The sequence below is a fragment of the Perca flavescens genome, chromosome 13 (assembly GCF_004354835.1).
Source record: "Perca flavescens isolate YP-PL-M2 chromosome 13, PFLA_1.0, whole genome shotgun sequence".
NCBI classification, from domain to species: domain Eukaryota; kingdom Metazoa; phylum Chordata; class Actinopteri; order Perciformes; family Percidae; genus Perca; species Perca flavescens.
Genome location: NC_041343.1, coordinates 33,176,370 through 33,248,047, shown reverse-complemented (window position 1 = coordinate 33,248,047; position 71,678 = coordinate 33,176,370). Strand labels below are relative to the sequence as shown.

Genomic DNA, 71,678 nt, shown 5'->3' with positions numbered 1-71,678 from the left:
TGTGGTTCATAGAGGGATTCTTAATATTGCTCCCCGAATACAACGCTGAGGTTAAGACAACGTGAAAATACATTTATTAAATCACATATTATTATGCTGTGTGTTTAAAAATAAATTCCATGATTTTTCCAAAACTTTCTGGGTCTTTTTATGTTTCCAAAACCTTTCCAGGCCTGGAATTTGCATTTTTCCAATTCCATAACTTTTCCAGCTTTTTTCAAAACGTATGAACCCTGTTAAAGTTAACTTTGACTTTAAATAACAGTGTGAGATTAATGTTAACTTTGACTTGCGTGTCCACAAATCAATCATTGTAAAAATCTACCTGCTTCCCCACTAGCTAGTCACATGTGTCCTCCCTCCCTCCCTCCCTCCCTCCCTCCGACCCAAAATCTATTTCAAATTCACATCAATTATGTACATAAATATCTGCACAACATTCTGCTGAATTCCGCGTCCGCAGATTCTGTGTGGCGCTGATGATTACTGACTACAACTCCCGTGATCTCCTGATATATTGGATCCCACTTAGGGCTGCACAATACGAAGAAAACATGCAATATGCTATTATAAAGTTGTATTATTTAACGATATTAGTTAGAACCGGTTCCTACGCAACCGGTAGGAATCGGACCGGATTAGAACGCACTTGTCGGTTCCTCATTCCGGTTCCTTTTCGAATGAGTCAACTGAAATATTTTCTCTTTGTCACTCTGAAACTGACGTAAAAATATCCCACTTTCTCTGTAGTCTACCGTTTGCTAGCTACCGTAAACGTAGAGCTGGGCGATTTGTTTCCCTAAAAAAAAAAAAAAAAAAAATCTATTAGAATGTGATTTTTTATAAAAAAACTCGATTTACGATTCGATTTTCCCCCTCCTTCCATTTAAAACAAAATAACTGCGAACTGTAAATCTATTTTAAAAATATATATTTATTGTATTTAATTAAAGTGCATCAACATAAACAAAATTGCAAAGGCAAACCTTTTCTCTAAGTGAAAGGTCACTGTGCAGCAGTGTGCAACAAGGATTGTTAAACATCCAAATTATTTATTCTGTATTTGGATTAAAAAAAAAATCTAAAAAAATCGACGTGAAAGCGACAGAGGGAGGGTGTCCTGAACAAACTCGCCATTTTTAAATCGTTTAGCCAGCCCCGAAATCACCATCACCAAACTCCACCAGAATCCATGTAAATAATCAGGACTTTTAGCGTGTATAGAGCCAGCATATCTCCACCAGACTCCATGTTAATAATCAGGACTTGTAGTGTGTATAGAGCCAGCATATCTCCACCAGACTCCATGTAAATAATCAGGACTTTTAGCGTGTATAGAGCCAGCATATCTCCACCAGACTCCATGTTAATAATCAGGACTTTTAGCGTGTATAGAGCCAGCATATCTCCACCAGACTCCATGTAAATAATCAGGACTTTTAGTGTGTATAGAGCCAGCATATCCCCACATGTAAATGGATGAATTAACGGAAAAGCGCCATAAGTAGGGCTGTGCAATTAATCAAAATGTAATAGTGATTATGATTTCTGCTCCCAATGATCACAAAAACTGAATCATCGAGAAAAAAAACTATTATTTAGCTCACTCGTTTTGCAAGTAAACTCTTATTTTCTCTTGTGTTCTGAATGAAAAAAAAAAAAAAAAGTGTCAATAGGAAAATTATTAAGGTAAAGTTCACAGTTGTATGTGTTTTTACTGTTGATTTATGTAACTTTTTCCACAGTTTAAGTTCAATAATTACAACGTCTTTCCAGAAGTCAACGAGTAATCGTGTTAAATTATCGTGATTTCCATATTGACCGAAATAATCGTGATTACATTTTTTCCCCATAATCGAGCAGCCCTAGCCATAAGTGTGTATTTCGATATTTTGCAGCCTTTTGCGATGTGTAATATTGCGCAAGTTGATATTGCGGGAAAAAAAAAAAAAAACACGATATATTGTGCAGCCCTAATCCTATTCTACAGTTCTCTGTGTGCGTTAAACTCCTAACTAAATGTGTAAGAAACTGATCTCTTTAGAAGAGTCTCTAACCCTGCTGAAGTGTCACTGATCGAGACCCTGACACCCCGCAGCTCCAGAACCTGACCTCTGACCTCTCTGTGGACAGAGACGACAGGTGACAGATAACAGGTTTGGCTTCAACAGGTCAGTTTAAGAAATTAAAGTTTATAGCATCATGGATGTGTTCGGGGGAGGGTGGACTCACTGGGCTCTCGGGGGTCGGCTCTCCTCCTGAAGCGAAGGCCCGGTAGAGATTTCAGCGTGGGGAACTCTTTGCCGTGGTTGTACTCTTCGATCATTGGGCCGAGCGGAGGCCTCGGCTCCTCGTGCTCTTTACTCCTCCTTTCGCCTGCGTAGGGGAAATTAAGAATTAAAAAAAGTTACTGAATCGACTCCACAAAAGGCAATATTATGTCAGAGGAAGAGTTGTTTAAAAATGTGTGTCTAAGTGACTAATGGGGACAATTCTTTTTTGAAATTGGTTGTGTATCAAGCCAGATTAAAACAAGCGGCGATGGGAAATATGTTCAGAGTCAGTCAGAGTCCACTTAAAGTTGTATTGTTGCTGCTGACAGACTCAGATTATTATTTTAAGTGTCTGACAACATTATGGGATGGATCCCTACAGAGATAGACCTTTTAGTTAAAGAGTAAGATCCTTTTAGTTTAACATGAAACAGCACCGAAATCACCATCACCAAACTCCACCAGACTCCATGTAAATAATCAGGACTTTTAGCGTGTATAGAGCCAGCATATCTCCACCAGACTCCATGTAAATAATCAGGACTTTTAGCGTGTATAGAGCCAGCATATCTCCACCAGACTCCATGTAAATAATCAGGACTTTTAGCGTGTATAGAGTCAGCATATCTCCACCAGACTCCATGTAAATAATCAGGACTTTTAGCGTGTATAGAGCCAGCATATCTCCACCAGACTCCATGTAAATAATCAGGACTTTTAGCGTGTATAGAGCCAGCATATCTCCACCAGACTCCATGTAAATAATCAGGACTTTTAGTGTGTATAGAGCCAGCATATCCCCACATGTAAATGGATGAATTAACGGAAAAGCGCCATAAGTAGGGCTGTGCAATTAATCAAAATGTAATAGTGATTATGATTTCTGCTCCCAATGATTTTTAGAGTGTATAGAGCCAGCATATCTCCACATGTAAATGGGTGAATTAAGGGTTTATTTCAACCAAACCAGAGTGGTGATTGTTGGAACAGTGGAAAGATGAACCAAGACGGCTTTTAGTAGTTTTATTTAGTTTCTGTCCACTTTGAATGAAGTGTGTTTTACGTTGATAAAAGTCCTGATTATTTACATGGAGTCTGGTAGAGTTTGGTGATGGTGATTTCGGGGCTGTTTCATGTTAAACTAAAAGGATCTTACTCTTTAACTAAAAGGTCTATCTCTGTAGGGATCCATCCCATAATGTTGTCACACACTTAGAATAATAATCTGAGTCTGTCAGCAGCAACAACAGAACTTTTAGTGGACTCTAACTGCTGCTGAACATTAGTCCTGTAGGGTTACAGTACAGCCTGGTTCTGGTTTAATACTGGACCAGCTGATACTTGTTTCCCTTTACCAGATCAGCCTTATCTCACCTTGCCTGTCCCGTACTGCCTGGCTGTATTTATGCGTCGGTGGTAGTCCGGCACTGCGGGCTCCCCCCGTCTTCTCGCCCGTCCCTTCTCCCTCGCCGTCCTCCGAACTCTCCTCTCCGTCCCACTCCTCTCCTGCGGCGCGCGCTCGGTTCACCTGCGTCTTCCTCAGTTTGGACTTGTGTTCGTAGTACGACAGCTGCGCGGCGTCCATGGCGTCGTGCGGCCGCGGCACCGCGGAGGAGGGGGGCGGCGAGGCTAGCAGTTTCTTGGCGGGATAGTCGGCGGAGTCGTCCCAGCTGTCGGAGCGCTGCTTCTCCTCCTGATACTGGAAGAAGTGCTTGATCTGGTGGGCCATGTTCAGGAAGTCCTCCTGGGAAATCTCCCCGCTCTCCAGACGCTTGCTGGCCTGCAGAGAGACACGAGAAGACGTTAACGCACCAAAAGTAGAGCCAGGGTTCAACTTTAAAACGCCCGTATTCTGCTCATTGTCAGGTTCATAATTGTATTTTAAGGTTGTACCAGAATAGGTTTACATGGTTTAATTATCAAAAAACACCATATTTTAGTTACTACTGCACAGCTCTCTCTCTCTGCTGCAGATCCTCTTTTCACCTGGTTTCTGTTTTAGCTACAGAGTGAGACCTCTTTTCATCTTCTTCTTCTGTACTATCTTTGATTGCACTCGCACATGCTCAGTAGCTCAGATCGTAGATCATGTCAGCTAGCTCCATAGACAGTAAAAGAAACTTCAGTCAGTTCCAAGGCAGGATCAGCTGGGAGACTTCTAAATGAGGGAACACATGGAAGTAGTTCTTTTGTAGATTATGGTAAACTTGTGTGTGTTGTAGCAGCGCTTTGCTATTGAGAATGATGTAGCATGCTAACGCTACGAGCTAACGGTTGTGGTTAGCCAGCTCATTTCGGACTGTGACGTCACAGTCCGAGCCGATTTTGACCAGCTCACCAGGACACTGAAGGCAGGACACATTCAGAAACCAGATCTCACTCAGAACACCATGGATGGATTTTTTTCAAAGTTGTATGCGTGTGGAAGCACCAGAGACACAAAAATCACCAGAAAAAGTGTTTTTTTCATAATACGGGCCCTTTAAGGTTTGTTTTCACTTGTCTGGATGGGCAAGTTAAACTAATTCTACTCGCAAGAATTTTTTGGTAATGTCTGACGGTCTACCACGGACTCTGTAACCTTTGTTACCTTGTTTCAAGCTATTCTAGCGTGGTATAGATCAGTGGTTCCCAGCCTTTTTTCCTTGGTGCCCCCCCACCCTACTCATGTCTAAGAAAAGCTTTGGTCTTAGTCATCTTAGATCTCTTTAGTCCATTAGTCATGTTTGATGCTGTTTTCATGCTGAATGACTTATTTCCAAGAAACGTACGAGCACATCTCTGGTAAACACAAGAATTAAAGTGGTGCTTTAACATGACTCTTCGCGGAGAAACTCGGATTTACAGATCTGTAGGGCTGTCCTCGACTAAAGAAATTCTTAGTCGACTAACACTAATACGATTTTGTCGACTAATCGATTAGTTGATTTAATTGACAGAGCTGTGAGCTTTGAGAGGTGGTTAAGACTAGAAAAGCCAAATATAAATGTAGTTAATTAACCATCTGTAAAACTGAGTTTCTCCACAATTAATCCTGCAAAAGCACCACTTTAAATCTTGCGTTTACCATAAATGTGCTCAGAAGTTTCTTGGAAATGAGTAATTAAGCATGAATAAGCATAAAAAATGACTAATGGACTAAAGAAATCTCAGTCGACTAAGACCAAAACTACCGATTAGTCGACCACTAAGAGGTGGCAGCCCTACAGATCTGTCGATTAAATCAACTAATCGATTAGTCGATACAGTTGAATGAGTGTTAGTCGACTAAGAAGTTCTTGAATCGAGCACACGGCCCTAGAACGGACTGACAGTGAAGCAGCGTGAGCGTACCCTCCTGAGCAGATCCTTCTTGGAGGCGGAGTTGAGGACTTCTGGTATCTGCAGGTTGGCGTCGACGCTGAGACGGTGCTTCGGGGTTCGGGGGGTGGTGGGGCGAGTCGGGGTGCCGTACGGTTTGTGTCTCGGCGGCGCAGGCTTCACGTGAGAATCCTCCGGCAGCTTCGGACTGACGAGGGAAAACACAGGTAGAAACGTTACAGGATGGAGAGATAGCAAAAAGGGGCATTTTAGGCCTTTATTCTAATTATTATAAAGACCTTTCTTTATGATGTTGGTTTTCTTTAAATAATCTATTTTATTAACTTTAATTTCTTATACTGCACTTTAACTTTTATTCTTATACTGCACTATCAATTTTATTCTTGTCTTTTAATGTTTTTAATTTGTTTATTACTGTTTTTTTAATTGTTTTCTAACTGCTCTTTAATGTTTTATGTAAAGCACTTTGAATTGCCCTGTTGCTGAAATGTGCTATACAAATAAAGCTGCCTTGCCTTGCTTCATGTAGGACAGCTGACGATATGAAAGGGGAGAGAGAGGGGAGATGACATGCAGGTCGGAGTCAAACCTGCAGTGTCGAGGAGTAAACCTCTACATATGGGCGCCTGGCTCTGCCTACTGAGCTACCTGAGCTAAATTTCTGCCACCATGGTATCAGAAACAGGGCTGTACAAACATTTTTGTCGCGGTTGCCTTTTAAATGATCCTGCCGCTCACAATGCAATTTAACAAGTATTGTATTTGAGGAGCATTATTTACATGCTGAAGTGGTGACACTGTATTAAGATAATGTAATTAATAGTGGGGGTTTATTGGTATTTGTTACAGAATGCTTAGCCTATATGTCAAGATCAAAGTTGGCCTATATAGTAACTCAAAAAGATACAGTTCAATCACAACAGAAAATATGCCTCATTGTGTGAATAGAGGTGAATAAATATATTAGTTTGTGTTGCAGCGAAGTGTCAGTTCAGTTTCATGGGGGTGGGAGGTGGGGAGGATATGCTCCTACTGCTAAAAAACATCCTAAAGGAAACACTGGTATAGGAAAAGCTGTCTGTCTGTCTGTCTTATTTTTATGAATAATAATAAGACACAATTATTTTGATAGATAGATATCTATATATAAATACATACATCTATCTATCGATCGAAATAATCGTGTCTTATTATTATCCAATAAATATATAAATATATATAAATAAATAAATATAAATAAATATATAAATAAATAAATAAATATATATATATAAATAAATAAATATATATATAAATAAATATATATATATAAATATAAATATATACATAAATAAATATATATAAATAAATATATATATATATTAACCTAAGTCCGTCACGTCATATGGATACAACTATAAAGGTACAATGTGCCTGTTCCCAGCATTAGCACAACACTTAGCGATGGTTAGCTTGTTACTCTGACGATATCTGCTAAACGTATCTTTAAAAAAACGGACTCACTGTTTGTTCTCCTCCCAGCCGCTCCTCCAGCGGTGCGGCGCCTCCTTGGCCTCCTTGGCGCCTCCGTCGTGGCTCCGCGGGGAATGGGAGTCTCTGGACTCGGACCTCCGGTCCTCAGCCGGCCTCTTGGACCTCCGGCTCTCCGATGGGTTCTTCTTGGGCGCGAGCCGGTCCTCTCGGCCGGGCTTGCCCGGGTGCTCCGGGTCGACCCTGCGCGGCTTGCCCGGCTGTTTGTGCGACGGCGACGGCGACAGAGAGCTGCTCCGCGTTCGGCTTTTGGGCGAGCGCCTGTCCTTCCTCTTCGGGGAGGAGGAGGCGGCGGCGGCCGAGGGCGAGCGAGACCTGGACCGCGAGCGGGTGCGCTTCCTGGCGTGCGTGCGCGCGTTGCCGCCTGTCTTGAACTCGAGCCTCTCCGCGGACTCGTCGTGTTTGGCCACCGCGCCGTTCGCCAGCTTCCCCTTGGTGAGCCGGTGAGGGTCGAGTCCACGCGCCGCGGACTCCTCCCTCTCCTCCCTCTCCTTCTTGTCAAGGCATCTTCTCTTCTCCTTCGTCTCCTCGTCTTTGGAGTCGCCCGTCTTGTAGGGCTGCATGATTAGGGGGAAAAAACACTTTTTTTTTCAATATTGTATGTAGAGATGGTCCGATTCCATTTTTTGCTTCCCGATACCGATTCTGATACCTGAACTTGCATTATCGGCCGATACCGAGTAGAGATGTTCCGATACCAGTATCGGCTCCGATACCGCCTGAAACGCTGGTATCGGGAAGTACTGGAGTTTATGCACCGATCCGATACCACGTAATAAAGCCCTGAAGAAAATCTACGTTAAAGTAGTTTATTTATGTTCTTTTTCCGTTATAACTGACTGTCAAACTGGAGAATAAAAGAAAGTTCTGGGGCATTCATTGTTTGTGTTTGTTCATGTTTCACAAAGAGTTTAACCTGAGCCAGACCGACAACAAAGATAGAAATCATATCACATCCATACAGAGATAGTAGTATACAGCTGTTAAAACATGATGAAATATATGACACTCTGGTATCGGATCGGTACTCGGTATCGGCTGATAGGCAAGTTCAGGTATCGGAATCGGTATCGGGAAGCAAAAAATGGTATCGGGCCATCTCTAATACCGAGTACCGATCCGATACCAGAGTGTCATATATTTCATCATGTTTTAACAGCTGTATACTACTATCTCTGTATGGATGTGATATGATTTCTATCTTTGTTGTCGGTCTGGATCAGGTTAAACTCTTTGTGAAACATGAACAAACACAAACAATGAATGCTGTAGAACTTTCTTTTATTCTCCAGTTTGACAGTCAGTTATAACGGAAAAAGAACATAAATAAACTACTTTAACGTAGATTTTCTTTAGGGCTTTATTACGTGGTATCGGATCGGTGAATAAACTCCAGTACTTCCCGATAACGATACCAGCGTTTTAGGCAGTATCGGAGCTGATACGGATACTGGTATCGGTCCATCTCTAATTGTATGGTCAATATTGAAATCCTGATAATTTAACACGATTACTTGTTGACTTCTGGGAAGATGTTGCAATTATTGAACTTAAAAAACAGTGGAAAAAGTTAAATAAATCAACACTAAGAAACAACAACAACAACACATACAACTGTGAAATTCCCCCTTAATCAGTCCTTCCAGAAAGTTTCTTGAGTTTTTTTTGGGATTGGGGCGAGGCAAAAATCCTTGATTATGAGTCACGTTTTCTTAAAAAATGTGATGGAATATGTGGGATATTTATGCAGTTTTATGCGATGAAATTGCAGGAACTTGCAAAAACTGCAGTTTGATGAAAAAGAGAGAAAAAGTGATCACGTTGCGTAATGATGTCACTTCATAACGTTCCCATGGCAACAGAAGGAAACGGCTGCTCTTGTGTGAATTAAACGCAAAATGTTTTCAACTTTCTGCTGAGATATATTATGGGACTTTTTTTGCAACAAAATTGCGGAGATTATGACATCATGCAAGCCCTGCATATTTTGCGCAGAAATCGTCATTGTTGGCTGATTATGCGTTAGGCTATTAAAACGTGATTATGCGAGATATATATATATATATATATATATATATATATATATATATATATATATATATATATATATATATATATATATATATATATATATATATATAGATTAGGGGTGGGAATCACCAGAGGCCTCACGATACGATATCATCCCGATACTTATGTCCCGATACGATATTATTGCGATTTTAAAGATATTGCAATATTCTGCGATATATTGCAATGTATTTACCTTTTTTACAACTTCAGATTTTTCCCCAATTTCAAATGATGTCCCGAAAGGACAATTTTGTCAACATCTGTTGTATCTAAAAAGATACACTTCTCTGTTTGTTCATCACACTTCAGTTTTATTGGTTCAAAATGTGATTGTCAAGCTGTGTATCGATACGGTATTGCCACGAAAAATATCGCGATACTATGCTGTATCGATTTTTTCCCCCCACCCATAATATAGATAGATAGATAGATAGATAGATAGATAGATAGATAGATAGATAGCATAATCATGTTTTTCTGGAGGGACTGATTAATACTTCTCCTATTTAAACTTAATTTTTTTCATTCAGAACACGACGAAATAAAGAGTTTACTTGCAAAACCTAATGAGCTAAATAATAGTTTCTCGATTATTCTGTTTTTTGTGATCACTGGGAGCCGAAATCATAAATCGCGATTACATTTCGACTAGTTGCGCAGCCCTACCGTCTTGTCCTGCGGCCGTTTCTTCAGCCTGGGATCTTTCTTCGTGCCGTCGGATGACTTCTGAATCTCGGCCTCTGCCGGTTTGTTTTTACTCTGGGTGCTTTTGGCCATCGGCGACGGGGGCTTGGACTTGGGTTTCTCCTCCGACGCCTCTTTCTTCGGGGTCCTGAGCTTCTCCTGCCGGGCGGGTTTCTCCGGCGTCGGAGCGTGGCTGCCCTCTTTCTTCCCGGCGGGCTGGTCTTTGGGCTGCGAGGCGGCCGGCGGGCCAGCGCGGTTCAGGCGCGGGTCTCTGGTGGGAGGTTTGACGTCGGACGGCTGAGTCTGAGGAGGGACCCACGGGCGCACCACCGGGGCGGTTTGGCTGGTGGTCTTCGGCGCGGCGGCGCTCAGCGCTGCCGCGGCGGCAGAGACCGTAGTCGGTATCACAAATCCACCGGCCTGCAGACACATTAAACAACTGGTCAGTCTGCTGCTAAATTAGGAATAAAAACAGAAAAACAAGAGTTACAGGTTGATGATAAAACATTTTGATTCCTGAAAATAACTTTTTATTGTTGAATTCTAAACCTAAAAACGTTAGAAAGACGATGAACATTAGGTAAGAACGAGTCAAGGGTAGCTCGTCTGGAAGGGCGTTTGAAAGCGCTCAAAAGACAGGCTTTTATTTTGGCGAGGTAAACACGGTCCCTCTGTCACCTCCGGATATCTGAATGCAAATGTGATTTAAAACTCTGACTGTAGAGTCTGTAGAGTTGAAACTTTATTGTGTTCATGTTGAATAAAAACTTACATTTATGGAAACCTTGTAGAATCTCTTAAATATCAAAGCTGAATTGGTTTTGCAACTGTATTATCCTAAATCAACAATCGGGAAATCAGTGGCGATACTCAGCCCTAAAGCTCAGATCAGACCAAAGATTCGCTACAAGATGAAAGCTTTTGAGACCGTAGTCGGTACCACAAATCCACCGGCCTGCAGACACATTAAAAAGCTGGTCAGTCTGCTGCTAATTTAGGAATCCAACAGAAAAACAAGAGTTACAGGTTGCTGATGAAACTAAAAAAATGAAACCTTTTGATTCCTGAAAATAACTTTTTATTGTTGAATTCTAAACCTAAAAATGTTAGAAAGACGATGAACATTAGGTAAGAACGAGTCAAGGGTAGCTCGTCTGGAAGGGAGTTCATAAAACGCTCAAAAGACAGGCTTTTATTTTGGCGAGGTAAACACTGGCATGGCCATTTAAAAAAAAAATAAATAAATAAGGGGGTCCCTCTGTCACCTCCAGTTATCTGAATGCATATGTGATTTAAAACTGAGTGTAGAGTTGAAACTTTATTGTGTTCATGTTAAATAAAAACGTACATAAATGAAACCTTGTATGATTGTGGAATCTCTTAAATATCAAAGCTGAATTGGTTTTGCAACTGAATTATCCTAAATCAACAAATCGGGAAATCAGTGGCGATACTCAGCCCTAAAGCTCAGATCAGACCAAAGATTTGCTACAAGATGAAAGCGTTTTACAACGTCGCAGATAACATTTTCAGCGTCTGAACCGGCCCGTCTCAGCTCGACTCAAAGCAGCCGATGGCGTCGCTGAGACTCAGCTTTCAGAACGCTGCGGACCGACGCGTTGCAAGTTTACACAATCTTTGGTCTGAAGTGGGCTTAGGGCTCCTATCATGCACCCGGCACAACGCAGCGTAAAGCCCGACGCAAGTGTCTTTGCTAGTTTAAGACCGACCCAGTTGTCAGTTTCCCGTCCAGCGCCAACGTGGTTAAATAGCAAATGCTGGTCTTACAGGGAGGTGTGTTCAGGTGCATTCTGGGCGTGCTGGTCTTACAGGGAGGTGTGTTCAGGTGCATTCTGGGTGAGCTGGTCTTACAGGGAGGTGTGTTCAGGTGCATTCTGGGTGAGCTGGTCTTACAGGGAGGTGTGTTCAGGTGCATTGTGGGTGAGCTGGTCTTACAGGGAGGTGTGTTCAGGTGCATTGTGGGTGTGCTGGTCTTACAGGGAGGTGTGTTCAGGTGCATTCTGGGCGTGTTGGTCTTACAGGGAGGTGTGTTCAGGTGCATTCTGGGCGTGTTGGTCTTACAGGGAGGTGTGTTCAGGTGCATTCTGGGCGTGTTGGTCTTACAGGGAGGTGTGTTCAGGTGCATTCTGGGCGTGTTGGTCTTACAGGGAGGTGTGTTCAGGTGCATTCTGGGCGTGCTGGTCTTACAGGGAGGTGTGTTCAGGTGCATTCTGGGCGTGTTGGTCTTACAGGGAGGTGTGTTCAGGTGCATTCTGGGCGTGCTGGTCTTACAGGGAGGTGTGTTCAGGTGCATTCTGGGCGTGCTGGTCTTACAGGGAGGTGTGTTCAGGTGCATTCTGGTCTTACAGGGAGGTGTGTTCAGGTGCATTCTGGGCGTGTTGGTCTTACAGGGAGGTGTGTTCAGGTGCATTCTGGGCGTGTTGGTCTTACAGGGAGGTGTGTTCAGGTGCATTCTGGGCGTGTTGGTCTTACAGGGAGGTGTGTTCAGGTGCATTCTGGGCGTGTTGGTCTTACAGGGAGGTGTGTTCAGGTGCATTCTGGGCGTGTTGGTCTTACAGGGAGGTGTGTTCAGGTGCATTCTGGGCATGTTGGTCTTACAGGGAGGTGTGTTCAGGTGCATTCTGGTCTTACAGGGAGGTGTGTTCAGGTGCATTCTGGTCTTACAGGGAGGTGTGTTCAGGTCCATTCTGACAAAAACCAGGTCTGAAGTCAATAACGCAGCATTTCATTGTTATTTTAACAGAGCATTAGTAAGATGCTCCTTGGCTCGTGCACAGCGCACACACATTATGCTTGTTACACACACAGGGACGCACACACACAGAAGATTACTAATAAAAATATTAGGGTGCAAATCCTCCATCATAACAGCAATGCTCCAAGGTCCAAACACGCCTGGCTTTTAAAGGGAATGGGAGATGATCTCTGATTGGTTGATGAATGGGAGATGATCTCTGATTGGTTGATTGCATGTTACGCCCAAAACACACCTCTGATTAATGAAGACACTAAGGACAACCCTCTAGGACCAGGCACACGGACACTTTTTACCACCGTCAAACTAGCAAAAGTGGATTTAGACACAACCTAAACACACCTGCACCAGGTGTAATGTGAAAAATTACATTTAAGCATAATGCCTTATATTTTTACGTTTTATTTCTACTTTAATTCTCTCACATTATTGAAAGACAGTTTCTCTCAGTTTCTGCTTAAACTGCTGAGGCGTCCAGTCTGGAACATTATGTGAGCTGTTTGCCTGAACAGATAAAGGGACAAGGTCACCCTAAAACTATCTCATGTTTTCCCATGCCAGGTAAGATGTAACTAGGGGGGTGAAAGTCGTACAGGGAGGAGGAGGTGAGATGGCTCCGAGATGTCTTCATATGCATCAGGTTGCCTGTAAGAATTGTAGCCTCATAATAATCCAAGTGTGTGTGTGCTGTCACTCTGAAGATGCATATAAGCCTGGTGGTTCTGTCCACTCAGAGGAACTGACTCCACACTGGGCTGAGGCCTTTTGTGAAATCATGTTGCTCCTATATTTGCAAATATATGTTTTTAATAAAATACAAAAACCCCAACTTGGTTTTAGTCTCAGTCTGTCTTGTTTGTTTCAATTTACTAAACTCTGAAAACTCTTCCCCCCCCTGCTGCAAAGGAAAGTTCCACGACACAGGAGCTTCACGCAGTGTGCTCTTAGATCGTTAGAATAGGGCCCTTAATCTGTCCTACCAGCTGAGCTTTGGTCTGCTCCAGCTCCAGCTCGATCTTCTTCTGCTGAAGCTCCAGAAGTTGTTTCTGTTTGGCCAGCAGCTGCTGTCGGATCAGCTGTTCCTGGCTCAGGCTGGACGGGCTGACGGCGGGGACCGGCTGCGGGGCCGGGGCCGGAGCGGGAGGAGGCGTCGGCGCCGGCTGGGCCGCGGCGGGCTGCGGAGAGGGCGCCTCCTCCGACTGGAAACACAAGAAGAAGAGACAGGGAGGACTGTTGTTTAACTTTTGTTTATTTCCATCACAAACCTAACAAACACAGGGGTGTCAAACTAAAGTTCCCTAAAGGGGCCACACTAGAAAATGAGAATCACATCAAGGGCCTGACCGAGTGTACTGCTTTTATTAGGGGTGGGGAAATAAAAATCGATACAGCATAGTATCGCGATATTTCCCGTTGCAATACTATATCGATACAAAGACGCCAAGTATGGATCTTTTACTATGTATGTGTCGGTCAATTTGTCTGCTTGACAATCCCCATTTTGCAGCAATAAAATTGAAGTGAGATGAACAAACCGAGAAATGTATCTTTTTAGATAAAACAGATGTTGACAAAGTTTCCTTTTGGGGACATCATTTGAAATTGGGAACAATTTCAAGTTGGAAAAAAAAGGTAATATATTGCAATATATCGCAGAATATTGCAATAGGTTTAAAATCGCAATAATATCGTACCGTGACATAAGTATCGGGATGATATCGTATCGTGAGGCCTCTGGGGATTCCCAACCCTAGCTTTTATGTCACGGGAAAAGTCAAATATCTTTGACTTTAATTATTGCAGGTCTCATATAGTCTTCTCCCTTACAGTGTGGTTGACAAAAATGTCGAAGAAAATGCCAAAAACGGTGGGAACGAGCATCAAAAACACGTTGTGAAAAGTGACAAAAAGTAGGTGGGCCAAAATGTATTGTGAACCTAAACGTAGACGGGGGGGCCTTGAGTTTGACACAGTTTGCTCTTAGTAGGGTTAGGGTATCGTTTGGATTTTTACGATTCCGATGCTGAACAGGTAGTTTTTATTTTTTCCCCCATACATATCTTTATTGGGTTATCAAGACACAACACATGTTCAAATCAGTAAGGATACATTTCACCCATTTAAGAACACTCAAACCGGTACTTTTTAAACGTTTCAGATTCCTAAACAGATTCTTCAATAGCTGGAAAGTGACATCAAAGACGTAATATGTTCACCAGTTTTTACATCCGTTTTGGTGAAGCCCAGAGAGAAAATACGGCATGTTGGCGCAGTGGATACGACGCATGCCTTTGGTGTGTTAGACCCGGGTTCGTTTCCCGCTGCGATACATCAACCAATGTGTCCCTGAGCAAGACACTTAACCCCTAGTTGCTCCAGAGGCGTGCAACCTCTGACATATGTAGCAATTGTAAGTCACTTTGGATGAAAGCGTCAGCTAAATGACATTAATGTAATGTAATGTTAAAAGTAGCCTAAATTTACGGTACCTGGCTAACGGTAGACTACAGAGAACGAGTGATATTTTTACCTCCGTTTTGGAGCGACAGAGGGAAAATATTTCAGCCGACACTAGAGAGGCACCGATAGAATCGGCCGGTTTTCCCGTGCTCGGCCATGACCGGTGAGCTGCAGGTCAGTCTGACATACGGTGATGTCATGCCGGTCGACGCTACAATTAACTGAAAACATAAGTTATACAAGTTACAGTTCTCAAGGACGCACGCACGCCACAGCACTCGACTTCTCCGCCATGTAGGGAACCTGGCGAGTTAACCTGCAACACGTCAGCTGTTTGGACATTCTTCAGCGTGTGAGCAGAAGATAACAAGTTTGCAATATGCAACACCTGCGAGGAGACAGCAGGGACACCAAGAACCAGAACCACATCTCTCTTTAGTGGGATATTAGATGTGAGAAGAAGAAAATGGTTCCAACGTTGCTCTTTAGATGGGTGTGAATGTCCCCCACCAGGAGTCTTAATATAGTTCTATTTTATAGTGATCCATTATCTGGTCAACAACATGTTCTATTAAAGAAAAGATAGAAAATAAGTGTGTGTGCTGTGAAGTGGTTAGAAAAAAAATCAAATGGGAATCTGCTAAAAATTGGTATCGGCTGGGCTGACTCACAGAACCGGGCGAGAAAGTTGTAATCGGTGCATCTCTAGAAAAAAACCTAAATGAAACCCAACCCTGTGTGTGTGTCTCTGTGTGTCTGTCTGTATGTGTGTGTCTATTTGCAGCACATACACACCTGCTTTAAAAACTTTGGGTTGACATGAATGCTGGCGTTGACTGTGGGCGGCAGCGGCTTGATGGGCCACGCCGGGTCCACCGAGTTGACCCGGGCGTCCAGCGCGTACAGCTTCTTCAGAGGAAACACATCGTCCCACGTCGACCGTAACTTGAACAGACTCTTTCTAGTGTTTTCATCCACCTACAAACACAGGACATGACTTGGTCCACAGCTACCAACACAAAGAAAAGCTAAAAACAAAAACACACTTCAATCACAGCAACAGCTTGCTTAACCCTCGTGTTGTCGTCTATATCGGCACTACGACGAAAGAACGTGGGGGAAAAAGTGACAAATAAAAAAAGACGAAAAAAAAAAAAAAAAAAAAAAGTTATAAAAATGCAGAAAAACAACCTCAAGAGAAACTTTTTTTAAAAAACGCAGAAAAAGTGAAAAAAAAAAAAAAAAAAAAAAATAGACAAAAGGTGACAAAAACAGGTTTATAAAAAAAAGTGACAGAAAATTGGGAAAAAGGCAGAGAGAAAAAAACATTGGAAAAAGCGAGAAAAAACGTGTTATAAAAAAAAAAAAAAAAGTAACTTGAAGTGTTGAAAAAGGTCTTACAAAATGTCTAAATTTTGATCCAGAAACACAAAGTTGCACGGTTGAGGGGAAGACAACACAAGGGTTAAGAGTTAGCGCTATGGCAAATGTGTCTGTAATAAAAATAAATCATAGTTTCAGCAATTTCTAGAAACAAGGGATACATGATTTACTGTTTAAAAAGCAAAGCCTAACAACCCACCCTCCTACTTTAATCAGCAGGACTACGCAACGTTAAGTTCACGAGACCAAACACGGTAAATATAAAGCAAGAGACGACAAACAGGAAGTGAAGTGGGCTGCTAAGGTTGGTTTTTAACCCTGCTGGTGTCCTCAGGTCCAATATGACCCATTTTCAACAAGTTTCTGTTTCAGAAATTTGTTTTTTTTTTGTCAAAAGAAATTATAATTAACGTGGATGGCTCCCTACAGCGCTCTCCACAAGTTAGAGCAATTATCCGTTCACTACTTTAATTAAATTTGGGTGTTTTTAATTAAATTTTATAGCATTTGAGAGAAAAAAAAAGAACTTTGAAAAAAAAAAAAGTGTCAAAAATGTCGGAAAAAACATCAGAAACACAGCGAAAAACACTGACGAAAACATCAATAACAGAAAAATCTACAAAAACATAGTAAAAAAAAAAATAAAAAAAACGAAGAAAAAAAAACAATCTACAAAAACATCGTAGAAAGTGACAAAAAAACTGAAGAAAAACAAAAAGGCCCGGGAAAAGTGACAAATTTCTTAAAAAAATTAAAAATACCATATAAAGTTGCACGGTCGACAGCAAGACAACACAAGGGTCACACAAAGTACACTAGTAGGAGCAAAAAAAATAAAATAAAAATGACACGTTAAAAATAAAAAGCAAGCAACGAAAGACAGGAAGTGGGCTGCTAAGATTTGTTTTTTTAACCAAAGTGCTTAATTATTTTTTATTACAAACAATGCTAAAAACGGCAGCAAAGAGAACTTTACCTTTTCAAAGACACATATAAATGAAGTGATTAGGTTTTTAGCAAACACTGCAAGGTACTCTCCTCCAACATTCTTCACTATGGAATCCACTAAGTACAAAACTGGAAGCTTCTCGGCAGATGGGGCCTGGAGTAATAGAGAACTCGACAAGTTTAGAAAACAAACAGGGGTTAAAATATACCAACATTTCAGAACAAAAAGGCTTCAAATTTACAAGCTGACAGAGTAATCACAGGGGCTGACTTATCCCCCCTCACCACCCGCTGGCCTCAGTATGTATTCTTTAAAAATCAAAGTCGGTGCCATTTGTTGAGGGGGAAAGTAGGATCTTGAGTTGGAGTAAAAAATAAAAAAATAAAATAAAAAAAATGTGTCCACAGTTCGTAGACTTCTCTTTATTCTGGCATCCCAAAAAAATAGAGAAAAAAAAAATAAAACATTGGAAAAAATAAGTCCAATAAACTCCTTTTGTAAATCGCACTGAATGTCCGACTGCAAATGTGACCAATCCACACAAAAAATAAAAATAAAAAAATAGTCATTTTCCAGGTTGATACTCCGTCAGTTCAGTATGAGGAAGATTAAGATCCTTCGACAAAAGTCAGGGGAGAGAAAACATGTCCGTGATGCATTATGGGTAAAAAGAAATTAAAAAAAAAAGGTAGCTGAGTCCAGTCCAGTCCTCGGGGAACCTTTGTACCTCCAAAGAGGGTTTAATTCCTTAAACCGCTCTTTGTACGTTACCCTGACGACATATCGGCGGTTTTTAACTCTTTTTAACGTCACACCCAGTTGAGTTTGACACTCTTTCAAAAGATTTTACCCCTTTACAAGTTTTTGTGTTAGAAAAACATAAGAAGACCAAGTTAGGGGAACAGAAAGGTGCTCTGTTGAGCTAGAAGAAGCTGCGTTTACAACTTTAAGCAGAAAGTCTACCGTTTAGTTACGGAGACTGTGCAGCACCAGCTGAGTAACGTTTACGCTTTTTAAAAAGCCGAGTCACTCGGCCTTTGTCAGTAGAAATGTAAAAACCTTTTTTTTTTTTTTTTTTTTTTTTTTTTTAAGAGAGTCATACCAATAAATTATTACACTGGGAAATAAAAAATGACAAAAAGCACATTTCACATTTTTTATTATAACATTTTAACCATTTCAATGACATTTCATTTGAGTAAAAAAAATATCCAAGATTCACTAGATGATTTTTAATGCAGAGAAACTTTTCTGATGAGATATATATTTATAAATATATATATATATATATATATAAAAAGGGAAAAGCTTCCGTTTCAGCCAGGCGGTAGAAGTGTAAAAAACCGTGTGAAAAACAGCCCGAGCCAAACTGCTGACTCAGCCGAGCCTCCATAGAAGAGGCCACGTCTCGAACCGACAATAACTCATCACCGTGGTCTGTCTGTCTGACTGGGAATAATCTAGGCTGCAAATGTCAAAATCCACCGTAACCATAGGTAACAATTTACTGGGGGGGAACAACCCGAATAATCAAAACTGGGCTTCTCCCAAAAGGTTTACTGCTTTTATCCAACGAGTTTTGACATTTTTCAGGTAATTTTTATGAGTTTTTCACCTTTTAGGGTTTTTTTCCTCTAAGTCTTTGTCTCTTGACATTTTTTTTTGCTATTTGTTGTCTTTTGTCTTTATTTTTGTCTCTACTCTCATCCATGCAGGCATGTCCCGGGACCTCCGTAGATAGTTGGAGATTTTTGTTGACTATTTCAAGGTTCTTTTGGGCGATTTCTATGACATTTTGTAGCTTTTTATGTTTTCTTTTCCCATAGTCTTTGTCTCTTTTTCGGACAGCTGCTTTTGTCGTTTGTCGCCTTTTTCAAATTTTTTTGGGGTAATTTTTGAGGTAAATTTCCCCCTTTTTCAAAGTTCTTTTGAGCAATTTCTTGACGTTGTCGTCACCTTTTAAATCTTTGTCTCTTTTGTCCTTTTTTTTTTTTTTTACTGTTTGTTGCTTTTAGGGGGAATTTTTTTTAGGAGTTTGTCATCTTTTTCAAGGTTTTTTTTTTGGACACTTTTCAATGTTTTTGTTGCCTATTCTCATCAATGCAGAAATGTCCCGGGACCTCCGTAGATAGTTGATTTGTTGAATTTTTCTTCAACATTTTTGTCGCCTTTTATAATTATTTTTAATATTTTAAAAGAATTTTTTGGGGCATTTTTCAGCCTATATTTCAATAGGACAGCTGAAGACATGAAAGGGGAGGGGGAGACAACCCGAATAATCAAAACTGGGCTTCTCCCAAAAGGTTTACTGCTTTTATCCAACGAGTTTTGACATTTTTCAGGTAATTTTTATGAGTTTTTCACCTTTTAGGTTTTTTCCCCTCTAAGTCTTTGTCTCTTTTTTTTGCCGTTTGTTGCCTTTTGTCTTTATTTTTGTCTCTACTCTCATCCATGCAGGCATGTCCCGGGACCTCCGTAGTTAGTTGGGAGATTTTTGTTGACTATTTCAAGGTTCTTTTGGGCGATTTCTATGACATTTTGTAGCTTTTTAGGTTCTCTTTTCCCATAGTCTTTGTCTCCTTTTCGGACAGCTGCTTTTGTCATTTGTCGCCTTTTTCAAAATTTTGGGGTAATTTTTGAGGTAAATTTCCCCCTTTTTCAAAGTTCTTTTGAGCAATTTCTTGACATTTTTGTCACCTTTTAAATCTTTGTCTCTTTTGTCCTTGTTTTTTTGCTGTTTGTTGCTTTTAGGGGGAATTTTTAGGAGTTTGTCATCTTTTTCAAGGTTTTTTTTGGACACTTTTCAATGTTTTTGTTGCCTATTCTCATTAATGCAGAAAGGTCCCGGGACCTCCGTAGATAGTTGGAGATTTGTTGAATTTTTCTTCAACATTTTTGTCACCTTTTATTATCATTTTTAATATTTTAAAAAGAATTTTTTGGGGCATTTTCAGCCTATATTTCAATAGGACAGCTGAAGACATGAAAGGGGAGGGGGGGGGGATGACATGCAGCAAAGGGCCGCAGGTCGGAGTTGAACCTGCGGCCTGCTGCGTCGAGGAGTAGACCACGTTCTACCAACTAAGCTACCCAGGTGCCCAGTTTTGTCGCCTTTTTAAAACATTTTTTGGGTAATTTCTTTGACATTTTGTAGCCCTTTAGATGGCGCTTTTCCATCACATGCTACCTGCTCTCCTCTACTCTCCTTCGTGGCCGGTTAGCTCTGGTACGATGTTTTCAGACATTTTTCCAGGTAATTTCTAGGAGTTTGTCGCCTTTTTCAAAGTTTTTGTCCCCTTTTAGATTTTTCCAGATCCAAAGTCTTTGTCTCTTTTGATGTTGGTGATTTTTTTTTTGTTGCTTTGTTTTTTGGGCACTTTCTTTGATGTTTTTCTCACCTTCTTCAAGGGTTTTTGGACACTTTTTTTAAATGTTTTTGTCGCCTTTTTAATTTTTTTGGTCAATTTTCCAGGTAATTTTTTAGGAGTTTGTCGCCTTTTTCAAGTTTTTTTTTTTTTAAAAGCAAATTTCTTTGACGTTTTTGTCACCTTTTAGTTTTTTTTTTTTTTTTTTTTTACCCGAAGTCTTTGTCTCTTTTGATGTTGGTCTATTTCTTTGGGGCAATTGTTTTTGCAGTTTATTGCTTTTTGTGTCAATTTGTCGCCTTGTCAAGGTTTTTTTGGTCACTTTGTTCAATGTTTTTGTCGCCTATTTTAGTTTTTGTCTATTCTCATCCATGCAGGCATGTCCCGGGACCTCCGTATATAGTTGGAGATTTTAGTTGATTCTTTCAGGGTTCTTTTGGGTGATTTCTTTGACGTTTTGTAGCCTTTTAGTCTTTTTTTCCCCTCAGTGTTTGTCTTTTTTTCCCCGACAGTATCTTTTTATGTTTTTGGGGGGTTTTTTTGGTCAATTTTTCGGGTAATTTTTAGGAGTTTGTCATCTTTTTCAAGGTTCTTTTCTGCAATTTCTTCAACATTTCGATAGGACAGCTGATGGTAATTTTCCCCTTTTTTCAGAGTTCTTTTGAGCAATTTCTTGACGTTTTTGTCGCTTTTTAAATCTGTCTCTTTTGTCCTTTTGTTTTGGGCAATTTTTTTTTGCAGTTCGTTGCTTTTAGGGGGAATTTTTAGGAGTTTTTGGTCGCCTTTTTTGGACACTTTTTCAGTGTTTTTTTTGCCTATTTTAAGGTTATTTTTATTTAAAAAATGTTTGTCTACTCTCATCCATGCAGACACATCCCGGGACCTCCGTAGATAGTTGGAGATTTTTGTTGACTTTTTCAAGGTTCTTTTGGGCAATTTCTTCAACGTTTGTCGCCTTTTAGTTTTTTCCCCCAAAGCCTTCATCACTTTTTCCGACATTATAAGACCTCTAAACGGTGTGGAGGGTAAACCCTGCCGTTGAGACCTTTCATAAGACCTGGCAACCCCCTATAGAGAGGTTTTTAAACTTATCTGTTGACTGGCAGAGCTGACTACGCAAGAACATTTTCTGCGTGACCAGACAATAAAGTTTTATCTTCTCTTTATCGCCTCCTTGATTGTGTAGCTTGCCAGACAATAGATAAGATAACGAGCCAACTTCTTTAAGGACAGATGTCAATAATTATGTGAAGCAGCTTTGTAAGAAATATAAAAATCACACATTCACTTTCAAACTATTACCTCTGAATTACCAATAAGCAGACGTTAAGAGAGTGTGTTTAATTAGGTTTTTTTCTTCTGTAATAGTATGTTTTTATAAATGTTTAGTTGGAGTAAAGATATCAACGTGTCCCCCTAGGGGACCTTTGGAGGACTGCAGGTTATAGTTACGTCTACTGGCTTTTTATTCAAAGTTTTTGTCTGTTTCTGAAGTATGTCACCTTTTTTTGGAAGGTTTTGTCATTTGTTTTGACCCATTCTTGCCTTTCTTCCTTACTTTTTTTCTACCGTCTTTTTTCTTCAAAGTTTTTTTTCTGCTTTATTGTCACCCTAATGTTTCCTTCCTTCTGGGTTTTATTTCAAATTTTGTATTGCTTTTATGAAGTTTGTCTCTATTTCTAAGCATTTGTTACTGTTTACAACCTATTCTTGCCTTCCTTCCTCCTTCCTACCGTCTTTTTCCAAGTTTAAGTCTCCTTTTTCCCATCAGAATCTCAATGTTTTCCAGGTCCAAGGCTGTTCAGTAAATCTATCGCTGACATCGCTGTATAGACCTTTTTCACAGCAGACATGTTGACATGTCATAGTAGGAAAAACACAGGTGTATTCAAAACCATTACTGATGGCTACATTCCACTTAGGAGAGGTCCTGGTATTAAACCATTACTGATGGCTACATTCCACTTAGGAGAGACCCTGGTATTAAACCATTACTGATGGCTGCATTCCACTTAGGAGAGGTCCTGGTATTAAACCATTACTGATGGCTGCATTCCACTTAGGAGAGGTCCTGGTATTAAACCATTACTGATGGCTGCATTCCACTTAGGAGAGGTCCTGGTATTAAACCATTACTGATGGCTGCATTCCACTTAGGAGAGGTCCTGGTATTAAACCATTACTGATGGATGCATTCCACTTAGGAGAGGTCCTGGTATTAAACCATTACTGATGGCTACATTCCACTTAGGAGAGGTCCTGGTATTAAACCATTAATGATGGCTGCATTCCACTTAGGAGAGGTCCTGGTATTGTTCATGCTGACTCACTGATATATCTTACTGGGACACTTGATGGAACTGAGCCATCGTTAAGGTTATCAGTGTCGGCTGTGCTTCTCCTACTATGACAAGTCAACATGTCTGCTGTGAGAAAGGTCCATTCTTCCTCTTTCTAGAGACTTATTTGCGCTGGTTTAGGGGGTACATGGCTTAAAAACACTGTTCAAAAGGGAGAACATTAATGAAAAAAAGCTTGATAACCACTGTGTTACAGTACGTTTGTTCCAGCTAAATAAACTCACGTTGTCCATTAGGGTCAAACTACAACTTCTCATCGCTGGATGGCTCTGGAGTTTCTAACTGTCAGTTGTAATACATACATTTAGGACATTTTGTCGTTTTAAATAAGGCCGTGTTGTACTTCAGAAACATACGCGAGATATAATTAGACTGATTCAGAGCCCACGCTGGATTTCTATTTCTGTTGAAGAACATTGCGAGCAGCTTTAAAGCCGAGGAGTCAAAGTCTATGTTTGAGTTTATTAACTCGGCCCAAAAAAAAAAAAAAAAAAGGCTGATTCTTGCTGTAGTTGCTCCTGAACTTTGGACAGCCTTCATTACCTTTGGCCACTCACCCACTTCTCTACATATGACATACTTATTCCAATATACATCTTGCACACTACTTTCCACTATAACTATTTGCACTTTCCATCCCACTCCATGTGTACTTGTCTTGATATTAGGTCTGATATGTATATTATGTTGATATGTGCCTTTATGTATATTGTTGTCTCTACTGTACAGTATGTGTCTATATTACTATTTGTCTACTGAATGTTTACTACTACTACTACTACTACTACATAGGGCAGGGCAATATGTCGAAATTATAACGACATATGAGGCTAGATATAGTCTTAAATGTTAGATCTCGTAATATCCTGATATGACACAAGTCCTTTCCTGGTTTTAAAGGCAGCATTACAGTAAAGTGATGTACTTTTCTGAACACACCAGACTGTTCTAGTTGTTCTGTTATTTGCCTTTAACCACATAGTTATAGCAACATAACTGATGATTATTTATCAAAAATCTCATTGTGTAAATATTTTCTGAAAGCAACAATTGTCAAACCCTACAAGATCGCCTCGATATCGAGGTATTTGGTCAAAAATATCGGGATATTTGATTTTCTCCATATCGCCCAGCTCTACTACTTCATGTGTATTAGTATTTATAGAGAGTTAACGCCTACCCAAGTCAGATTCCTTGTGTATACAAGTATACTTGGCCAATAAATCTGATTAAAAAAACCATCCAAAATCTGTGCGTAAAAAACTCACAAAAATACACTTTAAAAGACTTTGCTTTCTCTTGATTTTTGTAGCTTTTTTTCCAGGGGTTTAAACTTATTTTCCTGTTGTCTTTCTTCCTGTTTACAACCTTCCTTTAAAAGTCGAAATAAGTTCGTAAAAAAAAAATAATCGCAATATACTTTTAATGCAACTTTTTTTTCGGGTCTTAACCTTAAATTTAAAGTCTTCTGTGTTGATGTTTTTTAAATCTCCCATTTCTTCTGTTGTTGATAAATATACAAATAAAGTTACTAAACAAATAAATGACAAACTTCCTCAAAAAGTCTAAATCTGTGCATAACAAAAACACTGAAGTTAAATACTTTAACTCTTTGCTTGCTCTTGATTTTTATATCTTATTTTTTGGGGTTTAAACTCTTTTTTTTTTTTAAATCTCACTTTTTCTATCTTTTGTAACTTCTGTTTTTTGATACAATGATCCAAATAAAGTTACTTTATGTCCAAATAAGCAATAACTGTAGCTGGGTTGTTGGCGACTAAGTTCTCCCTCAAAGTTTTTACCATTGCATTTTAAAGTATTTTATTTTTACCGTTTTTTCAAAGTTTGTACCGTTTTTTTTTTTTTTTTTTTTTTCCATTTTTTTCCAAAGTTTCTACCGTTTATCAGTTTACTGGGTTTTTTTTTTTTTTTTTTTTTTACAAAGAAGTTTTTACACTTTTACAAAATATTTTACATTTGAGACAAATACTTGATTTCAATATACTTCTGTTGGTTTATGAAGCAGTTAAGTTTTAATTCCGATCTTCTTTATTCTTATTATATCACATCTGGAACAAACAACCACTTTTCTGTCTTTAATTTAAATTAAGTAATTGTTAATTTCGTACACTGTACAGTAACTTTTGTTAAAGTGCGTCACACACGAGTTCATTTTGTCGCTGAAATGTACAATAAATAAAGTTGCCTTGCCTAAAAAAAAACAGCGTCTTTTTTTAATTATTATTTATTGCGAATTAAAAATGCAATGACAAATTATAAACCTACATACCTGGGGTTAAGTGGTACATAAATGAGTAAAATAACACAAACATGATTCATGGTTCAGGAGATTAAATGTTTTGAATGTATTGTTGAATTTTGTTCACACAAAAAAAAAATTAAATAAAGTTTTTTTTTTTTTTTTTTCAGTTACTCAAACAGCTAACGGTCATTTAATGCTATCTTACGGTGGATTTTAACTTCAGTTGTACACATTGTTAATGTCGCATAAGTTCGCGAGTTTGGACCAAAAACAAATAACCGTTAAAAAATCATTTCTTCTCGTTATCAAACAAACTAAATTTATTTTTATTTAAAATAAAAAAGTAACGTTTTCACTTATAATACAGACACGTTGCCATGCTACCGTCGCTAACCAGAACAACAACGGAATGTTAACGTAACTAGGTGACATCTCGTGCTTTAGTTTAACACGACGGCGACACTAGCCGCCATGTTTTAGCTTCGTAGCTAACACAAGCTAACAGGCCCTACTATCTTGTACATACATCGACACAAAGCAGCTGAAATTGAAAGTATTCTATATTTATAAAAACCTTGCTTATTTGCGCTTCAATAATTGCGACGATATCCTTGGCGAAGTTGAGGTTTTCCTCGGCCAGAATGGTCAGCATGTTGATGTGCGGCTTGCTGTTGAATGTCAGGTCTTCCAGCGAGGACTGATACTCTCTGCAGGCATCTTCTCTCGCCGCTTTGTCGTCCATCTTTGAGCTCATTGACCCGGCGAAACCTACACCAGCCTTGTGAATACCATAACCATTGATTAGCAGGCAGTCCATGAACTCATGAAGCTAACTGTTCTGCCCTGATTCGGGGAAATAACGCCGCTTTTACGAGGTATTTTTCAGCCGTTTTGCCTTGTCGTCTATCACTCCGCCAGCTTTTCCGACGACAAGAAAATGGCGGCCGTAACTGACAGACCTTATACGTCACACGAGTTATATTTATGCTGCATTCGAAATAATCGGAAAAATGGGTTTCCAAATTGGAAAATGTATGCGAATTCCCCAATAAAGTCGGGACAACAACTTCTAAAGTCTACGATTTATTTATTTTTTTGTAGGCTACGTTATTTAAAGAACACATGTAGATCAACACTATGTAGTACATACTATTACAATTTTTTTTATATTCTCACACACACACACAATCTATATATAGTGTTGTCATATTAATGCAGTTCTTGATAAAAAAAATATTTATATATATTTTTTTTTTTGTATCAAGAACTGCATATATATGTATATATACATATACACCCATGTTTTTCCCCCCACATTACAACTTTTAAAGCTCATGAACACACCGAAGTTTGATTCGAAATGAACGACTTCCCATCCGAAGAGCACTTGAACGCATCATAATGTCAGACGTGACGTAAGCACAGCCCCGGGGCCGGGCTCTTGGTTTTCATTGGATCGATAAAATAACAGCCACACAAATGAGCCAATCAGATTGAAGCAGTGTGAGTTTCTGTTTTTACATAACGACAGAAAAGTTTCACAACTTGTCAGCAACACGCAACACGAGGCTGAGGAATGGTGGCTCAAGCTGTAGTTTTGGGGGTCTAAATGTAGTTTATATAGTCTATAGTCTAAATGTAGTTTATATAGTCTATAGTCTAAATGTAGTTTATATAGTCTATAGTCTAAATGTAGTTTATATAGTCTATAGTCTAAATGTAGTTTATATATATAGTCTATAGTTTAAATGTAGTTTATATAGTCTAAAGTTTAAATGTAGTTTATATAGTCTATAGTCTAAATGTAGTTTATATAGTCTAAATGTAGTTTATATAGTCTATAGTCTAAATGTAGTTTATATAGTCTATAGTCTAGTCTATAGTCTAAATGTAGTTTATATAGTCTATAGTCTAAATGTAGTTTATATAGTCTATAGTCTAAATGTAATATATATAGTCTATAGTTTAAATGTTTTATATAGTCTATAGTTTAAATGTAGTTTATATATCTATAGTCTAAATGTAGTTTAAATGTAGTTTATATAGTCTAAAGTTTAAATGTAGTTTATATAGTCTATAGTCTAAATGTAGTTTATATAGTCTATAGTCTAAATGTAGTTTATATAGTCTATAGTTTAAATGTAGTTTATATAGTCTATAGTCTAAATGTAGTTTATATAGTCTATAGTTTAAATGTAGTTTATATAGTCTATAGTCTAAATGTAGTTTATATAGTCTATAGTTTAAATGTAAATGTTTAAATGTTTTATATAGTCTATAGTTTAAATGTAGTTTATATAGTCTATAGTTTAAATGTAGTTTATATAGTCTATAGTCTAAATGTAGTTTATATAGTCTATAGTTTAAATGTAGTTTATACAGTCTATAGTTTAAATGTAGTTTATATAGTCTATCTAAATGTAGACAAATTTCCTGCATGTCTTCCCCCCCTCCCTCTCTCACCTAGCTGTCCTGTCAAAATAAAGGTGGAAAAGCCCAAAAAATAATCTTAAAAAAAATAAAATTCAGTATAATGTCATTTAAATTAGGTTTAATGACCATGAATTTAAGAATGCATTGAGAAAAGTGATAAAGACATGTGTGTGAAGTTTGAAAAACATTGGCAAAAGTTCATTATCAGTTTAGACTCGAAAGGTCGGGAAGACAACACGAGGTTGCTCAAGTAGAGACACTGGTTTTGGGGGACTAACATCACTCAGGGCTCTTTCACACCTACAGCGTGTGTGTGTGTGTGTGTGTGTGTGTGTGTGTGTGTGTGTGTGTGTGTGTGTGTGTGTGTGTGTGTGTGTGTGTGTGTGTGTGTGTGTGTGTGTGTGTGTGTCTGTGTGTGTGTGTGTGTGTGTGTGTGTGTGTGTGTGTGTGTGTGTGTGTGTGTGTGTGTGTGTGTGTGTGTGTGTGTGTGTGTGTGTGTGTGTGTGTGTGTGTGTGTGTGTGTATGTGTGTGTATATTTGTGTGTGTGTGTGGATGTTTGTTTGTGTGTGTGTGTCTCTGTGTGTGTGTGTGTGTGTGTGTGTGTGTGTGTGTGTGTGTGTGTGTGTGTATATAAGTCTGTGTGTGTGTGTGTGTGTTTGTGTGTGTGTGTGCATGTGTGTGTGTGTGTGTGTCTGTGTGTTTGTGTGTTTGTGCGTGTGTTTGTGTGTGTGTCTGTATGTATGTGTGTGTCTGTGTGTGTATATGTGTGTGTGTGGATGTTTTGTGTGTGTGTGCATGTGTGTGTGTGCGTTTGTTTGTGTGTGTGTCTGTGTGTGTGTGTGTATGTCTGTGTGTATATTTGTGTGTGTGTGTGTGTGTGTGTGTTTGTGTGTGTGTGTGTGTGCATTTGTTTGTGTGTTTGTCTGTGTGTGTGTGTATATGTGTGTGTGTTTGTGTGTGTCTGTGTGTATATTTGTGTGTGTGAGAGTGAAAGTGTGTGTGTGTGTGGATGTTTTGTGTATGTGTGAATGTGTGTGTGTGAGTGTGTAGGTATGTGTGTCTGTATGTATGTGTGTGTGTCTGAATGTATGTGTGTGTCTGTGTGTGTATATGTGTGTGTGTGGATGTTTTGTGTATGTGTGTATGTGTGTGTATGTGTGTGTGTATATTTGTGTGTGTGTGTGTGTGTGTGTGTGTCTGTATGTGTGTTTTGTGTGTTCAACAAGGGTTTTTGCTAAGAATCAACTAAAAAAATGACACAATGTAGGTTTAACTTACAGACTTGTCACTTGTTTACTGTACAAGACCTCTTAATGACAACCATGCTGTAGCCTCAACCTTTAGCCATCCTGCCATCAGGAGCCAGGCAGCCTTTAGACTCACTGAGACATTATCATACTGTCTTACTCACCACTCAGCTTAGTGGCAGTATTATGGGCTGCTATGGACATGTGTTGATGGGGAGTGCAAGGAGTGGTGGGCTGGTCTGGGGCTCTGTTAGGGGAATTTTGATTTACATACTTTCTCTTGTTGTTATTAAACTATTTGCATAGAATAATATTTTACTGAATACTCTAAACAAGATAACATGGAGCCATTGCTTGTCCTTGACTAAGTGCGGTGTGTTCCTGAGGGCATACGTGCCCTCCCAGACAAGATAGGGGAGACCCTTATTGACTCTGACAAGATAATAATTGATGAACATCTACTGTGTATCATGATTTATTACATTTATTATAAAAAGCAGCTGTAGAGAGCTTTACGTTATAGTTGATTGTCTATACTATTCTGTAATGTGGAGACTGCCTCCTTGTTGGGTTCTCAAGTAAAATGAACATAATATATAATATATATAATATATCTTCAGTGGTCCCTGTCCATCATTGGATAATGTAATGATTTTAACAGGCTCAAAAGTCCAAGATTTTTGCAATAAATTAAAACCGCGAAACATATCCAATTGGCACCTATGAATGGTGAAAGAATCCAACCCTGGAAAAAAGCACATTGTCCCAGCCCTAGAGTTCATACAGTATGTGAAAACAGCTTACCATTCATTGTTTCTTCATACTGCTGTGATGTTGAATTTGATTATCTGCTTTCAATAAGTTAAAGTTGAAACAAGAAGAATAAAGAAACACTCACAGATATAATTGCAATGATATGTGTTTATTTGATTAAAATGACAGAAACAAGAGAGAATCAGAAACATTAACCACTTTATATTTGAAAGAAAAAAAGATTCCCGTCGACAATTATTACTTATTATTATTTGGATGCAGATGAAATCAGAGTATGTCTATGAAGTGCTATATATGAAGACTTGTTTAAGACAACAAAAACCTGTGTGACTATCTCAGAGCTGCTGTTTCTGTCTCACATGGGGAACAGCAGATGCCCACTGAAGGTGTTGTGGTGCCCTGGGTCATCAAACACAACAGTGTTAGCCTGCATACGAATAAAGACGATGTCTCCCACCTCCAGCAGCAGCGTCATGCCTTTAGAGGAACTCATAAAACCGGCTGCCTGTTGCTCGTATGCCATGAAAAGTTGGTTTGAGTTCTTGACCAACCAAGCACCTGAACCATGGCCATTGTCTCCAAATGCAGCAACCCACCACTCAAAGTTGTACGCTCCTCTCACCGGGGCAGTGAACACACCTGTAGACACCAGACTCCATGTAAATAATTAGGACTTTTAGCGTGTATAGAGCCAGCATATCTCCACCAGACTCCATGTAAATAATCAGGACTTTTAGTGTGTATAGAGCCAGCATATCTCCACCAGACTCCATGTAAATAATCAGGACTTTTAGCATGTATAGAGCCAGCATATCTCCACCAGACTCCATGTAAATAATCAGGACTTTTAGCATGTATAGAGCCAGCATATCTCCACCAGACTCCATGTAAATAATCAGGACTTTTAGCGTGTATAGAGCCAGCATATCTCCACCAGACTCCATGTAAATAATCAGGACTTTTAGCGTGTATAGAGCCAGCATATTTCCTCCAAACTCCATGTAAATAATCAGGACTTTTAGCGTGTATAGAGCCAGCATATTTCCACCAGACTCCATGTAAATAATCAGGATTTTTAGCGTGTATAGAGCCAGCATATCTCCACCAGACTCCATGTAAATAATCCGGACTTTTAGCGTGTATAGAGCCAGCATATCTCCACCAGACTCCATGTAAATAATCAGTACTTTTAGCATGTATAGAGCCAGCATATTTCCTCCAGACTCCATGTAAATAATCAGGACTTTTAGCGTGTATAGAGCCAGCATATCTCCACATGTAAATGGGTGAATTAAGGGTTTATTTCAACCAAACCAGACTGGTGATTGTTGGAACAGTGGAAAGATGAACCAAGATGGCTTGTGTTGGGGACCAAGAAGCTGGTTAAATCTGATTTTAACCAAAAGGCCTCAGATTAAACTGACCTCTGGATACAGGACACACATGTGCTCAGAGACAAAGGAACATGTGGCCAAGACAAAGGAATCTTGGCCTGCATGTAAACCCCACAGCCGGGGTAATTCACACCTCTATGCGAAAGTGCCAGCCAGAAGGGAAACGCCTCACAGCTGGCAGGAAGTCAAAGAACTACAAGATTGTAGTATTCACCCTTTCAAGAGTTTCGAGTCTTCCTATTGGTTCAGCGGGACCATAAACACAGCATGAAGCCTTAACCTATAAAAAGCCTGATCCTAGGAAACTCCTCGTCTTCCATTGCAACTCCGTTGCTGAGGGGAGCACACAAGCGCTTGTGCTGAACTTCCATTTTCTGGAGAAAGTGGATTTTATTTCGGTGGATCCTTGAAAACGCACCAGTGTTTTCATATCTGCAGTGAGAAGGAAACAACGTTTTTCTTCTCAAAGTAGACTAAACTTGCCCCCCTTTTGCCTTTTTGGAGGGAAGTTTCTCCGTGGCTGCTGACGAGCGCCAGGAGATTCGTTCTGTTTCATTTCTGTGGAAATCTATGGACAGAAACAAACGGACTGAACACACCATAAGGAGGCTTACGTCTGGGCAGAGATAAGTAGTGTGTTTATTAATGAGCAAAGGGTTCGCTGCCACTTGTCGCCATTAAGGTGATCTGATTTAATCATGTACTGGTCCATATGTGATTATTAATCTGTTCTGTGAATGTATCAGTGATTACGATATGGTTGATTAGGTTGTGTTAAGTAGCTTGGTAAACCGTAATCGCTACCTGCTTAATCACTCCTTTCATGGAGTTTTAGTTACTGTCTGCCATAGAATCGCGAAATCAGCTGTTAGCCACTGGAGTGGTTATAATGACCAAAGTTTCCCTCGGTAAGTCAAAAGTCTCAGTCTGTCCTAACTACACGTGTGGTCCAGACCTGAGTAGCTGAGGGGGCGGGTCATTATCGATAACTAAGATCAGAGTGTTTTCCCTTCTTTACCCTGTCTCCTTTTACTAATTATACACACACACACACACACACACAAGCTAGCTTGTAGCTCCCGAGCTAACGGTGCTAGCTTCACACGTGGAGTCGGCATCACCTTGTACAGAGCTAACACATGACCTAGCATACTAGGCTAAGCGTGCGCGTTGCCTAGCAACCCCCTCGGCTTCTTCAGCCACTTTGAATGAAGTGTGTTTTACGATGATAAAAGTCCTGATTATTTACATGGAGTCTGGTGGAGATATGCTGGCTCTTTACACGCTAAAAGTCCTGATTATTTACATGGAGTCTGGTGGAGATATGCTGGCTCTATACACGCTAAAAGTCCTGATTATTTACATGGAGTCTGGTGGAGTTTGGCTCTATACACGTGATGGTGGTTTTGGGATGGTGTTTCATGTTAAACTAAAAGGATCTTACTCTTTAACTAAAAGGTCTATCTCTGTAGGGATCCATCCCATAATGTTGTCACACACTTAGAATAATAATCTATAATTTATTGGCTTTTCCATGGTCATGAAGGCTGGGTCATGACCGAAAGAACGAGATCCAGGGTACAAGCGGCTGAAATGGGTTTCCTCAGGAGGGTGGCTGGCGTCTCCCTTAGAGATAGGGTGAGAAGCTCAGTCATCCGTGAGGAGCTCCAAGTAGAGCCGCTGCTCCTTTGCGTCAAAAGGAGCCAGTTGAGGTGGTTCGGGCATCTGGTAAGGATGCCCCCTGGGCGCCTCCCTAGGGAGGTGTTCCAGGCCGTCCCTGGGAGGGGGTGTTCCCAGGACACGTGGAGGGAGGTCCAGCTGGGAGGAGGCCTCGGGAAGACCCAGGACTAGGTGGAGGGATTATATCTCCAACCTGGCCTGGGAACGCCTCGGGATCCCCCAGTCGGAGCTGGTTAATGTTGCTCGGGAAAGGGAAGTTTGGGGTCCCCTGCTGGAACTGCTCCCCCCGCGACCCGACACCGGATAAGCGGACGAAGATGGATGGATGGATGGATTATTGGCTTTTCCAAATGTTTTGCAAAAAAGAAATACATTACTTTTATAAATACAGTGTTTACACGTTTTTCAGTACACACAAAATATAATTATCACACACACTTATTTTATAAAGAGAAATATCGGCATCGCTAAATATTGGTACTCTGCCAATATGTTGATATCAGTAAAGTAGTACAGTCATTGTATCTGTGCATCCCTAAAATGCTAAAATGTATTGTTAGAATATCAGAGCTACCTGTGTTTGGGTTGTAGGCTTTTCCGATGTTGGTGGGCACGTATTTGTAGATCAGGGTAGTGTCTGTGGGAAAGGGTCCAATAGTTGCTCTTCCGGTTCCCCCCAGAGAGGCTGAGAACGCAACCTGTTGGACTGAGAGAGAAAGAGAGAGAGACAGAAATCATCAAATATTAAACTGATCATTTTGAGTCCTATCAAAGTTTGCAATATGTCATTTTGTGTAATACGTACAGAGTTGTTTAATTAAAAACTACCACTATAAGGAGTATTTAATGTGCTTACTATATAGGGAGCTGTCTAATGTATATGAGAGTATTACTATATAGGGACCTGTCTAATGTATATGAGAGTATTACTATATAGGGACCTGTCTAATGTATATGAGAGTATTACTATATAGGGACCTGTCTAATGTATATGAGAGTATTACTATATAGGGACCTGTCTAATGTATATGAGAGCATTACTATATAGGGACCTGTCTAATGTATATGAGAGTATTACTATATAGGGACCTGTCTAATGTATATGAGAGTATTACTATATAGGGACCTGTCTAATGTATATGAGAGTATTACTATATAGGGACCTGTCTAATGTATATGAGAGTATTACTATATAGGGACCTGTCTAATGTATATGAGAGCATTACTATATAGGGACCTGTCTAATGTATATGAGAGTATTACTATATAGGGACCTGTCTAATGTATATGAGAGTATTACTATATAGGGACCTGTCTAATGTATATGAGAGTATTACTATATAGGGACCTGTCTAATGTATATGAGAGTATTACTATATAGGGACCTGTCTAATGTATATGAGAGTATTACTATATAGGGACCTGTCTAATGTATATGAGAGCATGTTTTGTGTTGCATGAGAGTATGTGTTGAGAGATGCTTATTTTCTGTGATTTGTGTTGTCTTTGTAAAGCTGCAGAATGGACAAAACAAAGTTCCCTTCGGGGACAATAAAGTATATCTTATCGTATCTTATATATCTATATGTAGAATATGTGCGAAAATGAGAACCCTAAATAAGCTCCTAAAAGCTTTTCAAAGAGGGCAGAATGACATTAATAACAATAACAAACAAAATATCCTCCAAAAAAATAGCAAAACTATAAAAACAATTATCTGTCATTGAAGCTTGATAGTTAAAAGCATTTCATTGTTACAGAAGCTGAAAACAGCAGGGGTTGTAAACATTTAAATTAAGAGACCATTGAATATAATATATAACACCATAATATAATATAAGACCATTTGAATATACTTCTGCTATGACATGGTGTAAAACAACAGTGGTTTCTAGAGATGGCTTCACTACTGTACGTTGAGTCTCTCTTTGCAACAACATCATGTCCACCTTATAACATTTTTCACCAGGCCTGATGCCTTCGCCGCTGTTGGCGCTCGGGCCCTTATTAAAATGATCTATAATGGAGCTTGATAGTTAAAAGCATGTCACCGTTACAGAAGCTGAAAACAGGAGTTGCAAACATTTAAATTAAGAGGAGACACTACAGGCAGAAACAGTTTTCAGTTTATAGTTTGGGTACTCTTTATCTTCCCTAAAATGTCGTCTTTCAGTCGAGGCCAACATTTTACAAAAAACAGCATTTGTGAAATGTTGTGTTTTGTCCTTCAGTGCCACTGTTCATTCAGGGTTAGGGTTAGATGCGTGGAAAGAAAACATTTATTGTATTAAACTTTGTCTATTTGTGTGTGTAGATTTCTTCTAAATTTACAGAAGTTGAAAGTGTTTGGCCACCAGTATTTTATTTAGTAAAAATGAAATGTCTCGCTGTAAATCTCTGAAAAATGATCGGAGAACAATACCTCGCTGTTGTTGATTCAGCTTCTCCACTTCAGTCTTCAGCTGTGCTTGGCCTGCAAAAACAGAGACAGTTTCTTTGTCAGCGTCATTTTACTGCACCTTCAGTTTCTTTGGACATTGCTTTAAAGCTGCATTGATCAGTTGTCAACTATTTAATTAATCTCAAACTATTTTGATAATCAATGAATCGGTTTGAGTAATTTTTCATGAAAAAACACTGAGAAAGTGGGAAACACTGATCAACACTTTAAAGACCAAAAAACTCATCCAGACATCCAGAAGATATTCCACACATTAATCCACATAAAAATAATTGGTAGTTTAAGCCCTACTTTTCTCCAGTACATAGAAAAATACTTAATTCTATCTTTTTGGATATTTCTAAACTACTATGACATGATGCAAACAGATCATTACAGTACCTGTAGTCTGCAGCGCCATGTCCGCCTTCAGTTGAACCAACGAGGCGGTGATCTCTCTCAGCGCAGCGTAGATGTCTTCGGGAAAAGCCCGCTGGCATTCAACACTTTCACTTGTGGGGACGGATCCGAGCAGCAGCAACAGCGTAAAACTCACAGAGATCTTCATTCTTGCATTGGCAGCTTACTGGTGAACTGTGCCGTCTGTAAACCTGTGTGAGCTTTATATAGAAGCCCTTCAGAAAAAAAGGGACAAAAAGGATGTCACAGATGTTGAAAGTTAATTTACATTGTGATACATGATATGTCAATGTCAGTTTGATTAACAAGGGTGTAACCACTTTTTCCCCATATCACAGAACATTTTCCAGAGAAGAGAAACACATTGATGATCTATGGTTACATTGTTAAACGGTACCTTTAAAGGAACACGGCGACTTATTGGGACTTTATCTTATTCACCGTAACCCCCAGAGTTAGACAAGGCCATACATACCCTTCTCATCTCTGTGTGTGCTGTAATGCTGTCTGACGGCTCCAGCGACATCAGGCCAGCACAGATCCTGCAGGTGAATGGTTCCAGTAATCCTACTGCTCCCAATAAGTGACAAAATAACTCCAACATGTTCCTATTTACATGTTGTGATTTGTAGAGTGACAGCGTGTACAACAAACAACGTAACATGAGACACAGCCGTCTTCTAACTGTAAACAAACCGGGAACTATATTCTCAGGCGGAAGAATATAGTACTTGGGCGGAGTGATATGCTCGCAGCAAGCCTGTCTGAGAATATAGTTCCCGGTTTGTTTACAGTTAGAAGATGGCTGTGTCTCATGTTACGTTGTTTTTTGTACACGCCAGACTCTACAAAAATCACAACATGTAAATAGGAACATGTTGGCGTTATTTTGTCACTTTTGTCACAATTGGGAGCAGTAGGCTAGTTGGAACCAGTTACCTGCAGGATCTGTGCTAAGCTAAGCTAATGCTGGAACCGTCAGACAGCGTTACAGCACACACGGAGATGAGAAGGGTATGTATGGACTAGTCTAACTCTGGGGGTTACAGTGAATAAGATAAAGACCCAATAAGAGATGAGAAGGGTATGTATGGACTAGTCTAACTCTGGGGGTTACAGTGAATAAGATAAAGTCCCAATAAGTTGGCGTGTTCCTTTAAACGTGGCCTTATCTTCCCATGTTTGTATGTTGACCAAGGTTATAATCGTTAACGAAAATGAACAAAACTAGGAGGAAAAAAGCTTTGTCGTTAACTGAAATAAAAATAAAAACGAGGCATTACAAAAAAACAACAACTAACTAAAACTGTAATGTCTGTTTGCAAAACTAACTAAAATAAAAATGATCAAGTAAAGGTCCTTAGTTTTCATCTTTGTCTATGTCTTTCATAGAGCAAATAATGTTATATCTTTCAGAGTTGACATTTCCGACCATAGACCTGTTTTATACAGTCTGTGCCATAGACACATATGTAGTTTCTGACTGGGAACCCAGAAATTTGGACATTCAATGACAAATTTAACAGAACATTGTTGGGACCACTTAAACCAGTGTTAAACTTGATTTTAAACAAAGAACTGATTTTAAACAAGGATACATGGGGTAAACGTGCCTGAGACAACTGTGGTCTACAGGCAACTCCACAGCCTGACTGCTTTCTGAGACAAAGGAAACCATGGCAACAGACAAAGAGATCGAGGCATATATGTAATTTTGACAGCATGGAGATTCCACACTCCCATATGGAAAAGTCCCCAAAATAGTCGGAAGTCTATGAACTCCAGGCGTGTAGTTCACACACCTTCAAGAACACTCTGAATCCCCATTGGACAGCAGACTTTGAACGCCGCATCCAATGACCGGGGAAATAAATACTCTGAGCACACATCTTCGCCTTGTCTTACCACTGATGCTTCGGTCGCTAAAGGTTTGCAAGCAAACATTTGTTTTAAATAGCTTCATTTTACGAAAAGTGGACTATTTTGTTGCTCTACCGCTTCCTGCTTCTTACAGTGCAGACACTTTGCTGCTTGCTCCTGCTTCTGCTTGCATATTTCTGCTGATAATCTTGCTTATCCTCTGAGAGAAACTATGAGCAACGGCTCTTGGATACTTATAAATCACTGGACTATACATTTTTTGTAGACATAGTAGGCTATTGCAATTTTTGCAAATTTCTGCGTGAGCGTGGCCTACCAATAGCTCAAGCCTGTCATACAGTGACTGTAGCTAAAGCTAATTAGCAGCAAGATGCCACCCTTCTCCGTGGATGACTACTACAAACTCCCTCAGAAGATTGCAGTTCTGGAAACCAAAATTCAACGGTTAGAAGTAAACGTGGAAGTGAACAGATCATGTGGGAATGACACCACTTTACCATGGCCCCAAAACAATGGACAAAAGCATGTTAACACAAGGCTAATTACCACCAACAACACTGCAAAGAAACAGGAGGGCTGTGGAACGGGTAATAAATCAACAAGGGTAGTCCTCCCTGGAACATTATTGGTGCAAAGCCCAAGACTAAATCATTTTCCTGCGAAATGGGAGGACAACTAACGGGCAGGGCACAGCGCCCTGAGATTTGTGATATGAACAGCTGGCCTGCATTATCACCCAGGCAGAGCGCCTCTTCAACCCCACTTAGTAGGACACTGCCGTGGCTCAGCTGCAAATGGGAGAATTAGCAACAAAATGCCTCCCCAACAATCGAGTGTGCAGGTGGATAACAGATTTGCTCCACTGCAGCACATCCATCTGATGACCTGGATTGCGTCTCATCGTCACACAGCAGGGTAAGGACTGAGAGCAATTTAAAAAGTAAAAAGCTACAGGGAAAGCTAACGACTGGGCCCCAAAATCTGATTGTGGGTGACTCGGCTGTAAAAGATGTAAAAAGCAGTTAAAACACCAAAATACTCTGTTTTCCCAAAGACATGGTGTCTGACTTGGCCCAAAGAATCCCGGATATCGTGACAGCACACCCAACTGTGAAGAACATTATACTGCATATAGGGTCACATGATGATGTAAAGCAACAGTCTGAAGTGCTGAATCGTGACTTTATTAATCTGCTGAACACAGTCAGCTCCCTAAACGCGAAGGTGTTGATCAGTGGACCTATACCGCCAATCAGAATAGGAGCTGAGAGATTCAGCAGACTGTTGGCACTGAACAGATCCATTCTCAAGCCAGGAGTAAAGCTGTTCACCTCTAGCCTACTTTACTTTCTGCGCTGCACATCTGCTCCCTCGGCCAAGGACACAAGAGACAAGATGAATCAAAACAAGAGGAAGACACAACAAAGTGCGACAGTGTGCAATAATAACGAGCTGAAAACTCAGGTTCCACTTCCTCTGAAATGTGCTGCTGAATACATTTTACAGTTCAACACATCTACTTTAGTCTCAAATGTGTGTCTTCAGTGTTTAAATTCCCAGTTAGTGACCAGAGATAACATGGTGTGTGTGTGTGTGTGTGTGTGTGACTACCTGATGTTGTTATGTGTGACTGTTATATCATTGGTGCAAGACATGTTTCAACAGCTACCAAATAAAACAGGAATCTATTCAAATATTTGTTCTACAGAGATGGTGTGATCATTGGATCATTGGATCATCTAAAGCCTACAGCTTATATTTCCCAGTACAGTAGGTGGGTCTCAATATCTGTGGAAAGATACTGCTAACCCATTTAAGGAATAACCTCTGCACCTTGGATTTCATTAAGGTTGATTTTGGTTTTTAGTGTTTACTCTGTACCATTTGTATTTGATTGTATGTATGTATGTTATCAACGTGTAACTTTGCTGCCTTCTTGGCCAGGACACCATTGATATATAAAAGTCAAATATAAAATAAATTAAAGCTGCAAGCAGCGTTAGACGGGCCCTCGCACCTCCTTTGCGCGTCGGGGTTACTGGTGAAACAAAGGTGACACATGGGACTCGAACCACGTCTCCTTGGTGCAAGTCCTGAGTTGTTTAACCCATCCACAACCCCAACCTGTGACCTGATTTAGACCTTCAGTCTTTAATACTACTCCCTACCGTCATTCACAAACTGGCAGAGGCAACCTGATCTCTCTATCTTTCTATTCAGTTTCATGTTGTCTGAGGACAAACTTCCCTGTTGAAAGCAATCACCCGGAAAACAGGATCTGTTACAGGACACATGAGGTGGTGAGGAGAGGTAAACAGCAGCGCGAGAGGGAAAGCGGATTAATAGGAGGGTAAAAGAGAACACTGCATGAAAAGAGGGATTTTCGTGTGTTTGTCTGTGCCACATATTGTCGGAAACAAACCACGACGTATGTGGAGAGCTCCCACAGAGGTGCCAATGGCTCTAATAAGCATATGGATATGAGATTGAGAGAGATTTCAGTTAGCCTAATAGCTGGTTTGATTGGCATTGAGAGATTTTATGGAAAGTACCCCATGCCAATCTCTAGGTATGGTGAAGGGTATGTGATGATGTGGGTTAGGGTGAAGGGTATGTGATGATGTGGGGGTATGATGAAGGGTATGTGATGATGTGGGGGGTATGGTGAAGGGTATGTGATGATGTGGGGGTATGGTGAAGGGTATGTGATGATGTGGGGGTATGATGAAGGGTATGTGATGATGTGGGGGTATGGTGAAGGGTATGTGATGATGTGGGGGTATGATGAAGGGTATGTGATGATGTGGGGGTAGGGGTGAAGGGTATGTGATGATGTGGGGGTAGGGTGAAGGGTATGTGATGATGTGGGGGTATAGTGAAGGGTATGTGATGATGTGGGGGTATGATGAAGGGTATGTGATGATGTGGGGGTATGGTGAAGGGTATGTGATGATGTGGGGGTATGATGAAGGGTATGTGATGATGTGGGGGTAGGGTGAAGGGTATGTGATGATGTGGGGGTAGGGTGAAGGGTATATGATGATGTGGGGGTATGGTGAAGGGTATGTGATGATGTGGGGGTATGATGAAGGGTATGTGATGATGTGGGGGTATGGTGAAGGGTATGTGATGATGTGGGGGTATGGTGAAGGGTATGTGATGATGTGGGGGTATGATGAAGGGTATGTGATGATGTGGGGGTATGGTGAAGGGTATGTGATGATGTGGGGGTATGATGAAGGGTATGTGATGATGTGGGGGTATGGTGAAGGCTATGTGATGATGTGGGGGTATGGTGAAGGCTATGTGATGATGGGGGGGTATGGTGAAGGGTATGTGATGATGTGGGGGTATGGTGAAGGGTATGTGATGATGTGGGGGTATGGTGAAGGGTATGTGATGATGTGGGGGTATGGTGAAGGGTATGTGATGATGTGGGGGTATGATGAAGGGTATGTGATGATGTGGGGGTATGGTGAAGGGTATGTGATGATGTGGGGGTATGATTAAGGGTATGTGATGATGTGGGGGGTAGGGTGAAGGGTATGTGATGATGTGGGGGTAGGGTGAAGGGTATGTGATGATGTGGGGGTATGGTGAAGGGTATGTGATGATGTGGGGGTATGATGAAGGGTATGTGATGATGTGGGGTATGATGAAGGGTATGTGATGATGTGGGGGTATGGTGAAGGGTATGTGATGATGTGGGGGGTATGGTGAAGGGTATGTGATGATGTGGGGGTATGATGAAGGGTATGTGATGATGTGGGGTATGGTGAAGGGTATGTGATGATGTGGGGGTATGATGAAGGGTATGTGATGATGTGGGGTAGGGTGAAGGGTATGTGATGATGTGGGGTAGGGTGAAGGGTATGTGATGATGTGGGGGTATGGTGAAGGGTATGTGATGATGTGGGGGTATGATGAAGGGTATGTGATGATGTGGGGGTATGATGAAGGGTATGTGATGATGTGGGGGTATGGTGAAGGGTATGTGATGATGTGGGGGTATGATGAAGGCTATGTGATGATGGGGGGGTGGTGAAGGGTATGTGATGATGTGGGGGTGTGATGAAGGGTATGTGATGATGTGGGGGTATGGTGAAGGGTATGTGATGATGTGGGGGTATGATGAAGGGTATGTGATGATGTGGGGGTATGGTGAAGGGTATGTGATGATGTGGGGGTATGATGAAGGGTATGTGATGATGTGGGGGTATGGTGAAGGGTATGTGATGATGTGGGGGTATGATGAAGGGTATGTGATGATGTGGGGGTATGGTGAAAGGTATGTGATGATGTGGGGGTATGGTGAAGGCTATGTGATGATGGGGGGTATGGTGAAGGGTATGTGATGATGTGGGAGTATGGTGAAGGGTATGTGATGATGTGGGGGTGTGATGAAAGGGTATGTGATGATGTGGGGGTATGGTGAAGGGTATGTGATGATGTGGGGGTATGGTGAAGGGTATGTGATGATGTGGGGGTATGGTGAAGGCTATGTGATGATGGGGGGGGTATGGTGAAGGGTATGTGATGATGTGGGGGTGTGATGAAGGGTATGTGATGATGTGGGGGTATGGTGAAGGGTATGTGATGATGTGGGGGTATGGTGAAGGGTATGTGATGATGTGGGGGGTATGGTGAAGGGTATGTGATGATGATGGGGTATGGGGTGATGGTGAAGGGGTATGTGATGATGTGGGGGTGTGATGAAGGGTATGTGATGATGTGGGGGTATGGTGAAGGGTATGTGATGATGTGGGGGTATGGTGAAGGGTATGTGATGATGTGGGGGTATGGTGAAGGCTATGTGATGATGGGGGGGTATGGTGAAGGGTATGTGATGATGTGGGGGGGGGTATGGTGAAGGGTATGTGATGATGTGGGGGGTGTGATGAAGGGTATGTGATGATGTGGGGGTATGGTGAAGGGTATGTGATGATGTGGGGGTATGGTGAAGGGTATGTGATGATGTGGGGGGTATGGTGAAGGCTATGTGATGATGGGGGGGTATGGTGAAGGGTATGTGATGATGTGGGGGGTGTGATGAAGGGTATGTGATGATGTGGGGGTATGGTGAAGGGTATGTGATGATGTGGGGGTATGGTGAAGGGTATGTGATGATGTGGGGGTATGGTGAAGGGTATGTGATGATGTGGGGGTATGGTGAAGGGTATGTGATGATGTGGGGGGTGTGATGAAGGGTATGTGATGATGTGGGGGTATGGTGAAGGGTATGTGATGATGTGGGGGTATGGTGAAGGGTATGTGATGATGTGGGGGTATGGTGAAGGCTATGTGATGATGGGGGGTATGGTGAAGGGTATGTGATGATGTGGGGGTATGGTGAAGGGTATGTGATGATGTGGGGGGTATGGTGAAGGGTATGTGATGATGTGGGGGTATGGTGAAGGGTATGTGATGATGTGGGGGTATGGTGAAGGGTATGTGATGATGTGGGGGTATGGTGAAGGGTGTGGGGTATGGTGAAGATGTGGGGGGGGTATGGTGAAGGGTATGTGATGATGTGGGGGTATGGTGAAGGGTATGTGATGATGTGGGGGTATGGTGAAGGGTATGTGATGATGTGGGGGTATGGATGAAGGGTATGTGATGATGTGGGGGTATGGTGAAGGGTATGTGATGATGTGGGGGGTATGGTGAAGGGTATGTGATGATGGGGGGTATGGTGAAGGGTATGTGATGATGTGGGGGTATGGTGAAGGGTATGTGATGATGTGGGGGTATGGTGAAGGGTATGTGATGATGTGGGGGGTATGGTGAAGGGTATGTGATGATGTGGGGGTATGGTGAAGGGTATGTGATGATGTGGGGGGGTATGGTGAAGGGTATGTGATGATGTGGGGGTATGGTGAAGGGTATGTGATGATGTGGGGGGTATGGTGAAGGGTATGTGATGATGTGGGGGGTATGGTGAAGGGTATGTGATGATGTGGGGGGGTGTGATGAAGGGTATGTGATGATGTGGGGGGTATGGTGAAGGGTATGTGATGATGTGGGGGTATGGTGAAGGGTATGTGATGATGTTGTGGCAGTAATTACACATGAATGAGCTCATATTTGTGAAAGAACAAAGTTTTTTTGCTAAGAATCAACTAAAAAAATGACACAATGTAGGATTAATTTACAGATTTGTCACTTGTTTGCTGTACAAGACCTCTTAATGACAGCCTGCTGTATTTTCAACCTTTAGCCATCCTGCCATCAGGGGCCAGGCAGCCTTTTAGACTCATTGAGACATTATCATACTGTCTTACTCACCACTCAGCTTAGTGGCAGTATTATGGGCTGCTATGGACATATGTTGATTGGGAGTGCAAGGAGTGGTGGGCTGGTCTGGGGCTCAAAAGTCCGAGATTTTTGCAATAAATTAAAACCGCAAAACATATCCAATCGGCATATCTCACCCATGGTGACAGAATCAAAAGCATATTGTCCCAGCCCTAGAGTTCATATGTGAAAACAGCTTACCATTCACTGTGTCTTTACGAAATTATGTTGAATATGATTATCTGCTTTCAATAAGTTAAAGTTGAAACAAACAGAATAAAGAAAATGCTCACAGATATAATTGCAATGATATATGTTTATTATTTGATTAAAATGACAGAAACAAGAGAGAATGAGAAACAATCACTTTATATTTGAAGGAAAAAGATTCCTGTCGACAATTATTACTTATTGATATGAAATCAGTTTAAATCTATGAAGTGCTATGAAGATAAAACCTGCGTGACTATCTCAGAGCTGCTGTTTCTGTCTCACATGGTGAACAGCAGAGACCCACTGAAGGTGGTGTGGTGATTTATGTCGTCATACGCCCTAGTGCCACCCGCCAGACGCACAAACACGATGTCTCCCACCTCCAGCAACAGCGTAGCGCCATTAGAAGAACTCATAAAACCGGCTGGCTCATACTCGTATGCAATGAAAACATGCTCTGAGTTCTTGACCAACCAGGCAGCTGAAGGATTGCGGTTGTTTCCATGTGCACCGATCGACCACTCAAAGTTGTACGCTCCTCTCACCGGGGCAGTGAACACACCTGTTGGACGTTTGTTTTTGTCATTTTACATGGAAAATGAAAGAAGTGTTTGAACACCAACATGCAAGTGAAATGTATTGCAAAAAAGAAATATAAATATATATATATATATATATATATATATATATATATATATATATATATATATATATATATATATAAATACTTTTACAAATTCAGTGTTTACCCTTGTTTTTTGGTGCATACAATGTATCATAGAAACTTGATTCATACAGACCATATCAACTTCGCTAAATATTAGTAATCAGCTAATATTTTGATATCAGTGCATCTCTAAAATGTATTGTTAGAATATCTGAGCTACCTGTGTTTGGGTTGTAGGCATTTCCGATGTTGGTGACAACGTGTTTGAAGACCAGGGTAGGGTGCGAGGGAAAGGGTCCTAAAGTTCCTGCTTGGCCTCCAGCCAACAGAGAGGCTGAGAACGCAACCTGTCGGCCTGAGAGAGAGACAGAGAGAGAGAGAGACAGACAGAGAGAGAGAGAGAGAGAGAGAGAGACAGAGAGAGAGAGAGAGAGAGAGAGAGAGAGAGAGAGAGAGAGAGGTACACTGAGCCTCGGAGCCGCCACAGACACAATCCTTCAATCTTCAGTCAAAAGATTTTAAACTAAATTAAAAGACGAGTATACAGAACAATGGCAAAATGAAAATAAGATACAACACAAACTCCTCTGTTATCAATCCCTGAACAGAGATATCCAACTGGCCAATTGAATATTTCAAAACTAAAAATCCAAAAGAAATACGATTTTTAATAAAATCAAGAGTCAGTGACCATGAGCTTGAAATTGAAAGAGGTCGACATTTAAAAGTGTGGAGGCTAAGAGAAGAACGAGTCTGTGCACACTTCCACAAGGGTATCGAAACAGAATTACATTTCCTATGTACATGTCCCAAATGTGAAGACTTAAGATCCAAATATTTCCAGAAATTTGAAAAACATATACCAGGCTTCACTACCTACACTGAGGACAAAAAGCTTCCTTTTCTATTAGAGGAAGATAAAAACACGGCATGGCTAGCAGCTAAATATGTCTTCTCCTGCCACAATACAAGGCATAATAAATAGAAAATTGTATATATAATCATTTTAATTTTTCTATTCTTTTGTTTATTACTATTCTTTTATTTATGTGTATATATGTGTATATATATATATATATATATATATACAATTTTATATATATATATGTGTATGTATATGTGTGTATATATATATATATATATATATATATATATATATTTATATAATTGTGATCTAAATGCAGATACTAAACAAATTCTGTGCATGTCCCTCAAATGGTATATATATATATATATATATATACCATTTGAGGGACATGCACAGAATTTGTTTAGTATCTGCATTTATATCATAATTATCCTGTTAACTTGTTTACATTATATCAGATGTATTTACTCCTTGTTGTTTATATGTATGTTTGTTCTTATGCTTTGGCAACACAGATGTATTTTTTTGTCATGCCAATAAAGCAACATGAAATTGAAAATTGAAAATTGAGAGAGAGAGACAGAGAGAGAGACAGAGAGGGAGAGAAAGAGAGAGAGAAAGAGAGAGAAAGAGAGACAGAGAGGGAGAGAGAGAAAGAGAGAGAGAGACAGAGAGGGAGAGAGAGAGAGAGACAGAGAGAGAGAGACAGAGAGAGAGAGACAGACAGAGAGAGCGACAGAGAGAGAGAGAGCCGGCAGCAAGAAAGATGATCAGATAATACTATGGTGTGCAAAAAAATCTATTCAAGCTCTACCGATTACATGGGAAAAGAATGTACATTTACATACTGTGAATCTTTTTAATTGAGAATTGTTTTTAAATCGAAAATTGATTTTGAATCGAATTGTGACATTTTCTGAATCGTGCACCCCTAAACAATACCTTGCTGTTGTTGCTTCAGCTTGTCCACTTCAGTCTTCAGCTGTGATACTTGTTCTGCAATATCAGAGACAGTTTCTTTAGTCATTGCTGTAGAGCTGCAAAGATTAATGGATTAGTCATTATTAAATTAATCTCAAACTATTTTAATAATCCATTAATCAGTTTGAGTAATTTTTTATGATGAAACAGGTAAACTTGTGTGATGTCAGCTTGTTAAGTGTGAATATTGTTCTAGTTTCTTCTCTCCTCTGTGACAGGAAACTGAATATCTTTGAGTTGTGGACAAAACAAGACATTTGAGAACGTCATGGGCCTTTTTGGGAAACTCTGATCCACATTTTTCACCATTTAGAGACTAAACAAATAACACATTAATCCACAATGAAAACGTAAGATGTTGTGCAGCCCTACTTTACTCCAATACATAGAAACATAGGGTTCAACCAGGATGATTGAAATGGAGGACGAATGCAACATTGCATTTATCCCGAAAACCAGACCCAGGAGAGTTGGCGTCATGACGTCATGCTGCTACAAAGTTAGACCCACAAACCCAATTTGAGTGCGGTAAGTAAAATTTTGATGCTGTCATTTTTTTTTAAAGACAAGTTGTATTATTTTTTTTCATGTACCATTGTCATGGTCATACGACAGATGAATTAGTGTTTTAAAATGTCCTACAGTGTGGAATGTCAGAGTTTTTTTAGTTTAGGAGCAAAATAGGTTTAAATGTCAATTGTTGACCAGGCAGTAAACCCCATGCATTCTAAGTAAATGCACACATATCTGTGTTTATACTATATTTTATGCAGGTGAGACGTGGAAAAGTGGTTTTAGAAAGATGTAAATATATTTGGGGCTATCAGGTAGGGGGTCGAGTTTTGCCATGTTATCCTATGGAGATTGACGGCATGTGGGTCATGAAGCGCACTTATTTAGATGTGCGGTGGCCTACCCACATAATAACAGAGTGAAATAACATTTTGTACTATAGAAACACTATATAATTGGAAACATGTATTATTCTAGCTATATAAATGGAAACATGTATTATTCTAGCTATATAAATGGCATAGTGCCATGGTATTTCCATAACTGCGAGATACGCGCTTCATGATGACGGCAATGAGTTGTTAACAGACATTCACCAAGACGTATAGCCCTGCAGCAATCTATCTGAAATTACACCTATCTGAAGTACCATTCATGATATGTTGCCAAATATTGAAGTTGTGGAAAGTATACATAGCTTAAACTGGATGTTTCATTCGTCCAGGCCAGGAGGGACAAATGAAACAAAACGCACGTCAGACTACTGCTTAAATAACTCCGGAACGGTTTCGTTCAGAGCTGAAAATGAAACTGTATTTGACGGAGGACAGATGTAGGTTGATAGTGAAAAAATATTAGCTTTCAGTGTTTTACGATGTCTTTGTAAATGACGTTTAATTACAAACTGTTTCATTCGTACCGGTTCTCCCCTACTTATTTCTCTCTCCTCTGAACTGCTATGACACGATGAACAACAGTCCATTACTGTACCTTGAGTCTCTCTTTGCAACAATCTCATGTCCGCTTTCAGTTGATCCAACGAGGTGGTCATCTGTCCTAGTGCAGCGTAGATGTCTTGAGGAAAAGGCAGCTGATAATCGGTACTTTCTTCAGCGGAGACTGCACCGAGAAGCAGCCACAGAGTAAAACTGACAGAGATCTTCATTCTGTTGTATATCTTATGTTGAAAGTGTGGACAAAATTACTGAAGTTCTCGCAAAAGTTCGTTTTTACTTGTAAGTAGAGTCAGTATACACTCACAGCAAAGTGCAGAAAGTGACTGAAGGTTGTTCACAACAGTATCTTATTAATGGAGTTAATAAGTTAATCGGCTCATAAAAGGTTCATGCTATCAGTAGTTTTATAACACATATCTACATGAATAGAAAGTCGTTCCTGTTATTCAGTCAGGCTGTTTGATTTCAGGAAATGAGGGCGCAACCAGTTTGGTCAGGGAGGCTGATGACCTAATGTGATAAAGTTAGTGAATGGAATTTGGCATGATGGGAAATGGTTGGTCAGTTGGCATAAGTGATTGACTAAAGGTTAATCCTGTATATAAAATAAATGATTAACAGAGCAGACTTATCTTATGAAGTGGCATATGTGTGACATGCCAATTCGTATGCCATTATTGGTGTGTTATAAATATGCATACTTGCTTTTTAGCGTGTTTATCAACGCCGTTTGGCCTCCATTGACTTACATTACCTTGCAATTGCGTGGGAATTTACGCTGTAGCAAGTTGTATGTTGGTCGGGGGGTTGGATGGGTCAAATACAGGACTTTTACCCAGGAGACATGTCCCGCATGTGGTGTGTTCTCGCTCTCTTGTTTGTATAAAGCCAACCCTGTTCTTCTTTTCCTAAACTCAACCGTAGCTTTTTTTCGAGATAACACGCCACTTGGCTTGAGAAAGTTGGCGTTTATGTTTACACAAAATCATGATACCATGTTGAACAGTGATTCAGTTGTTTTCTTCAGAAAATACTCAGGTCTTTTGATTTCATGTTATGCTATTAAAATAAAGCACATAACTATAAAGAAGTTTTCTACAAGTTATTTTTAATCAGGATATATCCTTTAACACCCACTTAAAACAAACCTCAAGAACAGCCTTTTTTCACCTTAGTAACATTGCCAAAATTAGGCACATGCTGTCTCAAAACGATATTGAAAAACTAGTCCATGCATTTTTATTACTTTCAGGCTGGACTATTGTAATTCAATTGTAATTGTAATTCACCCCCAAAAGACTTCAGACTCGAGCTTCGAGACTCGTAAACAACATGTTTTCATGCAATTATTGCTTTAAATTTATTCATGTATTTCTATTTTCTTTTATTGGCACATATACGTTGTGGAAACGTATGACGAGCTGCATGTCCCCTGCCCTTTGCCATAATGTGCAACGTAACGCATGCGTTATGCCTTATGTCCGCGCACTCGCATATAAAAAAAATACATTGATGATGGCGACACCAAGTCTTCCCGGAGTTAACTTGCCTTGCTTTTTGTCATTAGTTTTGTTTTCAATAACTTAGTAAACAGTGGCAGTAAGAGAACAGCTACATGCAAGGTGTTTGGCACCAAGATAAATGATGCCGGATCAACAACGTTGAACTTCATCAGGCATCTCCAAACGCTCCCAGATAGGTCAGTCACTCACACGCTAATGTGAAAAAGACATACGTTACATTTAGCATATATCGTCACAGGTAACAAGCTAACCATCGCAAAGTGTTGTGCTAATGCTGGGAACAGGCAAATTGTATTTATAGTTAGTAGTTGCTGAGCCTCAGACATCCATGGCGCACTGATCCATCTCCCCATTGATCCTGTGGATGATTTGTAGGCTATTAAGTGTACAAGGTGTACCCCGGTCCACCAAACACTTGGTCTTAATTCTGCACATATTTCTGTTACTGTAGTCCTATTTACTATTTCATTATTTCATCCATGCGTGGCTCAGCCGTCACCGTAGCGACGCTGGCCTCACTAACCTCTCCTCCTCTGAGTTAGATCGCCCTCGCTCTGGACTCAGTTTCACTGAGCCTACTAACACTTAGAAAATAAATGGCATTACATTAGTGAGTCCAAATGCTTATTGTGCGTAATTTGGACAGACGGTGAGATGCATGTTGTTCTGTAACTGGTGTGGCGCTGCCGCTATTCTCTTGATTTCCACTTCTACATTAGACATTGTTAGAGTGAAAGAGACGTTATATTTAGCATATATCATCACAGGAAACAAGCTAACCATTGCTAAGTGTTGTGCTAATGCTGGGAACAGGCACATTGTATCTTTATAGTTGTATCCATATGATGTGACAGACTTAGGTTAATATTTCACCAGGTCCGAGGGCTAGAGGGATGTGTCAAGTAGATCCCATAAAGTTATCCTACAACTGATTTTAATACTGTACTGTCTGGAAATGCTTTGAATTCATAAGATTTATGGGACATATCAGATGGCCAGAAACTTGAGACTTGATGTGGAACCAGCTCCCAGTCTGGGTTCGGTGGGCAGAAACCGTCACCACATTTAAGACTAAACTTAAAACTCTCCTCTTTGATAAAGCTTATATTTATGGAGTGAGGAGTTGCAGCGTTCGCCTAGACCGGCGGGGGGAGGGTGTATAGCTCAAGACACGGCACCCCTTCTCTGCTTCTCGACGCAATTAGGATACAAGAAAGACACACACACACACACACACACACTCAGATACACAAACACACACACACACACACACACACACACACACACACACACACACACACTCAGATACACAGACACACACACACACACACACACACACACAAACACACACACACAGACACACATACACACAGACAGACACACACACACACACACACACACACACACATACACATAAAAGGATTATATTTTTTTTTTAGATACATTTTTTTAGTATTTTTGTATTTTTAAACATACAGAACAGAGAAACACAATTGAACAATAACAAAAAAAAAACACCCTCTGCGGTATGGAGGAAATATTTATTCATAATTCAAATTGAAAGTCCAAAGACAAAATGAAAGTCCAAAGAGATTCAATTTAACATTGGCTTTTAATTTGGATTTAATATTTGGCTTTTCGATTTCAATTTAACATTGGCTTTTAATTTGGATTTAATATTTGGCTTTTTTGATTTCAATTTAACATTGGCTTTTAATTTGGATTTAATATTTGGCTTTTCGATTTAACATTGGCTTTTAATTTGGACTTGACAACGTCACTAGGCTTCCTCAGTCATTGTAGGCTATATTTTATCCTCATGCCCTCTCGGCTGCTGCTTGCTAACGTTATTTCAGACTCTGGCTCTACAGCTGCCCCAACAGAGTTTGCCTCGGCGGTGGACGAGGAAACATCAACTGTAACATCTACACATAAAATCTTGTTAGATTTAGCCGCATTACTATGACCGGAAGAAAAAATCTTGTATCCTTTTCTGCGACATACTCTTCTCTACATCTAACTAAAGTCTCATAAAATATAAAATAACTGAGGAAGCCTAGTGACGAGTCCATGGCAACCAGTTCACGTATTGAATTTGTGCCAGTTGCACATTTTCTCCGATGTTGTCAGAAGCTTCAGTCTGACGGGACAGCCAGCTGGTGGCAGCCGGGATCGCCTCCCTGCTGGCCGGACAGTGATGCTCACAGACACCGCTGTCAGCTGAAAGTCTCTCAGAAGAATCATGGACAAGTTGATTTCCTGAAATATGGCCTGTTTTCCGTGTTTAGCCTACATCATCAGTTTCTATCATGTGAAACAAGAGGCCAAGCCAGCCTGGTGGTGAAGCTGCAGACAGATGCTCAACAGTGTGCTCCCCAACAGTCAGCTCCCCCTGCTGTTCATAAGGTGCCTCTGCACCCCTTTCGTTTCAGACCCTCCCAGCAGTCTTCCTCATTTACATTGACATGTGTCAAGTCCAAATTAAAAGCCAATGTTGAATCAAAATCGAAAAGCCAAATATTAAATCGAAATTTAAAGCCAATATTAAATTGAAATCGAAAAGCCAAATATTAAATCCAAATTAAAAGCCAATGTTAAATTGAAATTGAAAAGCCAAATATTAAATCCAAATTACAAGCCAATGTTAAATTGAAATCGAAAAGCCAAATATTAAATCCAAATTAAAAGCCAATGTTAAATTGAAGTCGAAAAGCCAAATATTAAATCCAAATGGATAAGCCAAATGGAAAATTAAAAAAATAATAATATTTTTTAATTTGATCTCGCTTCGTTTTCTCTTTGGACTTTCAATTTGAATTAAGAATAAATATTTCCTCTATACTGCAGTCTCGAAAAAAGAAAAAAGAAAAATAAACAAATAAACAAAATCAGAGATCCCACCTTGCCTAGTCGCTCTCCTCTACTTCTTGTGGTGTTGAGGTCAGTAGGACTGATACTTGTGCTGCTGCGTTTCTCCACAGGTCTATAGTCGATGACTTATTATGAAATATACATGTATATTATGTATATTTGTATGTATGTACAGTATGCATACATATAAAAATCTATCCGGTAGGGAACGGGGAGAGACAAATAATGTTTCATTAATAATATCCATTTGAATTGGGTCAAAAACTATCCAATTTTATTTATTTAGCATTTCACAGATAAACAAATCAACAAAGCGCTTCACAAGGTACATACAAACAAATATGGGGTAAAGAAAATACAGTATGACATGAGGAGAGACGAGGAGAAAAAGGCAACTCCCAGACTATGCCCCCACTAGGAGTACAGTGTGGGAACAGGAAAAAAACACCTCAGCAACATAATATAAGCACATAACCAATACAAGGGCAAACAAGACACGCAATGGGGGAGGGGGGTGTTGGGTGCATGGGGATGGGGGTGTTGGGGTGCAGGTAGTCCAGCACAGGCAAGCCGACATCTGGTCCTGCAGCCAAACAAAGGCGCTGGTCCCAGACCTGCCCGCCTGACTGGGGGTAGAAGCGGTGAAGGCGCTGGATAGGGGGGGTGGGGGCACTCTGTCTGTCTGTCTGTCCAAACTGCTTGCTGCCCCCTCACAGCGAGGGAGAACTAATCACTCAACGAAATCCCGACTGTTCACTGTCCTGGCTCCCAAATGGTGGAACGAGCTCCCCATCGACATCAGGATGGCTGACAGCCTACACATCTTCCGCTGAAGGCTAAAAACACATCTCTTCCGACTACACCTCGGATAAAAAAAACAAAAAAAACCCCTCTTGAACCTGCACTTTCATGGCTCTTTGTAGCTTTGCTTATTTAAAGCTAATGTATTTGCACATACTACTTGTTGTCTCGAGTTTCTACCTTCAAAGTTGAAAGCACTTAACTGTAAGTCGCTTTGGATAAAAGCATCAGCTAAATGACATGTAATGTAATGGTCTGTCTGTCTGTCTGTCTCTCTGGTCTGTCTGTCCAGATGAATGGTGGCAGCGGCAGTAGCAGTGGCGATGGCACACACACACACACACACACACACACACACACACACACACACACACACACACACACACACACAATAGTAGTACAATAAAACCAGCGCAGCGAGTACTGCAGTTTATGACCAGAGTTTACTGTATCTGCAGGGCTAGGACACACTGTCCTGAATGCATCTAGTCAAAGTCCAAAAACCCACCTTGGTTCAGCTTTAGCAGTACTTCATGATGAGATAAGATTCCTTTAATCTCAGTGCATTTACATACACTGAGATTCAGGTGCACCCACCTGCGACGGTGCTCAAAAATATACTTTAAACATACAATAAATATACATCAGTTTTTCCTCTGGAACATTTTTCAGCAGCATCAAAAAGTAATTCATCACACTTTCATTCATTATGACCACTACTACTACTACGATCAGAAGAATTGTGCCAAATGAATGGTGGCAGCGGCTGTAGCAGTGGCGATGGCACACACACACACACACACACACACACACACACACACACACACACACACACACACACACACACACACACACACACACACACACACACAAATACGTTTCGGTGAACTATTTTAGTACAATATGAGATCGGATTTCTGAACGAGCCACCATTACGGTCGGCTTTGAAATTCGGGAGAAGCCAGACACACGGGACGCTTTCGTCATTTCCGGTTTTATTTTTTTAAGTGACAATACAGATTAGCGCCACCTATGGAGACGTATTATGTCTCGCGCAGAATGTACGCTCAAGTCGCTTCGATGTGTTCTGAGTAGAGGTGTGAATCTTCACTGATGTCCCGATTCGATTCAATTACAATTATCATGTCAGCGATTCGATATCTCGATGCGTCAAATCCATGTTTCTATTAAAGCCATGTAGGATATTTAATTCATAGCTTTTCAAGCTTCAAAAACCAGACATTCTGCAGTGCTCTAATACTAAATAAACTGGATACATAAAACTATACAGCACTGAGCACATGGCACTTCCTGAATGTGTTAACACACCAGAATATGTAAACAGAAATGTTGTTAGGCCTACATTAAATTGTAAATAGAAATAATCGATTATGAGCCGGTCGATTATCGATGCAGCATCGTCCATGTCCACGATTCGATGCATCGATTATTTGACTAATTTTAACACCTCTAGTTCTGAGGTTATTTTTTGACCTCGGGGAGACTGATCAGTTGGTGTGTCAGAGCCTTTAGACTCAGTGAGACATTATCATACTGCCTTACTCACCACTCAGCTTAGTGGCAGTATTATGGGCTGCTATGGACATGTGTTGATGGGGAGTGCAAGGACTGGTGGGCTGGTCTGGGGCTCAAAAGTCCCAAGATTTTTGCAATAAATTAAAACCGCAAAACATGTCCAATCGGCACCCATGAATAGTGAAATAATCAAACCGGGACAAAAGCATATTGTTCCAGCCCTAGAGTTCATATATGAAAACAGCTTTCCATTCATTGTTTCTTCATACTGCTGTGATGTTGAATTTGATTATCTACTTTCAATAAGTTAAAGTTGAAACAAACAGAATAAAGAAACGCTCACAGATATACAGTACAGGCCAAAAGTTTGGACACACCTTCTCATTCAATGCGTTTCCTTTTTATTTTCATGACTATTTACATTGTAGATTCTCACTGAAGGCATCAAAACTATGAATGAACACATATGGAATTATGTACTTAACAAAAAAGTGTGAAATAACTGAAAACATGTCTTATATTTTAGATTCTTCAAAGTAGCCACCCTTTGCTTTTTTATTAATAAGGGAAATAATTCCACTAATGAACCCTGACAAAGCACACCTGTGAAGGTAAAACCATTTCAGGTGACTACCTCATGAAGCTCATTGAGAGAACACCAAGGGTTTGCAGAGTTATCAAAAAAAGCAAAGGGGGCTACTTTGAAGAATCTAATATATAAGACATGTTTTCAGTTATTTCACACTTTTTTGTTAAGTACATAATTCCATATGTGTTCATTCATAGTTTTGATGCCTTCAGTGAGAATCTACAATGTAAATAGTCATGAAAATAAAAAGGAAACGCATTGAATGAGAAGGTGTGCCCAAACTTTTGGCCTGTACTGTAATTGCAATGATATGTGTTTATTTGATTAAAATGACAGAAACAAGAGAGAATCAGAAACATTAATCACTTTTAATCACTCATCAATTAAGTACTTCTCATTATTTGGATGCAGATGAAATCAGAGTATATCTCTGAAGTGCTATGAAGACTTGATTAAGACAACAAAAACCTACATGACTATCACAGAGCTGCTGTTTCTGTCTCACATGGGGAACAGCAGAAACCCACTGAAGGTGGTGTGGTGATTGTCATTGTCAAACGCCAAAGTGTTAGCCGCCAGATGCACAGACACAACGTCTCCCACCTTCAGCAGCAGCGTAACGGCTTTAGAGGAACTCATAAAACCGGATGTCTGATACTCGTATGCCATGAAAACTTGGTCTGAGTTCCTGACCAACCAAGCAGCTGAACCGTGGCTGCCGTCTCCATATGCACCGACTGTCCACTCAAAGTTGTACGCTCCTCTCACCGGGGCAGTGAACACACCTGTTGGATGTACATTATTGTCATTTTACAAATAGAAATTGAAAAAAAAAATGTCAACAGCAACTTCAACATACAAGTGAAATGTATTGGAGATGCGCAATATATCAACACCAATCTCTGAAACTGGTCCAGTATTAAACCAGAACCAGGCTGTAATGTAACCCTACACGACTAATGTTCAGCAGCAGTTAGAGTCCACTAAAAGTTCTGCTGTTGCTGCTGACAGACTCACATTATGTGTGTGACAACATTGTAGAAAGGATCCCTACAGAGATAGACCTTTTAGTTAAAGAGTAAGATCCTTTTAGTTTAACATGGAACAGCCCCGAAATCACCATCACCAAACTCCCCCAGACTCCATGTAAATAATCAGGACTTTTAGCGTGTATAGAGCCAGCATATCTCCACCAGACTCCATGTAAATAATCAGGACTTTTAGCGTGTATAGAGCCAGCATATCTCCACCAGACTCCATGTAAATAATCAGGACTTTTAGCGTGTATAGAGCCAGCATATCTCCACCAGACTCCATGTAAATAATCAGGACTTTTAGCGTGTATAGAGCCATTGGTCAGTTATCGATACCACCCCAATCCATGGAATATAGATATGTGGTCCACACACAAAGAACTTTAGAGTGACTTTTGAGAATCTGGGTAGCTGTCGCTCTCCGAGCTCTGCAAGGCTTGTAAATTGATGCTGAATTCCTTTGATGTGAATAAACCTTTATAATCAAGAAACAGTATCAGCGGATTCCTGTCCACACAGCAACGCATCATCGCTACCGATTACACCACACCAGCATATTTCCACCAGACTCCATGTAAATAATCAGGACTTTTAGCGTGTATAGAGCCAGCATATCTCCACCAGACTCCATGTAAATAATCAGGACTTTTAGCGTGTATAGAGCCAGCATATCTCCACCAGACTCCATGTAAATAATCAGGACTTTAAGCGTGTATAGAACCAGCATACTTCCACTAGCCTGGATGCCAGCCGAACTTAACCCTGCCCACAACATTCGAGGACTTGCTTCGTTGAGGAGCAATTATTGCACAGGATCTGTTCGGACCAATCAAATTGTCGGACAGATGATCAACAGTAACAGAATCAACCACGTCACCAAAGAACGCTTGGGTTGAATTTGTTTACAACAGGTGGCTGCCGCTGGAGAATTGAGATGTGAAGCTAGATTTCACCATCGCGTCTGTTACAGAAGATATCAACAGCGCATTCATTTTAAAATCCTCAACAACCGCCAAAAGCACGGTAGCGTTATATTGTGGAGCGAGATATAGGGCCCTATTTTAACGATCAGAAACGCAAGTATCAAACGTGAAACGCAAGTAGCTTTGTGGGCGGATCTCGGCCGCTGTTGCTATGATACCGGCGGGATAAATGACTCTTCTAATCTTAAATGGGTTGGTCTGAAGTAGTTAGGTGTGGCTTGGGCGTAACGTGAAAATAACCAATCAGAGCGTCATCTCACATTCCCTTTAAGAGCAGGCGCGCTTGTTCCGTGGTGGATTGCTATCATGACGGCGGATTTGCCTGGCGCACGCCAGCGGGAGCTGTCCGGGATGCGGCAAAGTAATAAATGATGTTGCTGCTCCTCTCGGGCGCATCTCCTCAAGTCTGGAGAGGATTGCTGCAGCCATGGAGCGTGGGCCTCCAAACGCACCACCTGCTCCTGTTGTGCCCCTTCCTCCTCCCCCCGCCCCCACTCCATCTCCGTCCACCCGCTCCACCAGGAGCACATCGAGTATTGCCACTCCCAGACCAGATCCTGCCGGAGTGTCCAATCCCACCGGAGTTCAACATCACGTCTCCTTAAGTCCTCTAATATTTCCTCATTTATGTCATCAACACATCCATGATTCATGGAAATGTTGTAAAACACAACAAGCCACAAAGAATGCTGGGACTTTTTGAGGACTGTACTGTAAAGCCTCCTGACCGATCCAAACACCTGAAGCACATTTTCAGTAATATTTTTCCTTGTAATTATGTATGGTTTGCAAAAATGGGAACTGCTCGTGTAGATGAGAGAAGCAAAGTGTATACACGCTACATTATGGCCAAGCATGCGCCCCTAAAATAGCTTCTGGATAACGTGCTACTGACTTTAGACTAGCACCACTGACTTTAGACTAGCACCACTGACTTTAGACTAGCACCACTGACTTTAGACTAGCACCACTGACTTTAGACTAGCACCACTGACTTTAGACTAGCACCACTGACTTTAGACCAGGTTTTTCCTGGTCAGTGGCGGAATTGTTTTCTGAAACTGCAAAATAGCACCAGGGAATGTTTGCGCCTGAACATGCCTCCTCTTTTTGCTGAACCGCCCCCGGGAGGGCAAATACATTCCCTAATTTACCGACGTGCGTCTGTGGAGGGAAAAGTCCGCTGTGCGTCGGGTGCCAAATAGGAATGATACATACGTCGGTGTACAAAGGCAATTGCGCTGAGAGCAAGATAGGGCCTAGAGAGTGAGTGAAGAGAGAGAGCCCAGCGTTAGAACAAAGCACGGTAGCGTTATATGGTGGAGCGAGATAGAGAGAGACTGAAGAACCGAGTGCCGACATAGGCCCTATTGAAACTGAAGGAATTATTATTCTTTCTTTCTTTCTTTCTTTCTTTCTTTCTTTCTCTTTCTTTCTTTCTTTCTTTCTTTCTTTCTTTCTTTCTTTCTTTCTATTCTTTCTATTCTTTTTCCCGTCAAATAAATTGGCTTTTTGAGGGGGCTTAACATATTCAAAATCTCACCAAATTTGGTAATTTGGCAATTTGGGTCATACTTTAACGAACTCTTTCTAGAGATTTCATCCGATCAACTTCAAACTTGGTCTGTGCCATCTTAAGACGTTAAAGATGAAAAGTTGTTAAAAGAAAAACTTTTCGTCATAGGGCGTGGCCGTGGCGGGTCGGCCATTTTGTACGTTTCGCCGCCGAAACAGGAAGTGGGTGTAACTCGAGTGTACGTTGTCCAACTTGCTCGAAACTTTTCAGGATTCATAAGAGTCCAACCCTGAGGACAAATAAAGGCCGATATTTACTTAAAGTCATTGCGCCCCCTAGTGGCAACAGGAAGTAGGCCTAAAAGTCAAGGTGCTATACTTTAACGAACTCCTCCTAGAGATTTCATCCGATGGACTTCAAACTTGGTCTGTACCATCCCAACACCTTAACGATGAAAAGTTATTAAAAGAAAGACTTTTCGTCAGACGGTGTGGGCGTGGCGTGGCGGCCATTTTGAGTGTTTAGCGATGAACAAAGAAGTTGTTGTAACTCGAGTGGGGGGATATGCTGGCTCTATACATGCTAAAAGTCCTGATTATTTACATGGAGTCTGGTGGAGATATGCTGGCTCTATACACGCTAAAAGTCCTGATTATTTACATGGAGTCTGGTGGAGATATGCTGGCTCTATACACGCTAAAAGTCCTGATTATTTACATGGAGTCTGGTGGAGATATGCTGGCTCTATACACGCTAAAAGTCCTGATTATTTACATGGAGTCTGGTGGAGATATGCTGGCTCTATACACGCTAAAAGTCCTGATTATTTACATTACAGTCCGGTGGAGTTTGGTGATGGTGATTTCGGGCCTGTTTCATGTTAAACTAAAATGATCTTACTCTTTAACTAAAAGGTCTATCTCTGTAGGGATCCATCCCATAATGTTGTCACACACTTAGAATAATAATCTGTAATTTACTTGCTTTTTCAAATGTTTTGCAAAAAAGAAATACATTACTTTTACAAATACATGTTTTTCTGTACACATCATAGAAACTTGTTTTATAAAGATAAATATCGGCATCACTAAATATTGGTTTTCTGCCAAAATGTTGATATCAATGCATCCCTAAAATGTATTGTTAGAATATCAGAGCTACCTGAGCTTGAGTTGTAGGCATTTCCGATGTTGGTGATAACGTTTTGGAAGACCAGGGTAGGGGGCGAGGGAAAGGGTCCTAAATTTGCTGCTTGGCCGCCAACCAACAGAGAGGCTGAGAACGCAACCTGTCGGCCTGACAAAGAGACAGAGAGGGAGAGAGAGAGAGAGAGACAAAGAGAGAGAGAGAGAGAGAGAAAGAAAGAGAGAGATACAGAGAGAGAGAGACAGAGAGAGAGAGAGAGAGAAATCATACATAATCAGAATTAAGTCAAAATTAATAGATGTGGTTACTTACAGGATATTATTTTTAGATAAGATTCAACTTTGTTGTCATTGTGCAGAGTGCAAAGACAGCGAAATGCAGTTTGCGTCCAACCAGAAGTCCAAAAAAAGCTAAATGGTATAGTGAAGGGTATGTGATGATCTGGGGGGGGGGTATGGTGAAGGGTATGTGATGATGTGGGGGGGCTATTTTAATTCCAAAGGCCAAGGGAACTTTATCAGGATGCATAGTATCCTGGATCCATGAAATAACATAAAATAAACATCTGCCTGCCTCTATGGGAATTTAACATAGGGGTGGACTGATTTTAGTTGCCAGCGGTTTAGACATTAATGGCTGTGTGTTGAGTTATTTTGAGGGGACAGCACATTTACACTGTTATACAAGCTGGACACTTAATACTTTATATTGTAGCAAAGTGTAATTTCTTCAGTGTTGTCCCATTAAAAGATATGATGAAATATTTACTAAAATGTGAGGGGTGTACTCACTTTTGTGAGATACTATATTTCTGTTATAACACGGTGTAAAACAACAGTGGTCATTACTGTACCTTGAGTCTGCAGGAATTCTCTCTGCATCGTCATCACGTCAGCCTTCAGTTGAACCAACGAGGCGGTCATCTCTCTCAGCGCAGCGTAGATGTCTTGAGGAAAAGTCTTCTGATAATCGGTACTTTCGCTTGGGGAGACGGCGCCGAGCAGCAGCCACAGCGTAAAACTCACAGAGATCTTCATTCTCGCACTGGCAGCTTACTGTTGAACTGTGCTGTCTGTAAACCTTTGTGAGCTTTATGTAGAAGCCTACAGCAACAAAAAAGGTGTGTGTGAACACAAATCAATAGTACTTTGCATGATGTCGGGTGAAAACGTCAGTATGAAGAACAAATATGGGAACCAGTTTATTTTAATGTTACACTTATTTCCCTGTACAGCAGAAAAGTATGCATATAAATTCATTTTTAAAGGGTAACTTCTGTATTTTTCAAACTTTATTTCCCCTTTTTGTGTTTTTGTGTCGGTTAGAGCAGGGCCTGCTGTGTGTCTATCTCTTGCGGGTGTTTTTCTCTGCTACATTGCAGTTCCATGGGCGGTGCAACACTGGGAGCACCTTGGCCAGTCTCCCAGAGTTCTTAAAGCCCGAGACAGTCAGACTCAAATGACCCATCTGATTGGTGGAGAGCTAACCCGGAAACGGGGAGCGGGATGAGCGGGACTAGAGTCTCTCAAAATCTGAGGAAAATCTTTTAAACTGACCTTTGTTGATCTGAAATGAAGACAGATTCAGCAACTACACACACACACACACACACACACACACACACACACACACACACACACACACACACACACGGCCTATTTCTCTCTTAAAATGTTTTCAGAAACACGTTTCGGTGAACTATTTTAGTCCAATATGAGATATTTTTCTGAACGAGCCGCCATGAAAGTCTGGCTTTGAATTTCCAGAGGAACCAGACCCACCTAACACATTCGTCCAATCAGCTGCCGGTTTTAATTTTTGGGCAACAATACAGATTAGCGCCGCCTGCTGTTATGGAGACGTATTACGTCTCGTGTCTTTGGTGTGTTCAGAGGAACTTTTTTTGACCAACTCGGGGAGACTGATCAGTCCGACTGGCTTTACTGCCGAGGGTCGACCGTCTGGTTGGTGTCTCATGACCTTAAGATCTGGCTGTCAACCTGGTCAAGCGTCCGGTATACCCGCCGCAGCCGACCTATGAGCTCACCAGTGTGACATCATGGGAGCGCCGTAACTGTTTAAACTCCCGCGTGGTGGTCATAGTTGCAATATTCTCCTGAACAGAGGTGGCGCTAATGAGGAAAGGCTACCGACTTTGCTCTTTTTAGGACTAGAAGAAGAAGAAAAAAAGGTAAACAATGGCAGAACTGGTAGCAGCATTGCTGCCAATGCTTCGATCTGATTGGATGAGCTACTTGGTGGAATCACGCCTTTCATTCACCATAACAGAACTCATCTTAACCCAGTAAGTTTACCAGAGAGACCTGCAGTCACTCTGAGAGTCCTCATCATTCAGAAGAAACCCTCTCAGGATGTGTTATTGTCCGAGGCCGAACTATATTTAACATGTCAGCAGCATTTTGATGATGGTTAAGCTGGCGCTAAATCTATTAAATATATTTCACAGATTGTAGTTACTTTGCAAATTTGCTATTTACTAACAGAAAGCTGTGAATCATTCATGTGTCTTCTATGTTCTGTTTTTGGATTTTTGTAAACAATATAAATTTAATAACAGGACAACTCAGTCATTTAGTAAACTGGGGAATAAATCTAAATCGGTCTCCAAACCCTCTGATTCTAAGAAGAGTTTACCTCCTAAAAGCTGAAGTCAGCTGAGTTTTTAAATGAGAAATGAGCTCTGTTGTTAACAAGTGTTGCTGTGTTCCTTATCTCATACTTTTTCTTTTTACTTTTAGTACAAACTGCAGCTGCTCTTATAAAGGTATATACTGTTGCCTGCAGTACAGTCTGCATACATTTGGTACGTACAAACAAACATTCCTGCTGTACTAATGGTAGAATGGGCATTGCAACTGTAGTGGTGTGTGCAGTGAGCTTTGCACCCTGTTGGTTCTTGAACGCACCTTAACTAGACCAAACCCCCTCATTAGCTGAGCTTATATAAAGCACCTGTATCATTATGGCTGCATCTTGGCTTTGTTGCTGCCTGTTGGTTGCCACATGGGATCATCGCTGACTTTTAGGTAGGTAGGTAATTGTTTTAAGTTGGTTTATGCTTTTAAAGTGTTTTTAAATACCGAGATGTATATTTTGCAGCAAATCTGCTGCTCACATGACTGTTTTCTGCTTGGGGCCTGGAAGAGATTCCAAGCTCCCCGGCCTGGAGTGGTGTGATGAATTCCCTCTTAGCCTACTGAGTACTTTTGAGTGAAGGTATGTAACTTAAAGTAGCAAGTCTGGTATGATCACTACTTTAGTATGTTATCACCTGTTGACCACTGCTTTTAAACTTGTCATTAATATAATCTTCTGTCTGAATTGTAGGTGGTCAGCTGCTGTTTTGCCTTTAGTTGTTTTCAGATTTTAATCATTTAGTACATTTTGTTAGTGACCCCAGGATACTCTCCCTGTTTGGAGTGATTGTATTTTAGCTTAGCAACTGGTTTATTCTTGATTCTTTTAAATTGTTTTAAGTGGGGTTAGTAGCCAGCTTGTGGTGGAGGCTAGGCACGTCAGCGTGGTTCCCTTCACAGATTGTAGTGATAATAGCACGGTGACACGATTTGTAGTGAATTGGTTTGCAGTGACTATCGGTTGCAGTGGGCACATGCGGTGGGTAAGTTGGTGCATCCCTGGAACACACCCTTAGTAGACGGCCTCTCCACAGCTGGCCTCTGCCCACTTCTTTAAAAGTCATTTTAGATAAAAGCCATAACTGGGAGTGTATTGTTTTAAAATAATCAACTTGAATGCTAAATATATATTGTAATAAAACCGAATGCTTGTTGAACTAGAAATAAACCGATCTTGGGGTGGAAGTCCCCAGGTGGCATTGTCGGTTAGTTAGACTCGGGTGGCGGCTTCTCCCCTAGCGCCGCCCGCCTTGCCACACAACACACCCAGTATCTCTCTCAAACTGCTCCTCGTCCAGGAATGAAGCTAAACTTGATAACTCCTCCCAAACAATGTACATGTTGTTTTTAGTCTCAATTCTCAGGAAGAGAGACTCAGTTGTTGTCACTGAGCGAGAGGTGAAATGGTTCTACAGGTTTTGTTCTTTTCCCTCCTCCTGACAAAACTACTTCAGAGTTCAGCTAGGAACTAGTTTGTTTTTGCTCTCATGTCAAATCTGATTAAACACAGTGACAGCCCTTTGGCTCCCAGCCCTCAATGTGCCGTCTGTAATGCAGAGTTCTTTGCTCAGGTCTGCTCTGTAAAGGTGTGTCAGGGCTTTTAAAGTCTAGAGAGTTTTCTTTCCATGTTAGTTATCTGCTCAGCCAGCTGCTGCAACTTTACACTGTGGTATTAGTACTTTTACTGCACTAACAGTCGGAATACTTCCTTTAAAGTGGTGATTGAATGCAAAACCTTTTATTTATTTTTTTTTTTTATCCTGTCATAGTTGAATAACAGTTTGTGTAAATATGACATACAGTTGAAACCAGATATTTGCATACCCTTGAGGAAAAAAAACACAAACTATTATTTCTTTTCGGTCATACATTAAATCAGAGTAAACTTTTTCTGTTTTAGATCAATACATATTAACATATTTTTTGCATTTGTTAAATGTCAGCCCATGGGCCCACCACCTGTGGGAGGAACCGCTGGGGTCGGGTGCGCTGCCACATGGGTGGCAGTGAAGGTCAGGGGCTCGACGGACCAGACCCGGGCAGCAGACACTGGCTCTGGGGACGTGGAACGTCACCTCTCTGTGGGGGAAGGAGCCGGAACTGGTGCGGGAGGTGGAGCGCTACCGGTTAGATCTGGTGGGGCTTACCTCTACACACAGTCTCGGTTCTGGAACCATACTCCTGGATAGGGGTAGGACTCTTTTCTTCTCCGGAGTTGCCCAGGGTGTGAGGCGCCGGGCGGATGTGGGGATACTCACAAGCCCCCGGCTGAGCGCCGCTACGTTGGAGTTTACCCCGGTGGACGAGAGGGTCGCCTCCCTACGCCTGCGGGTTGTGGGGGGGAAAACTCTGACTGTTTGTGCATATGCACCAAACAGGAGTTCGGAGTATTCGGCCTTCTTGGAGACCTTGACTGGAGTCCTGCATGGGGCTGCATCCCTGTGGAGGCTGGGGACATTGAACCCGAGTGGACAATGTTCAAAGTTTCCATTGCTGAAGCTGCGGCGAGGAGCTGTGGTCTTAGGGTCTTAGGGTCTTAGGTGCCTCAAGGGGCGGTAACCCACAAACACCGTGGTGGACACCGGCGGTCAGGGAAGCCGTCCGACTGAAGAAGGAGTCTTTCCGGGATATGTTATCCCAGAGCACTCTGGAGGCAGTTGCAAGGTACCGAAGGGCCCGAAGGGCTGCAGCCTCTGCCGTGAAAGAGGCAAAGCAGCGGGTGTGGGAGAAGTTTGGAGAAGACATGGAGAAGGACTTTCGGTCGGCACCAAAGTGCTTCTGGAAAACTGTTCGCCACCTCAGGAGCGGAAAGCGGGGAACCATCCAAGCTGTGCACCGTAAGGATGGGACACTGTTGACCTCAACTGAGGAGGTAATAGGGCGGTGGAAGGAGCACTTTGAGGAACTCCTGAATCCGACTAATACGCCCTCTGTTAGAGGCAGAGCTGGAGGATAACGGGGGATTGTTGTTGATTTCCCAGGCGGAAGTCACTGATGTAGTCAAACAACTCCACAGTGGCAAAGCCCCTGGGATTGATGAGATCCGTCCAGAAATGCTCAAGGCTCTGGGTGTGGAGGGGCTGTCCTGGTTGACACGACTCTTTAACATTGGGTGGAAGTCTGGGACGGTGCCAAAGGAGTGGCAGACCGGGGTGGTGGTTCCCCTTTTTAAAAAGGGGGACCAGAGGGTGTGTGCCAATTACAGGGGTATCACACTTCTCAGCCTCCCTGGTAAAGTCTACTCCAAGGTGCCTGAAAGGAGGGTTCGGCCGATAGTCGAACCTCGGGTTGAGGAGGAACAATGCGGATTCCGTCCTGGTCGTGGAACAACGGACCAGCTCTTCACTCTCGCAAGGATCCTGGAGGGAGCCTGGGAGTATGCCCAACCGGTGTACATGTGTTTTGTGGATTTGGAGAAGGCGTATGACCGGGTCCCCCGGGAGATACTGTGGGAGGTGCTGCGGGAGTATGGGGTGAGGGGGTCTCTTCTCAGGGCCATACAATCTCTGTACGACTAAAGTGAGAGCTGTGTCCGGGTTCTCGGCAGTAAGTCGGACTCCTTTCAGGTGAGGGTTGGCCTCCGCCAGGGCTGCGCTTTGTCACCAATCCTGTTTGTAATATTTATGGACACGATATTGAGGCGTAGTCGGGGTGGGGAGGGGTTGCAGTTCGGTGGGCTGGGGATCTCATCGCTGCTCTTTGCAGATGATGTGGTCCTGATGGCATCATCGGCCTGTGACCTTCAGCACTCACTGGATCGGTTCGCAACAGAGTGTGAAGCAGTTGGGATGAGGATCAGCACCTCTAAATCCGAGGCCATGGTTCTCAGCAGGAAACCGATGGATTGCCTTCTCCAGGTAGGGAATGAGTCCTTACCCCAAGTGAAGGAGTTCAAGTACCTTGGGGTTTTGTTCATGAGTGAGGGACAATGGAGCGGGAGATTGGTCGGAGAATCGGGCGCAGCGGGTGCGGTATTACATTCAATCTATCGCACCGCCAGACGAAAAGAGAGCTGAGCCAGAAGGCAAAGCTCTCGATCTACCGGTCAGTTTTCATTCCTACCCTCACCTATGGTCATGAAGGCTGGGTCATGACCGAAAGAACGAGATCCAGGGTACAAGCGGCCAAAATGGGTTTCCTCAGGAGGGTGGCTGGCGTCTCCCTTAGAGATAGGGTGAGAAGCTCAGTCATCCGTGAGGAGCTCGGAGTAGAGCCGCTGCTCCTTCGCGCGTCGAAAGGAGCCAGTTGAGGTGGTTCGGGCATCTGGTAAGGATGCCCCTGGGCGCCTCCCTAGGGAGGTGTTCCAGGCACGCCCAGCTGGGAGGAGGCCTCGGGAAGACCCAGGACTAGGTGGAGGGATTATATCTTCAACCTGGCCTGGGAACGCCGATCCCCAGTCGGAGCTGGTTAATGTTGCTCGGGAAAGGGAAGTTTGGGGCTGGAGCTGCTCCCCCCGCGACCCGACACCGGATAAGCGGACGAAGATGGATGAATCGAGCGAGGGAGAATTTTGATGTATTTTTTTTTTTTTTTTATCACTTTCATCAAAGTCAGAAGTATACATACACTTACTTAGTATTTGGTAGAATTGCCCCGAAACTGTTTCACTTGGGCCAAACGTTTTGGGTATCCTTCCACAAGCTTTTTACAATAGTTTGCTGGAATTTTGGCCCACTCCTCTTGACAGAACTGGTGGAACTGGGTCAGGTTTGGAGGCCTTCTTGCTCACGCTCACCTTTTCAGTGCCGCCCACAAATGTTCTATGGGATTGAGATCAGGGTTTTGTGATGGCCACTCCAATACCTTGACTTTGTTGTCCTTAAGCCACTTTAACTAATTGGGAGGTATGCTTGCGGTCATTGTCCATTTTGAAGACCTATTTGCAACCAAGCTTTAACTTGGTACAAACTCCAGCTGCTCTTATAAAGGTATGTACGGTTGGCTGCAGTACAGTCCGCAGACAATTGGTACTTACAAACAAACATTCCTGCCATACTAATGGTAGAATGGGAATTGCAACACACCCAGTATCTCTCTCAAACTGCTCCTCCTCCAGGAATGCAGCTAAACTTGATAACTCCTCCCAAATACTGTACATGTTTTTAGTTTCACTTCTCAGGAAGAGAGACTCAGACAGTCGTTGTCACTGAGCGAGAGGTGAAATGGCGCAGAAAGGAGTTCAGCTGGACCAGGAAACCTTCTCTTGTTCCATCTGTCTGGATCTACTGAAGGATCCGGTGACTACTCCCTGTGGACACAACTACTGCATGAACTGTATTAAAAGCCACTGGGATGTAGAGGATCGTAAGTACAGCTGCCCTCAGTGCAGGAAGACATTCACACCGAGGCCTGTCCTGCTGAAAAACAACTTGTTAGCAGATTTAGTGGAGGAGCTGAAGAAGACTGGACTCCAAGCTGCTCCTGCTGATCACTGCTATGCTGGAGCTGAAGATGTGGCCTGTGATGTCTGCACCGGGAGAAAACTCAAAGCACACAAGTCCTGTCTGCAATGTCTGGCTGCTTTCTGTGAGAAACACCTTCAACATCATTATGAATCGGAGACATTCAAGAAACACAAGCTGGTGGAGCCGTCCAAGAAGCTCCAGGAGAACGTCTGCTCTCGTCATGATGAGGTGATGAAGATTTTCTGTCGTACTGATCAGCAGCTTATCTGCTCTCTTTGCTTAATGGAGGAACATAAAGGCCACGACACAGTCTCAGTTGCAGCAGAAAGGACTGAGAGGCAGAGAGAGCTCGAGGGGAGTCGACAGACCATCCAGCAGCGAATCCAGGACAGAGAGAAAGATGTGAAGCTGCTTCAACAGCAGGCGGAGGCCATCAATCTCTCTGCTGATAAAGCAGTGGAGGACAGCGAGAAGATCTTCACCGAGCTGATCCGTCTCCTGGAGAAAAGAAGCTCTGATGTGAAGCAGCAGGTCAGATCCCAGCAGAAAAGTGAAGTGAGTCGAGTCAGAGAGCTTCAGGAGAAGCTGGAGCAGGAGATCACTGAGCTGAAGAGGAAAGACGCTGAGCTGAAGAAGCTCTCACACACAGATGATCACACCCAGTTTCTACACAACTACCCCTCACTGTCACCACTCAGCCAATCAGCATCCAGCATCCATATCAGTCCTCTGAGCTGCTTTGAGGACGTGACAGCAGCCGTGTCAGAAGTCAGAGATATACTACAGGACATCCTGAGAGAGAAGTGGACAAACTTCTCACTGACAGAGACTGAAGTGGATGTTCCACTACCACAACCAGAGCCCAAGACCAGAGCTGAATTCTTAAAATATTCACGTGAAATTACACTGGATCCAAACTCGGCAAACACAGATCTGTTATTATCTGAGGGGAACAGGAAAGCAACAGTAATGGGTCAACAACAGTCTTATTTTAGTCACCCAGACAGATTCACTGACTGGTATCAGGTCCTGAGTAGAGAGAGTCTGACTGGATGTTGTTACTGGGAGGTGGAGAAGAGAGGAGGAGGAGTTTATGTAGCAGTCTCATACAAGAATATCAGCAGAACAGGGGAGTCGGATGAATGTGGATTTGGACGAAATGACAAATCTTGGGCGTTAGATTGTGACAATAACAGGTATACATTTTGGTACAACAATGTCCAAACTCCCGTCTCAGGTCCGGAGTCCTCCAGAGTAGGAGTGTACCTGGATCACAGTGCAGGTATTCTGTCCTTCTACAGCGTCTCTGAAACCATGACTCTCCTCCACAGAGTCCAGACCTCATTCACTCAGCCCCTCTATGCTGGACTAAGGTTTTATTGGTTTGGACACTCTGCTGAGTTGTGTAAACTGAAATAGACAGAAGTCATTTAAGGGTTAAATTCTGTGTTTTTTTTGTTTGTGACATTTTATGTTTTCAGTCTTTTTCTCAGTGGTTGATGTTTTTCATGTTTTTGTAGCTTTTTTATTTTCTTTGAAGCCCTAACCTGGAAACGAGGAGCAGGATGAGGTGACTAGAGTCTCTCAAAATCTGATGAAAATCTTTTAAACTGACCTTTGTTGATCTGAAATGAAGACAGATTCAGACAATGCACGGCCTATTTCTCTCTTAAAATGTTTTCAGAAACACGTTTCGGTGAACTATTTTAGTACAATATGAGATATCCGATTCTGAACGAGTTCGTCCAATCAGCTGCCGGTTTTCATTTCTGGGCGACAATCCAGATTAGCGCCGCCTGCTGTTATGGAGACGTATTACATCTCGTCTCTTCAGTGAGTTCTGAGACACTTTTTGGACCAACTCGGGGAGACTGATCAGTCACACTGGCTTTACTGCCGAGGGTCCGTATTGTTAATAATAATTTTTCATTAAACGGTCAGAAAATGCTGTTTTCAGCCTCTCAAATATGAAGAACTCCGGCTCTTTCCTGTGTTATCTTATATTACAATGAATATCTTTTGGGTTTTGGATAAAATAGCTATTTAAAAAGAGGTAATCTCTGGGCTTTAGGGAACACTGATCCACATTTTTCACCATGTTCTGACATTTTAGAGTATACACACACACACACACACACACACACACACACACACACACACACACACACACACACACACACACACACACACAGACACACACACACACACTGTTTTAAAAGGACTGTTTTAGCAGTAACAGAATTAATTGATAGCCGAATGACTTCACTGTGTTTTCATTTAAATTTACATTTTATATTATAATCACGTTTATTTTGTGCTGTTAACTGTCTGGTTTCATACAATCTGCATGTGGCGTCTCCATGGTAAGCTGCCTTAACATTCGCTCCATTGTAGATTTATTTTGGGTAAAAGTGTGTTTAGTATTTATTTATATTCAGCATTCAGTTACTTGAGTAAATGCAGTTGTTGATTTGGTTTCTTTCATGGTTATAAATGGTGTTTTTCTCTTCATTTGTTGTCAACATGTAACCTTTTTGCTTTAAATTCTCTCCATTCTTATTAGTTTTATCATTGGGTGTGAGAACTGTGACCCTGTGTTCCTCATCAGCTGGTTGGAGCCAGAGAGACAGAGGACATGTTTGGTCATATATATATTGTGTGTGTGTGTGTGTGTGTGTGTGTGTGTGTGTGTGTGTGTGTGTGTGTGTTTACTTTTAACAACTTTCCTAAACTCTTAACCCAGTTATCACAACCTCCGTGTGTAATCTTCCTGATGTTGGTGTGTATGATGTTGACAGTGTAAATATTGCTGGGAAGCCTGTGCAAAAACCCAATAAAGATAATTTCAATAGTGTGTATGACTAAATGTTTCTGTTGGAAGAGAACATGTGTTATTGTTCTGGAAGAATTATGTTAATTTTAGACATTGTTGCATTGTTTTGGTAGACATGGTGTATTGTTCTAGTGTATTATTGGGTTTTGAATATTAGTGTTGGAGTTAAGTTTAAGTTAAGTAACAAATTAATATGATTGAGAAGATATGAGTTTTTTTTGTTTTTTTTTAATTATGACTTTATTAGTTCTGTATTGTAGACATTAGAGATCCTGATCCACACTCCATACCTACCAGTTGGTGACGGTAATGCACCAAATCTTTGTTTAGCAACCGCCAATAAACTCTAAAGAAGAAGTCAGCCAATCACAGCTGGGAGAGGTCCAATCAGCCAGGTTAACAGGAAACACCTGTGAGGCTGCTCGGAGACTTTAAAGCACATGTTTCAAACTCAAGGCCCGCGGGCCAAATCCGGCCCCTTGCAAATTCTGATCCAGCTCGCATATTGATTTAGGTTCACAATAAATTTTGGCCCACCTAGTTGGGTGCCAAACCAAAAACATGGGAAACTGTTTTTCATCTTGT

At 41.3% G+C, this 71,678-nt stretch overlaps 5 protein-coding genes across 5 annotated transcripts in view; 1 reads left to right on the top strand and 4 right to left on the bottom strand.

Moving 5' to 3' along the window:
* The window catches only part of pcf11 (PCF11 cleavage and polyadenylation factor subunit), a 42,417-nt gene extending 16,048 nt beyond the window's left edge, over window positions 1–26,369 (bottom strand). Inside the window, 10 exon segments of the mRNA XM_028595093.1 lie at window positions 2,058–2,123; window positions 2,233–2,376; window positions 3,648–4,053; window positions 5,607–5,781; window positions 7,098–7,681; window positions 9,864–10,301; window positions 13,638–13,856; window positions 15,913–16,095; window positions 17,477–17,602; window positions 26,012–26,369. Of these exon segments, the coding sequence (XP_028450894.1) occupies window positions 2,058–2,123; window positions 2,233–2,376; window positions 3,648–4,053; window positions 5,607–5,781; window positions 7,098–7,681; window positions 9,864–10,301; window positions 13,638–13,856; window positions 15,913–16,095; window positions 17,477–17,602; window positions 26,012–26,254 (2,584 nt within the window). The 5' untranslated portion in view covers window positions 26,255–26,369.
* A 3,878-nt stretch (window positions 26,370–30,247) lies between these two features.
* Window positions 30,248–35,974, bottom strand: LOC114566290 (complement C1q-like protein 4). Its single transcript, XM_028594616.1, has 4 exons — window positions 35,809–35,974; window positions 35,389–35,439; window positions 33,541–33,672; window positions 30,248–30,531 (listed from the first exon to the last, which is right to left on the bottom strand). Exons 1-4 carry the CDS (start codon window positions 35,972–35,974, stop codon window positions 30,248–30,250), a joined length of 633 nt encoding a protein of 210 aa, XP_028450417.1.
* An 8,518-nt stretch (window positions 35,975–44,492) lies between these two features.
* On the bottom strand, window positions 44,493–48,408 carry LOC114566289 (complement C1q-like protein 4). The gene is made up of 4 exons (XM_028594615.1): window positions 48,219–48,408; window positions 46,692–46,778; window positions 45,102–45,236; window positions 44,493–44,776 (listed from the first exon to the last, which is right to left on the bottom strand). Exons 1-4 carry the CDS (start codon window positions 48,406–48,408, stop codon window positions 44,493–44,495), a joined length of 696 nt encoding a protein of 231 aa, XP_028450416.1.
* Window positions 48,409–56,020: 7,612 nt separating this feature from the next.
* LOC114566288 (complement C1q-like protein 4) lies at window positions 56,021–61,235 on the bottom strand. Its single transcript, XM_028594614.1, has 3 exons — window positions 61,052–61,235; window positions 60,214–60,348; window positions 56,021–56,304 (listed from the first exon to the last, which is right to left on the bottom strand). The coding sequence occupies exons 1-3, from the start codon at window positions 61,233–61,235 to the stop codon at window positions 56,021–56,023; spliced, it is 603 nt and encodes a 200-aa protein (XP_028450415.1).
* A 6,744-nt stretch (window positions 61,236–67,979) lies between these two features.
* Window positions 67,980–69,765, top strand: LOC114566526 (tripartite motif-containing protein 16-like). Its single transcript, XM_028595052.1, has one exon. The coding sequence runs from the start codon at window positions 68,018–68,020 to the stop codon at window positions 69,677–69,679; it is 1,662 nt and encodes a 553-aa protein (XP_028450853.1). The 5' UTR covers window positions 67,980–68,017; the 3' UTR covers window positions 69,680–69,765.
* Window positions 69,766–71,678: the final 1,913 nt, after the last annotated feature.

Bases quoted from the DNA above. Each gene is read 5' to 3' on its own strand.
- LOC114566289 (XM_028594615.1), bottom strand. From the start codon at position 48,408: ATGAAGATCTCTGTCAGTTTTACTCTGTGGCTGCTTCTCGGTGCAGTC. The intron at 46,779-48,218 runs GTTGTTCATCGT...GCAGCTCTACAG, and splicing joins TCAAGGTACAGTAATGGACT to CAATGACTAAAGAAACTGTC. The intron at 45,237-46,691 runs GTATTGTTTAGG...TCTCTCTCTCAG, and splicing joins GCTGAAGCAACAACAGCAAG to GCCGACAGGTTGCGTTCTCA.
- LOC114566526 (XM_028595052.1), top strand. From the start codon at position 68,018: ATGGCGCAGAAAGGAGTTCAGCTGGACCAGGAAACCTTCTCTTGTTCC.
- LOC114566290 (XM_028594616.1), bottom strand. From the start codon at position 35,974: ATGAAGATCTCTGTGAGTTTTACGCTGTTGCTGCTGCTCGGATCCGTC. The intron at 33,673-35,388 runs GTATTGTTCTCC...TTTCTCTCTCAG, and splicing joins GCTGAATCAACAACAGCGAG to TCCAACAGGTTGCGTTCTCA. The intron at 30,532-33,540 runs GTAGCTCTGATA...TGGTGTCTACAG, and splicing joins AGCCTACAACCCAAACACAG to GTGTGTTCACTGCCCCGGTG.
- LOC114566288 (XM_028594614.1), bottom strand. From the start codon at position 61,235: ATGAAGATCTCTGTGAGTTTTACGCTGTGGCTGCTGCTCGGCGCCGTC. The intron at 60,349-61,051 runs GTACAGTAATGA...TCTCTTTGTCAG, and splicing joins AGAATTCCTGCAGACTCAAG to GCCGACAGGTTGCGTTCTCA. The intron at 56,305-60,213 runs GTAGCTCTGATA...TACATCCAACAG, and splicing joins TGCCTACAACTCAAGCTCAG to GTGTGTTCACTGCCCCGGTG.